We start from the raw sequence: 72,089 nt of genomic DNA, 5'->3' as shown, positions 1-72,089 counted from the left end.
GAACACAAAGAATTTTCTCAGAAAGCTTCTTTTTCTTTGTTATCGGAGGATATTTCCTTTGCCCCTATAGTCTTCATAGGAATCCGAAATATCTGTTCTCAGATTCCATAGAAATAAGTCTAGCAAAGAGATCCACGAAATACAGATGTAACTCTGTGAGATGAATTAACAGAACACTAAGCAGTTTCTGAGAAAGCATCTTTTCAGATTTCATCTGAGGATATTTCCTTTTTCACCATAGCCCTCTATGGGCTTCCAAATATCACTTTGCCAATTCCACAAGAACTGTCTTAGCGAAAGGCTTCTTGAGGGGAAAGCTGTAACTCTGTGAGATGATTTCACAGAACACAAAGAAGTTTCTCAGAAAGCTTCTTTCTCTTTGTTATCGGAGATTATTTCCTTTGGCCCTATAGTCTTCAATGGGATCCGAAATATCTGTTCTCAGATTCCACAGAAATAAGGCTAGCAAAGAGATCCACGAAATACAGATGTAACTCTGTGAGATGAATTAACAGAACACTAAGCAGTTTCTCAGAAAGCTTCTTTCCAGATTTCATCTGAGGATATTTCCTTTTTCACCATAGCCCTCTATGGGCTTCCAAATATCACTTTGCCAATTCCACAAGAACTGTCTTAGCGAAAGGCTTCTTGAGGGGAAAGCTGTAACTCTGTGAGATGATTTCACAGAACACAAAGAAGTTTCTCAGAAAGCTTCTTTATCTTTGTTATCGGAGGATATTTCCTTTGCCCCTATAGTCTTCATAGGAATCCGAAATATCTGTTCTCAGATTCCACAGAAATAAGGCTAGCAAAGAGATCCACGAAATACAGATGTAACTCTGTGAGATGAATTAACAGAACACTAAGCAGTTTCTCAGAAAGCTTCTTTCCAGATTTCATCTGAGGATATTTCCTTTTTCACCATAGCCCTCTAAGGGCTTCCAAATATCACTTTGCCAATTCCACAAGAACTGTCTTAGCGAAAGGCTTCCTGAGGGGAAAGCTGTAACTCTGTGAGATGATTTCACAGAACACAAAGAAGTTTCTCAGAAACCTTCTTTCTCTTTGTTATCGGAGGATATTTCCTTTGGCCCTATAGTCTTCAAAGGGATCGGAAATATCAGTTCTCAGATTCCACAGAAATAAGGCTAGCAAAGAGATCCACGAAATACAGATGTAACTCTCTGAGATGAATTAACAGAACACTAAGCAGTTTCTCAGAAAGCTTCTTTCCAGATTTCATCTGAGGATATTTCCTTTTTCACCATAGCCCTCTAAGGGCTTCCAAATATCACTTTGCCAATTCCACAAGAACTGTCGTAGCGAAAGGCTTCTTGAGGGGAAAGCTGTAACTCTGTGAGATGATTTCACAGAACACAAAGAAGTTTCTCAGAAAGCTTCTTTCTCTTTGTTATCGGAGGATATTTCCTTCGGCCGTATAGTCTTCAAAGGGATCCGAAATATCTGTTCTCAGAAACCACAGAAATAAGTCTAGCAAAGAGATCCACGAAATACAGACGTAACTCTGTGAGATGAATTAACAGAACACTAAGCAGTTTCTCAGAAAGCTTCTTTCCAGATTTCATCTGAGGATATTTCCTTTTTCACCATAGCCCTCTATGGGCTTCCAAATATCACTTTGCCAATTCCACAAGAACTGTCTTAGCGAAAGGCTTCTTGAGGGGAAAGCTGTAACTCTGTGAGATGATTTCACAGAACACAAAGAAGTTTCTCAGAAAGCTTCTTTCTCTTTGTTATCGGAGGATATTTCCTTTGGCCCTATAGTCTTCAATGGGATCCGAAATATCTGTTCTCAGATTCCAAAGAAATAAGGCTAGCAAAGAGATCCACGAAATACAGATGTAACTCTGTGAGATGAATTAACAGAACACTAAGCAGTTTCTCAGAAAGCTTCTTTCCAGATTTCATCTGAGGATATTTCCTTTTTCACCATAGCCCTCTAAGGGCTTCCAAATATCACTTTGCCAATTCCACAAGAACTGTCTTAGCGAAAGGCTTCTTGAGGGGAAAGCTGTAACTCTGTGAGATGATTTCGCAGAACACAAAGAAGTTTCTCAGAAAGCTTCTTTCTCTTTGTTATCGGAGATTGTTTCCTTTGGCCCTATAGTCTTCAATGGGATCCGAAATATCTGTTCTCAGATTCCACAGAAATAAGGCTGGCAAAGAGATCCACGAAATACAGATGTAACTCTGTGAGATGAATTAACAGAACACTAAGCAGTTTCTCAGAAAGCTTCTTTCCAGATTTCATCTGAGGATATTTCCTTTTTCACCATAGCCCTCTAGGGGCTTCCAAATATCACTTTGCCAATTCCACAAGAACTGTCTTAGCGAAAGGCTTCTTGAGGGGAAAGCTGTAACTCTGTGAGATGATTTCACAGAACACAAAGAAGTTTCTCAGAAAGCTTCTTTCTCTTTGTTATCGGAGGATATTTCCTTTGGCCCTATAGTCTTCAAAGGGATCCGAAATATCTGTTCTCAGATTCCAAAGAAATAATGCTAGCAAAGAGATCCACGAAATACAGATGTAACTCTGTGAGATGAATTAACAGAACACTAAGCAGTTTCACAGAAAGTTTCTTTCCAGATTTCATCTGAGGATATTTCCTTTTTCACCATAGCCCTCTATGGGCTTCCAAATATCACTTTGCCAATTCCACAAGAACTGTCTTAGCGAAAGGCTTCTTGAGGGGAAAGCTGTAACTCGGTGAGATGATTTCACAGAACACAAAGAAGTTTCTCAGAAAGCTTCTTTATCTTTGTTATCGGAGGATATTTCCTTTGCCCCTATAGTCTTCATAGGAATCCGAAATATCTGTTCTCAGATTCCACAGAAATAAGGCTAGCAAAGAGATCCACGAAATACAGATGTAACTCTGTGAGATGAATTAACAGAACACTAAGCAGTTTCTTAGAAAGCTTCTTTCCAGATTTCATCTGAGGATATTTCCTTTTTCACCATAGCCCTCTAAGGGCTTCCAAATATCACTTTGCCAATTCCACAAGAACTGTCTTAGCGAAAGGCTTCTTGAGGGGAAAGCTGTAACTCTGTGAGATGATTTCACAGAACACAAAGAAGTTTCTCAGAAACCTTCTTTCTCTTTGTTATCGGAGGATATTTCCTTTGGCCCTATAATCTTCAAAGGGATCGGAAATATCAGTTCTCAGATTCCCCAGAAATAAGGCTAGCAAAGAGATCCACGAAATACAGATGTAACTCTGTGAGATGAATTAACAGAACACTAAGCAGTTTCTCAGAAAGCTTCTTTCCAGATTTCATCTGAGGATATTTCCTTTTTCACCATAGCCCTCTATGGGCTTCCAAATATCACTTTGCCAATTCCACAAGAACTGTCGTAGCGAAAGGCTTCTTGAGGGGAAAGCTGTAACTCTGTGAGATGATTTCACAGAACACAAAGAAGTTTCTCAGAAAGCTTCTTTCTCTTTGTTATCGGAGGATATTTCCTTCGGCCGTATAGTCTTCAAAGGGATCCGAAATATCTGTTCTCAGAAACCACGGAAATAAGTCTAGCAAAGAGATCCACGAAATACAGACGTAACTCTGTGAGATGAATTAACAGAACACTAAGCAGTTTCTCAGAAAGCTTCTTTCCAGATTTCATCTGAGGATATTTCCTTTTTCACCATAGCCCTCTATGGGCTTCCAAATATCACTTTGCCAATTCCACAAGGACTGTCTTAGCGAAAGGCTTCTTGAGGGGAAAGCTGTAACTCTGTGAGATGATTTCACAGAACACAAAGAAGTTTCTCAGAAAGCTTCTTTCTCTTTGTTATCGGAGGATATATCCTTTGGCCCTATAGTCTTCAATGGGATCCGAAATATCTGTTCTCAGATTCCAAAGAAATAAGGCTAGCAAAGAGATCCACGAAATACAGATGTAACTCTGTGAGATGAATTAACAGAACACTAAGCAGTTTCTCAGAAAGCTTCTTTCCAGATTTCATCTGAGGATATTTCCTTTTTCACCATAGCCCTCTAAGGGCTTCCAAATATCACTTTGCCAATTCCACAAGAACTGTCTTAGCGAAAGGCTTCTTGAGGGGAAAGCTGTAACTCTGTGAGATGATTTCACAGAACACAAAGAAGTTTCTCAGAAAGCTTCTTTCTCTTTGTTATCGGAGATTGTTTCCTTTGGCCCTATAGTCTTCAATGGGATCCGAAATATCAGTTCTCAGATTCCACAGAAATAAGGCTAGCAAAGAGATCCACGAAATACAGATGTAACTCTGTGAGATGAATTAACAGAACACTAAGCAGTTTCTCAGAAAGCTTCTTTCCAGATTTCATCTGAGGATATTTCCCTTTTCACCATAGCCCTCTATGGGCTTCCAAATATCACTTTGCCAATTCCACAAGAACTGTCTTAGCGAAAGGCTTCTTGAGGGGAAAGCTGTAACTCTGTGAGATGATTTCACAGAACACAAAGAAGTTTCTCAGAAAGCTTCTTTCTCTTTGTTATCGGAGGATATTTCCTTTGGCCCTATAGTCTTCAAAGGGATCCGAAATATCTGTTCTCAGATTCCAAAGAAATAATGCTAGCAAAGAGATCCACGAAATACAGATGTAACTCTGTGAGATGAATTAACAGAACACTAAGCAGTTTCACAGAAAGCTTCTTTCCAGATTTCATCTGAGGATATTTCCTTTTTCACCATAGCCCTCTATGGGCTTCCAAATATCACTTTGCCAATTCCACAGGAACTGTCTTAGCGAAAGGTTTCTTGAGGGGAAAGCTCTAACTCTGTGAGATGATTTCACAGAACACAAAGAAGTTTCTCAGAAAGCTTCTTTCTCTTTGTTATCGGAGGATATTTCCTTTGGCCCTATAGTCTTCAATAGGATCCGAAATATCTGTTCTCAGATTCCACAGAAATAAGGCTAGCAAAGAGATCCACGACACACAGATGTAACTCTGTGAGATGAATTAACAGAACACTCAGCAGTTTCTCAGAAAGCTTCCTTCCAGATTTCATCTGAGGATATTTCCTTTTTCACCTTAGCCCTCTATGGGCTTCCAAATATCACTTTGCCAATTCCACGAGAACTGTCTTAGCGAAAGGCTTCTTGAGGGGAAAGCTGTAACTCTGTGAGATGATTTCACAGAACACAAAGAAATTTCTCACAAAGCTTCTTTCTCTTTGTTATCGGAGGATATTTCCTTTGGCCCTATAGTTTTCAAAGGGATCCGAAATATCTGTTCTCAGATTCCACAGAAATAAGTCTAGCAAAGAGATCCACTAAATACAGACGTAACTCTGTGAGATGAATTAACAGAACACTAAGCAGTTTCTCAGAAAGCTTCTTTCCAGATTTCATCTGAGTATATTTCCTTTTTCACCATAGCCCTCTATGGGCTTCCAAATATCACTTTGCCAATTCCACAAGAACTGTCTTAGCGAAAGGCTTCTTGAGGGGAAAGCTGTAACTCTGTGAGATGATTTCACAGAACACAAAGAAGTTTCTCAGAAAGCTTCTTTCTCTTTGTTATCGGAGGATATTTCCTTTGGACCTATAGTCTTCAATGGGATCCGAAATATCTGATCTCAGATTCCAAAGAAATAAGGCTAGCAAAGAGATCCACGAAATACAGATGTAACTCTGTGAGATGAATTAACAGAACACTAAGCAGTTTCTTAGAAAGCTTCTTTCCAGATTTCATCTGAGGATATTTCCTTTTTCACCATAGCCCTCTATGGAATTCCAAATATCACTTTGCCAATTCCACAAGAACTGTCTTAGCGAAAGGTTTCTTGAGGGGAAAGCTGTAACTCTGTGAGATGATTTCACAGAACACAAAGAAGTTTCTCAGAAAGCTTCTTTCTCTTTGTTATCGGAGGATATTTCTTTGGCCCTATAGTCTTCAATGGGATCCGAAATATCTGTTCTCAGATTCCACAGAAATAAGTCTAGCAAAGAGATCCACGAAATACAGATGTAACTCTGTGAGATGAATTAACAGAACACTCAGCGGTTTCTCAGAAGGCTTCTTTCCAGATTTCATCTGAGGATATTTCCTTTTTCACCATAGCCCCCTATGGGCTTCCAAATATCACTTTGCCAATTCCACAAGAACTGTCTTAGCGAAAGGCTTCTTGAGGGGAAAGCTGTAACTCTGTGAGATGATTTCACAGAACACAAAGAAGTTTCTCAGAAAGCTTCTTTCTCTTTGTTATCGGAGGATATTTCCTTTGGCCCTATAGTCTTCAAAGGGATCCGAAATATCTGTCCTCAGATTCCACAGAAATAAGGCTAGCAAAAAGATCCATGAAATACAGACGTAATTCTGTGAGATGAATTAACAGAACACTCATCAGTTTCTCAGAAAGCTTCCTTCCAGATTTCATCTGAGGATATTTCCTTTTTCACCCTAGCCCTCTATGGGCTTCCAAATATCACTTTGCCAATTCCACAAGAACTGTCTTAGCGAAAGGCTTCTTGAGGGGAAAGCTGTAACTCTGTGAGATGATTTCACAGAACACAAAGAAGTTTCTCAGAAAGCTTCTTTCTCTTTGTTATCGGAGATTATTTCCTTTGGCCCAATAGTCTTCAATGGGATCCGAAATATCTGTTCTCAGATTCCAAAGAAATAAGGCTAGCAAAGAGATCCACGAAATACAGATGTAACTCTGTGAGATGAATTAACAGAACACTAAGCAGTTTCTCAGAAAGCTTCTTTCCAGATTTCATCTGAGGATATTTCCTTTTTCACCATAGCCCTCTAAGGGCTTCCAAATATCACTTTGCCAATTCCACAAGAACTGTCTTAGTGAAAGGCTTCTTGAGGGGAAAGCTGTAACTCTGTGAGATGATTTCACAGAACACAAAGAAGTTTCTCAGAAAGCTTCTTTCTCTTTGTTATCGGAGGATATTTCCTTTGGCCCTATAGTCTTCAAAGGGAAAGGAAATATCTCTTCTCATATTCCAGAGAAATAAGGCTAGCAAAGAGATCCACGAAATACAGATGTAACTCTGTGAGATGAATTAACAGAACACTAAGCAGTTTCTCAGAAAGCTTCTTTCCAGATTTCATCTGAGGATATTTCCTTTTTCACCATAGCCCTCTATGGGCTTCCAAATATCACTTTGCCAATTCCACAAGAACTGTCGTAGCGAAAGGCTTCTTGAGGGGAAAGCTGTAACTCTGTGAGATGATTTCACAGAACACAAAGAAGTTTCTCAGAAAGCTTCTTTCTCTTTGTTATCGGAGGATATTTCCTTTGGCCCTATAGTCTTCAATGGGATCCGAAATATCTGTTCTCAGATTCCAAAGAAATAAGGCTAGCAAAGAGATCCACGAAATACAGATGTAACTCTGTGAGATGAATTAACAGAACACTCAGCAGTTTCTCAGAAAGCTTCATTCCAGATTTCATCTGAGGATATTTCCTTTTTCACCGTAGCCCTCTTTGGGCTTCTAAATATCGGTTTGCCAATTCCACAAGAACTGTCTTAGCGAAAGGCTTCTTGAGGGGAAAGCTGTAACTCTGTGAGATGATTTCACAGAACACAAAGAAGTTTCTCAGAAAGCTTCTTTCTCTTTGTTATCGGAGGATATTTCCTTTGGCCCTATAGTCTTCAATAGGATCCGAAATATCTGTTCTCAGATTCCACAGAAATAAGTCTAGCAAAGAGATCCAAGAAATACAGATGTAACTCTGTGAGATGAATTAACAGAACACTAAGCAGTTTCTCAGAAAGCTTCTTTCCAGATTTCATCTGAGGATATTTCCTTTTTCACCATAGCCCTCTATGGGCTTCCAAATATCACTTTGCCAATTCCACAAGAAGTGTCTTAGCGAAAGGCTTCTTGAGGGGAATGCTGTAACTCTGTGAGATGATTTCACAGAACACAAAGAAGTTTCTCAGAAAGCTTCTTTCTCTTTGTTATCGGAGGATATTTCCTTTGGCCCTATAGTCTTCAATGGGATTCGAAATATCTGTTCTCAGATTCCACAGAAATAAGGCTAGCAAAGAGATCCACGAAATACAGATTTAACTCTGTGAGATGAATTAACAGAACACTAAGCAGTTTCTCAGAAAGCTTCCTTCCAGATTTCATCTGAGGATATTTCCTTTTTCACCATAGCCCTCTATGGGCTTCCAAATATCACTTTGCCAATTCCACAAGAACTGTCTTAGCGAAAGGCTTCTTGAGGGGAAAGCTGTAACTCTGTGAGATGATTTCACAGAACACAAAGAAGTTTCTCAGAAAGCTTCTTTCTCTTTGTTATCGGAGGATATTTCCTTTGGACCTATAGTCTTCAATGGGATCCGAAATATCTGATCTCAGATTCCAAAGAAATAAGGCTAGCAAAGAGATCCACGAAATACAGATGTAACTCTGTGAGATGAATTAACAGAACACTAAGCAGTTTCTTAGAAAGCTTCTTTCCAGATTTCATCTGAGGATATTTCCTTTTTCACCATAGCCCTCTATGGAATTCCAAATATCACTTTGCCAATTCCACAAGAACTGTCTTAGCGAAAGGTTTCTTGAGGGGAAAGCTGTAACTCTGTGAGATGATTTCACAGAACACAAAGAAGTTTCTCAGAAAGCTTCTTTCTCTTTGTTATCGGAGGATATTTCTTTGGCCCTATAGTCTTCAATGGGATCCGAAATATCTGTTCTCAGATTCCACAGAAATAAGTCTAGCAAAGAGATCCACGAAATACAGATGTAACTCTGTGAGATGAATTAACAGAACACTCAGCGGTTTCTCAGAAGGCTTCTTTCCAGATTTCATCTGAGGATATTTCCTTTTTCACCATAGCCCCCTATGGGCTTCCAAATATCACTTTGCCAATTCCACAAGAACTGTCTTAGCGAAAGGCTTCTTGAGGGGAAAGCTGTAACTCTGTGAGATGATTTCACAGAACACAAAGAAGTTTCTCAGAAAGCTTCTTTCTCTTTGTCATCGGAGGATATTTCCTTTGGCCCTATAGTCTTCAAAGGGATCCGAAATATCTGTCCTCAGATTCCACAGAAATAAGGCTAGCAAAAAGATCCATGAAATACAGACGTAATTCTGTGAGATGAATTAACAGAACACTCATCAGTTTCTCAGAAAGCTTCCTTCCAGATTTCATCTGAGGATATTTCCTTTTTCACCCTAGCCCTCTATGGGCTTCCAAATATCACTTTGCCAATTCCACAAGAACTGTCTTAGCGAAAGGCTTCTTGAGGGGAAAGCTGTAACTCTGTGAGATGATTTCACAGAACACAAAGAAGTTTCTCAGAAAGCTTCTTTCTCTTTGTTATCGGAGATTATTTCCTTTGGCCCAATAGTCTTCAATGGGATCCGAAATATCTGTTCTCAGATTCCAAAGAAATAAGGCTAGCAAAGAGATCCACGAAATACAGATGTAACTCTGTGAGATGAATTAACAGAACACTAAGCAGTTTCTCAGAAAGCTTCTTTCCAGATTTCATCTGAGGATATTTCCTTTTTCACCATAGCCCTCTAAGGGCTTCCAAATATCACTTTGCCAATTCCACAAGAACTGTCTTAGTGAAAGGCTTCTTGAGGGGAAAGCTGTAACTCTGTGAGATGATTTCACAGAACACAAAGAAGTTTCTCAGAAAGCTTCTTTCTCTTTGTTATCGGAGGATATTTCCTTTGGCCCTATAGTCTTCAAAGGGAAAGGAAATATCTCTTCTCATATTCCAGAGAAATAAGGCTAGCAAAGAGATCCACGAAATACAGATGTAACTCTGTGAGATGAATTAACAGAACACTAAGCAGTTTCTCAGAAAGCTTCTTTCCAGATTTCATCTGAGGATATTTCCTTTTTCACCATAGCCCTCTATGGGCTTCCAAATATCACTTTGCCAATTCCACAAGAACTGTCGTAGCGAAAGGCTTCTTGAGGGGAAAGCTGTAACTCTGTGAGATGATTTCACAGAACACAAAGAAGTTTCTCAGAAAGCTTCTTTCTCTTTGTTATCGGAGGATATTTCCTTTGGCCCTATAGTCTTCAATGGGATCCGAAATATCTGTTCTCAGATTCCAAAGAAATAAGGCTAGCAAAGAGATCCACGAAATACAGATGTAACTCTGTGAGATGAATTAACAGAACACTCAGCAGTTTCTCAGAAAGCTTCATTCCAGATTTCATCTGAGGATATTTCCTTTTTCACCGTAGCCCTCTTTGGGCTTCTAAATATCGGTTTGCCAATTCCACAAGAACTGTCTTAGCGAAAGGCTTCTTGAGGGGAAAGCTGTAACTCTGTGAGATGATTTCACAGAACACAAAGAAGTTTCTCAGAAAGCTTCTTTCTCTTTGTTATCGGAGGATATTTCCTTTGGCCCTATAGTCTTCAAAGGGATCCGAAATATCTGTCCTCAGATTCCACAGAAATAAGGCTAGCAAAAAGATCCATGAAATACAGACGTAATTCTGTGAGATGAATTAACAGAACACTCATCAGTTTCTCAGAAAGCTTCCTTCCAGATTTCATCTGAGGATATTTCCTTTTTCACCCTAGCCCTCTATGGGCTTCCAAATATCACTTTGCCAATTCCACAAGAACTGTCTTAGCGAAAGGCTTCTTGAGGGGAAAGCTGTAACTCTGTGAGATGATTTCACAGAACACAAAGAAGTTTCTCAGAAAGCTTCTTTCTCTTTGTTATCGGAGATTATTTCCTTTGGCCCAATAGTCTTCAATGGGATCCGAAATATCTGTTCTCAGATTCCAAAGAAATAAGGCTAGCAAAGAGATCCACGAAATACAGATGTAACTCTGTGAGATGAATTAACAGAACACTAAGCAGTTTCTCAGAAAGCTTCTTTCCAGATTTCATCTGAGGATATTTCCTTTTTCACCATAGCCCTCTAAGGGCTTCCAAATATCACTTTGCCAATTCCACAAGAACTGTCTTAGTGAAAGGCTTCTTGAGGGGAAAGCTGTAACTCTGTGAGATGATTTCACAGAACACAAAGAAGTTTCTCAGAAAGCTTCTTTCTCTTTGTTATCGGAGGATATTTCCTTTGGCCCTATAGTCTTCAAAGGGAAAGGAAATATCTCTTCTCATATTCCAGAGAAATAAGGCTAGCAAAGAGATCCACGAAATACAGATGTAACTCTGTGAGATGAATTAACAGAACACTAAGCAGTTTCTCAGAAAGCTTCTTTCCAGATTTCATCTGAGGATATTTCCTTTTTCACCATAGCCCTCTATGGGCTTCCAAATATCACTTTGCCAATTCCACAAGAACTGTCGTAGCGAAAGGCTTCTTGAGGGGAAAGCTGTAACTCTGTGAGATGATTTCACAGAACACAAAGAAGTTTCTCAGAAAGCTTCTTTCTCTTTGTTATCGGAGGATATTTCCTTTGGCCCTATAGTCTTCAATGGGATCCGAAATATCTGTTCTCAGATTCCAAAGAAATAAGGCTAGCAAAGAGATCCACGAAATACAGATGTAACTCTGTGAGATGAATTAACAGAACACTCAGCAGTTTCTCAGAAAGCTTCATTCCAGATTTCATCTGAGGATATTTCCTTTTTCACCGTAGCCCTCTTTGGGCTTCTAAATATCGGTTTGCCAATTCCACAAGAACTGTCTTAGCGAAAGGCTTCTTGAGGGGAAAGCTGTAACTCTGTGAGATGATTTCACAGAACACAAAGAAGTTTCTCAGAAAGCTTCTTTCTCTTTGTTATCGGAGGATATTTCCTTTGGCCCTATAGTCTTCAATAGGATCCGAAATATCTGTTCTCAGATTCCACAGAAATAAGTCTAGCAAAGAGATCCAAGAAATACAGATGTAACTCTGTGAGATGAATTAACAGAACACTAAGCAGTTTCTCAGAAAGCTTCTTTCCAGATTTCATCTGAGGATATTTCCTTTTTCACCATAGCCCTCTATGGGCTTCCAAATATCACTTTGCCAATTCCACAAGAAGTGTCTTAGCGAAAGGCTTCTTGAGGGGAATGCTGTAACTCTGTGAGATGATTTCACAGAACACAAAGAAGTTTCTCAGAAAGCTTCTTTCTCTTTGTTATCGGAGGATATTTCCTTTGGCCCTATAGTCTTCAATGGGATTCGAAATATCTGTTCTCAGATTCCACAGAAATAAGGCTAGCAAAGAGATCCACGAAATACAGATTTAACTCTGTGAGATGAATTAACAGAACACTAAGCAGTTTCTCAGAAAGCTTCCTTCCAGATTTCATCTGAGGATATTTCCTTTTTCACCATAGCCCTCTATGGGCTTCCAAATATCACTTTGCCAATTCCACAAGAACTGTCTTAGCGAAAGGCTTCTTGAGGGGAAAGCTGTAACTCTGTGAGATGATATCACAGAACACAAAGAATTTTCTCAGAAAGCTTCTTTTTCTTTGTTATCGGAGGATATTTCCTTTGCCCCTATAGTCTTCATAGGAATCCGAAATATCTGTTCTCAGATTCCATAGAAATAAGTCTAGCAAAGAGATCCACGAAATACAGATGTAACTCTGTGAGATGAATTAACAGAACACTAAGCAGTTTCTGAGAAAGCATCTTTTCAGATTTCATCTGAGGATATTTCCTTTTTCACCATAGCCCTCTATGGGCTTCCAAATATCACTTTGCCAATTCCACAAGAACTGTCTTAGCGAAAGGCTTCTTGAGGGGAAAGCTGTAACTCTGTGAGATGATTTCACAGAACACAAAGAAGTTTCTCAGAAAGCTTCTTTCTCTTTGTTATCGGAGATTATTTCCTTTGGCCCTATAGTCTTCAATGGGATCCGAAATATCTGTTCTCAGATTCCACAGAAATAAGGCTAGCAAAGAGATCCACGAAATACAGATGTAACTCTGTGAGATGAATTAACAGAACACTAAGCAGTTTCTCAGAAAGCTTCTTTCCAGATTTCATCTGAGGATATTTCCTTTTTCACCATAGCCCTCTATGGGCTTCCAAATATCACTTTGCCAATTCCACAAGAACTGTCTTAGCGAAAGGCTTCTTGAGGGGAAAGCTGTAACTCTGTGAGATGATTTCACAGAACACAAAGAAGTTTCTCAGAAAGCTTCTTTATCTTTGTTATCGGAGGATATTTCCTTTGCCCCTATAGTCTTCATAGGAATCCGAAATATCTGTTCTCAGATTCCACAGAAATAAGGCTAGCAAAGAGATCCACGAAATACAGATGTAACTCTGTGAGATGAATTAACAGAACACTAAGCAGTTTCTCAGAAAGCTTCTTTCCAGATTTCATCTGAGGATATTTCCTTTTTCACCATAGCCCTCTAAGGGCTTCCAAATATCACTTTGCCAATTCCACAAGAACTGTCTTAGCGAAAGGCTTCCTGAGGGGAAAGCTGTAACTCTGTGAGATGATTTCACAGAACACAAAGAAGTTTCTCAGAAACCTTCTTTCTCTTTGTTATCGGAGGATATTTCCTTTGGCCCTATAGTCTTCAAAGGGATCGGAAATATCAGTTCTCAGATTCCACAGAAATAAGGCTAGCAAAGAGATCCACGAAATACAGATGTAACTCTCTGAGATGAATTAACAGAACACTAAGCAGTTTCTCAGAAAGCTTCTTTCCAGATTTCATCTGAGGATATTTCCTTTTTCACCATAGCCCTCTAAGGGCTTCCAAATATCACTTTGCCAATTCCACAAGAACTGTCGTAGCGAAAGGCTTCTTGAGGGGAAAGCTGTAACTCTGTGAGATGATTTCACAGAACACAAAGAAGTTTCTCAGAAAGCTTCTTTCTCTTTGTTATCGGAGGATATTTCCTTCGGCCGTATAGTCTTCAAAGGGATCCGAAATATCTGTTCTCAGAAACCACAGAAATAAGTCTAGCAAAGAGATCCACGAAATACAGACGTAACTCTGTGAGATGAATTAACAGAACACTAAGCAGTTTCTCAGAAAGCTTCTTTCCAGATTTCATCTGAGGATATTTCCTTTTTCACCATAGCCCTCTATGGGCTTCCAAATATCACTTTGCCAATTCCACAAGAACTGTCTTAGCGAAAGGCTTCTTGAGGGGAAAGCTGTAACTCTGTGAGATGATTTCACAGAACACAAAGAAGTTTCTCAGAAAGCTTCTTTCTCTTTGTTATCGGAGGATATTTCCTTTGGCCCTATAGTCTTCAATGGGATCCGAAATATCTGTTCTCAGATTCCAAAGAAATAAGGCTAGCAAAGAGATCCACGAAATACAGATGTAACTCTGTGAGATGAATTAACAGAACACTAAGCAGTTTCTCAGAAAGCTTCTTTCCAGATTTCATCTGAGGATATTTCCTTTTTCACCATAGCCCTCTAAGGGCTTCCAAATATCACTTTGCCAATTCCACAAGAACTGTCTTAGCGAAAGGCTTCTTGAGGGGAAAGCTGTAACTCTGTGAGATGATTTCGCAGAACACAAAGAAGTTTCTCAGAAAGCTTCTTTCTCTTTGTTATCGGAGATTGTTTCCTTTGGCCCTATAGTCTTCAATGGGATCCGAAATATCTGTTCTCAGATTCCACAGAAATAAGGCTGGCAAAGAGATCCACGAAATACAGATGTAACTCTGTGAGATGAATTAACAGAACACTAAGCAGTTTCTCAGAAAGCTTCTTTCCAGATTTCATCTGAGGATATTTCCTTTTTCACCATAGCCCTCTAGGGGCTTCCAAATATCACTTTGCCAATTCCACAAGAACTGTCTTAGCGAAAGGCTTTTTGAGGGGAAAGCTGTAACTCTGTGAGATGATTTCACAGAACACAAAGAAGTTTCTCAGAAAGCTTCTTTCTCTTTGTTATCGGAGGATATTTCCTTTGGCCCTATAGTCTTCAAAGGGATCCGAAATATCTGTTCTCAGATTCCAAAGAAATAATGCTAGCAAAGAGATCCACGAAATACAGATGTAACTCTGTGAGATGAATTAACAGAACACTAAGCAGTTTCACAGAAAGTTTCTTTCCAGATTTCATCTGAGGATATTTCCTTTTTCACCATAGCCCTCTATGGGCTTCCAAATATCACTTTGCCAATTCCACAAGAACTGTCTTAGCGAAAGGCTTCTTGAGGGGAAAGCTGTAACTCGGTGAGATGATTTCACAGAACACAAAGAAGTTTCTCAGAAAGCTTCTTTATCTTTGTTATCGGAGGATATTTCCTTTGCCCCTATAGTCTTCATAGGAATCCGAAATATCTGTTCTCAGATTCCACAGAAATAAGGCTAGCAAAGAGATCCACGAAATACAGATGTAACTCTGTGAGATGAATTAACAGAACACTAAGCAGTTTCTTAGAAAGCTTCTTTCCAGATTTCATCTGAGGATATTTCCTTTTTCACCATAGCCCTCTAAGGGCTTCCAAATATCACTTTGCCAATTCCACAAGAACTGTCTTAGCGAAAGGCTTCTTGAGGGGAAAGCTGTAACTCTGTGAGATGATTTCACAGAACACAAAGAAGTTTCTCAGAAACCTTCTTTCTCTTTGTTATCGGAGGATATTTCCTTTGGCCCTATAATCTTCAAAGGGATCGGAAATATCAGTTCTCAGATTCCCCAGAAATAAGGCTAGCAAAGAGATCCACGAAATACAGATGTAACTCTGTGAGATGAATTAACAGAACACTAAGCAGTTTCTCAGAAAGCTTCTTTCCAGATTTCATCTGAGGATATTTCCTTTTTCACCATAGCCCTCTATGGGCTTCCAAATATCACTTTGCCAATTCCACAAGAACTGTCGTAGCGAAAGGCTTCTTGAGGGGAAAGCTGTAACTCTGTGAGATGATTTCACAGAACACAAAGAAGTTTCTCAGAAAGCTTCTTTCTCTTTGTTATCGGAGGATATTTCCTTCGGCCGTATAGTCTTCAAAGGGATCCGAAATATCTGTTCTCAGAAACCACGGAAATAAGTCTAGCAAAGAGATCCACGAAATACAGACGTAACTCTGTGAGATGAATTAACAGAACACTAAGCAGTTTCTCAGAAAGCTTCTTTCCAGATTTCATCTGAGGATATTTCCTTTTTCACCATAGCCCTCTATGGGCTTCCAAATATCACTTTGCCAATTCCACAAGAACTGTCTTAGCGAAAGGCTTCTTGAGGGGAAAGCTGTAACTCTGTGAGATGATTTCACAGAACACAAAGAAGTTTCTCAGAAAGCTTCTTTCTCTTTGTTATCGGAGGATATTTCCTTTGGCCCTATAGTCTTCAATGGGATCCGAAATATCTGTTCTCAGATTCCAAAGAAATAAGGCTAGCAAAGAGATCCACGAAATACAGATGTAACTCTGTGAGATGAATTAACAGAACACTAAGCAGTTTCTCAGAAAGCTTCTTTCCAGATTTCATCTGAGGATATTTCCTTTTTCACCATAGCCCTCTAAGGGCTTCCAAATATCACTTTGCCAATTCCACAAGAAGTGTCTTAGCGAAAGGCTTCTTGAGGGGAAAGCTGTAACTCTGTGAGATGATTTCACAGAACACAAAGAAGTTTCTCAGAAAGCTTCTTTCTCTTTGTTATCGGAGATTGTTTCCTTTGGCCCTATAGTCTTCAATGGGATCCGAAATATCAGTTCTCAGATTCCACAGAAATAAGGCTAGCAAAGAGATCCACGAAATACAGATGTAACTCTGTGAGATGAATTAACAGAACACTAAGCAGTTTCTCAGAAAGCTTCTTTCCAGATTTCATCTGAGGATATTTCCCTTTTCACCATAGCCTTCTATGGGCTTCCAAATATCACACTGCCAATTCCACAAGAACCGTCTTAGCGAAAGGCTTCTTGAGGGGAAAGCTGAAACTCTGTGAGATGATTTCACAGAACACAAAGAAGTTTCTCAGAAAGCTTCTTTCTCTTTGTTATCGGAGGATATTTCCTTTGGCCCTATAGTCTTCAATAGGATCCGAAATATCTGTTCTCAGATTCCACAGAAATAAGGCTAGCAAAGAGATCCACGACACACAGATGTAACTCTGTGAGATGAATTAACAGAACACTCAGCAGTTTCTCAGAAAGCTTCCTTCCAGATTTCATCTGAGGATATTTCCTTTTTCACCTTAGCCCTCTATGGGCTTCCAAATATCACTTTGCCAATTCCACAAGAACTGTCGTAGCGAAAGGCTTCTTGAGGGGAAAGCTGTAACTCTGTGAGATGATTTCACAGAACACAAAGAAATTTCTCACAAAGCTTCTTTCTCTTTGTTATCGGAGGATATTTCCTTTGGCCCTATAGTTTTCAAAGGGATCCGAAATATCTGTTCTCAGATTCCACAGAAATAAGTCTAGCAAAGAGATCCACTAAATACAGACGTAACTCTGTGAGATGAATTAACAGAACACTAAGCAGTTTCTCAGAAAGCTTCTTTCCAGATTTCATCTGAGTATATTTCCTTTTTCACCATAGCCCTCTATGGGCTTCCAAATATCACTTTGCCAATTCCACAAGAACTGTCTTAGCGAAAGGCTTCTTGAGGGGAAAGCTGTAACTCTGTGAGATGATTTCACAGAACACAAAGAAGTTTCTCAGAAAGCTTCTTTCTCTTTGTTATCGGAGGATATTTCCTTTGGACCTATAGTCTTCAATGGGATCCGAAATATCTGATCTCAGATTCCAAAGAAATAAGGCTAGCAAAGAGATCCACGAAATACAGATGTAACTCTGTGAGATGAATTAACAGAACACTAAGCAGTTTCTTAGAAAGCTTCTTTCCAGATTTCATCTGAGGATATTTCCTTTTTCACCATAGCCCTCTATGGAATTCCAAATATCACTTTGCCAATTCCACAAGAACTGTCTTAGCGAAAGGTTTCTTGAGGGGAAAGCTGTAACTCTGTGAGATGATTTCACAGAACACAAAGAAGTTTCTCAGAAAGCTTCTTTCTCTTTGTTATCGGAGGATATTTCTTTGGCCCTATAGTCTTCAATGGGATCCGAAATATCTGTTCTCAGATTCCACAGAAATAAGTCTAGCAAAGAGATCCACGAAATACAGATGTAACTCTGTGAGATGAATTAACAGAACACTCAGCGGTTTCTCAGAAGGCTTCTTTCCAGATTTCATCTGAGGATATTTCCTTTTTCACCATAGCCCTCTATGGGCTTCCAAATATCACTTTGCCAATTCCACAAGAACTGTCTTAGCGAAAGGCTTCTTGAGGGGAAAGCTGTAACTCTGTGAGATGATTTCACAGAACACAAAGAAGTTTCTCAGAAAGCTTCTTTCTCTTTGTTATCGGAGGATATTTCCTTTGGCCCTATAGTCTTCAAAGGGATCCGAAATATCTGTCCTCAGATTCCACAGAAATAAGGCTAGCAAAGAGATCCATGAAATACAGACGTAATTCTGTGAGATGAATTAACAGAACACTCATCAGTTTCTCAGAAAGCTTCCTTCCAGATTTCATCTGAGGATATTTCCTTTTTCACCCTAGCCCTCTATGGGCTTCCAAATATCACTTTGCCAATTCCACAAGAACTGTCTTAGCGAAAGGCTTCTTGAGGGGAAAGCTGTAACTCTGTGAGATGATTTCACAGAACACAAAGAAGTTTCTCAGAAAGCTTCTTTCTCTTTGTTATCGGAGATTATTTCCTTTGGCCCAATAGTCTTCAATGGGATCCGAAATATCTGTTCTCAGATTCCAAAGAAATAAGGCTAGCAAATAGATCCACGAAATACAGATGTAACTCTGTGAGATGAATTAACAGAACACTAAGCAGTTTCTCAGAAAGCTTCTTTCCAGATTTCATCTGAGGATATTTCCTTTTTCACCATAGCCCTCTAAGGGCTTCCAAATATCACTTTGCCAATTCCACAAGAACTGTCTTAGTGAAAGGCTTCTTGAGGGGAAAGCTGTAACTCTGTGAGATGATTTCACAGAACACAAAGAAGTTTCTCAGAAAGCTTCTTTCTCTTTGTTATCGGAGGATATTTCCTTTGGCCCTATAGTCTTCAAAGGGAAAGGAAATATCTCTTCTCATATTCCAGAGAAATAAGGCTAGCAAAGAGATCCACGAAATACAGATGTAACTCTGTGAGATGAATTAACAGAACACTAAGCAGTTTCTCAGAAAGCTTCTTTCCAGATTTCATCTGAGGATATTTCCTTTTTCACCATAGCCCTCTATGGGCTTCCAAATATCACTTTGCCAATTCCACAAGAACTGTCGTAGCGAAAGGCTTCTTGAGGGGAAAGCTGTAACTCTGTGAGATGATTTCACAGAACACAAAGAAGTTTCTCAGAAATCTTCTTTCTCTTTGTTATCGGAGGATATTTCCTTTGGCCCTATAGTCTTCAATGGGATCCGAAATATCTGTTCTCAGATTCCAAAGAAATAAGGCTAGCAAAGAGATCCACGAAATACAGATGTAACTCTGTGAGATGAATTAACAGAACACTAAGCAGGTTCACAGAAAGCTTCTTTCCAGATTTCATCTGAGGATATTTCCTTTTTCACCATAGCCCTCTATGGGCTTCCAAATATCACTTTGCCAATTCCACAAGAACTGTCTTAGCGAAAGGCTTCTTGAGGGGAAAGCTGTAACTCTGTGAGATGATTTCACAGAACACAAAGAAGTTTCTCAGAAAGCTTCTTTCTCTTTGTTATCGGAGGATATTTCCTTTGCCCCTATAGTCTTCAATGGGATCCGAAATATCTGTTCTCAGATTCCAAAGAAATAAGGCTAGCAAAGAGATCCACGAAATACAGATGTAAATCTGTGAGATGAATTAACAGAACACTAAGCAGTTTCTCAGAAAGCTTCTTTCGAGATTTCATCTGAGGATATTTCCTTTTTCACCATAGCCCTCTAAGGGCTTCCAAATATCACTTTGCCAATTCCACAAGAACTGTCTTAGTGAAAGGCTTCTTGAGGGGAAGGCTGTAACTCTGTGAGATGATTTCACAGAACACAAAGAAGTTTCTCAGAAAGCTTCTTTCTCTTTGTTATCGGAGGATATTTCCTTTGGCCCTATAGTCTTCAAAGGGAAAGGAAATATCTGTTCTCAGATTCCACAGAAATAAGGCTAGCAAAGAGATCCACGAAATACAGATGTAACTCTGTGAGATGAATTAACAGAACACTAAGCAGTTTCTCAGAAAGCTTCTTTCCAGATTTCATCTGAGGATATTTCCTTTTTCACCATAGCCCTCTATGGGCTTCCAAATATCACTTTGCCAATTCCACAAGAACTGTCGTAGCGAAAGGCTTCTTGAGGGGAAAGCTGTAACTCTGTGAGATGATTTCACAGAACACAAAGAAATTTCTCACAAAGCTTCTTTCTCTTTGTTATCGGAAGATATTTCCTTTGGCCCTATAGTTTTCAAAGGGATCCGAAATATCTGTTCTCAGATTCCACAGAAATAAGTCTAGCAAAGAGATCCACGAAATACAGATGTAACTCTGTGAGATGAATTAACAGAACACTATGCAGTTTCTCAGAAAGCTTCTTTCCAGATTTCATCTGAGGATATTTCCTTTTTCACCATAGCCCTCTATGGGCTTCCAAATATCACTTTGCCAATTCCACAAGAACTGTCTTAGCGAAAGGCTTCTTGAGGGGAAAGCTGTAACTCTGTGAGATGATTTCACAGAACAAAAAGAAGTTTCTCAGAAAGCTTCTTTCTCTTTGTTATCGGAGGATATTTCCTTTGGCCCTATAGTCTTCAATGGGATCCGAAATATCTGTTCTCAGATTCCAAAGAAATAAGGCTAGCAAAGAGATCCACGAAATACAGATGTAAATCTGTGAGATGAATTAACAGAACACTAAGCAGTTTCTCAGAAAGCTTCTTTCCAGATTTCATCTGAGGATATTTCCTTTTTCACCATAGCCCTCTAAGGGCTTCCAAATATCACTTTGCCAATTCCACAAGAACTGTCTTAGTGAAAGGCTTCTTGAGGAGAAAGCTGTAACTCTGTGAGATGATTTCACAGAACACAAAGAAGTTTCTCAGAAAGCCTCTTTCTCTTTGTTATCGGAGGATATTTCCTTTGGCCCTATAGTCTTCAAAGGGAAAGGAAATATCTGTTCTCAGATTCCACAGAAATAAGGCTAGCAAAGAGATCCACGAAATACAGATGTAACTCTGTGAGATGAATTAACAGAACACTGAGCAGTTTCTCAGAAAGCTTCTTTCCAGATTTCATCTGCGGATATTTCCTTTTTCACCATAGCCCTCTATGGGCTTCCAAATATCACTTTGCCAATTCCACAAGAACTGTCTTAGCGAAAGGCTTCTTGAGGGGAAAGCTGTAACTCTGTGAGATGATTTCACAGAACACAAAGAAATTTCTCACAAAGCTTCTTTCTCTTTGTTATCGGAGGATATTTCCTTTGGCCCTATAGTTTTCAAAGGGATCCGAAATATCTGTTCTCAGATTCCACAGAAATAAGTCTAGCAAAGAGATCCACGAAATACAGACGTAACTCTGTGAGATGAATTAACAGAACACTAAGCAGTTTCTCAGCAAGCTTCTTTCCAAATTTCATCTGAGGATATTTCCTTTTTCACCATAGCCCTCTATGGGCTTCCAAATATCACTTTGCCAATTCCACAAGAACTGTCTTAGCGAAAGGCTTCTTGAGGGGAAAGCTGTAACTCTGTGAGATGATTTCAGAGAACACAAAGAAGTTTCTCAGGAAGCTTCTTTCTCTTTGTTATCGGAAATTATTTCCTTTGGCCCTATAGTCTTCAATGGGATCCGAAATATCTGTTCTCAGATTCCACAGAAATAAGGCTAGCAAAGAGATCTACGAAATACAGATGTAACTCTGTGAGATGAATTAACAGAACACTCAGCAGTTTCTAAGAAATCTTCTTTCCAGATTTCATCTGAGGATATTTCCTTTTTCACCATAGCCCTCTATGGGCTTCCAAATATCGGTTTGCCAATTCCACAAGAACTGTCTTAGCGAAAGGCTTCTTGAGGGGAAAGCTGTAACTCTGTGAGATGATTTCACAGAACACAAAGAAGTTTCTCAGAAAGCTTCTTTCTCTTTGTTATCGGAGGATATTTCCTTGGCCCTATAGTCTTCAATGGGATTCGAAATATCTGTTCTCAGATTCCACAGAAATAAGGCTAGCAAAGAGATCCACGAAATACAGATGTAACTCTGTGAGGTGAATTAACAGAACACTAAGCAGTTTCTCAGAAAGCTTCCTTCCAGATTTCATCTGAGGATATTTCCTTTTTCACCATAGCCCTCTATGGGCTTCCAAATATCACTTTGCCAATTCCACAAGAACTGTCTTATCGAAAGGCTTCTTGAGGGGAAAGCTGTTACTCTGTGAGATGATATCACAGAACACAAAGAAGTTTCTCAGAAAGCTTCTTTCTCTTTGTTTTCAGAGGATATTTCCTTTGGCCCCATAGTCTTCGATGGGATCAGAAATATCTGTTCTCAGATTCCAAAAAATAAGGCTAGCAAAGAGATCCACGAAATACAGATGTAACTCTGTGAGATGAATTAACAGAACACTAAGCAGTTTATCAGAAAGCTTCTTTCCAGATTTCATCTGAGGATATTTCCTTTTTCACCATAGCCCTCTAAGGGCTTCCAAATATCACTTTGCCAATTCCACAAGAACTGTCTTAGCGAAAGGCTTTTTGAGGGGAAAGCTGTAACTCTGTGAGATGATTTTACAGAACACAAAGAAGTTTCTCAGAAAGCTTCTTTCTCTTTGTTATCGGAGGATATTTCCTTTGGCCTTATAGTCTTCAAAGGGATTCGAAATATCTGTTCTCAGATTCCACAGAAATAAGGCTAGCAAAGAGATCCACGAAATACAGATGTAACTCTGTGAGATGAATTAACAGAACACTCAGCAGTTTCTCAGAAAGCTTCTTTCCAGATTTCATCTGAGGATATTTCCTTTTTCACCATAGCCCTCTATGGGCTTCCAAATATCACTTTGCCAATTCCACAAGAACTGTCTTAGCGAAAGGCTTCTTGAGGGGAAAGCTGTAACTCTGTGAGATGATTTCACAGAACACAAAGAAGTTTCTCAGAAAGCTTCTTTCTCTTTTTTATCGGAGATTATTTCCTTTGGCCCTACAGTCTTCAATAGGATCCGAAATATCTGTTCTCAGATTCCACAGAAATAAGTCTAGCAAAGAGATCCAAGAAATACAGATGTAACTCTGTGAGATGAATTAACAGAACACTCAGCAGTTTCTCAGAAAGCTTCTTTCCAGATTTCATCTGAGGATATTTCCTTTTTCACCATAGCCTTCTATGGGCTTCCAAATATCACTTTGCCAATTCCACAAGAACTGTCTTAGCGAAAGGCTTCTTGAGGGGAATGCTGTAACTCTGTGAGATGATTTCACAGAACACAAAGAAGTTTCTCAGAAAGCTTCTTTCTCTTTGTTATCTTAGATTATTTCCTTTGGCCCTATAGTCTTCAAAGGGATCCGAAATATCTGTTCTCAGATTCCACAGAAATAAGGCTAGCAAAGAGATCCACGAAATACAGATGTAACTCTGTGAGATGAATTAACAGAACACTAAGCAGTTTCTCAGAAAGCTTCTTTCCAGATTTCATCTGAGGATATTTCCTTTTTCACCATAGCCCTCTATGGGCTTCCAAATATCACTTTGCCAATTCCACAAGAACTGTCCTAGCGAAAGGCTTCTTGAGGGGAAAGCTGTAACTCTGTGAGATGATTTCACAGAACACAAAGAAGTTTCTTAGAAACCTTCTTTCTCTTTGTTATCGGAGGATATTTCCTTTGGCCCTATAGTCTTCAAAGGGATCGGAAATATCAGTTCTCAGATTCCACAGAAATAAGGCTAGCAAAGAGATCCACGAAATACAGATGTAACTCCGTGAGATGAATTAACAGAACACTAAGCAGTTTCTCAGAAAGCTTCTTTCCAGATTTCATCTAAGGATATTTCCTTTTTCACCATAGCCCTCTATGGGCTTCCAAATATCACTTTGCCAATACCACAAGAACTGTCGTAGCGAAAGGCTTCTTGAGGGGAAAGCTGTAACTCTGTGAGATGATTTCACAGAACACAAAGAAGTTTCTCAGAAAGCTTCTTTATCTTTGTTATCGGAGGATATTTCCTTTGGCCCTATAGTCTTCAAAGGGATCCGAAATATCTGTTCTCAGATTCCACAGAAATAAGGGTAGCAAAGAGATCCACGCAATACAGATGTAACTCTGTGAGATGAATTAACAGAACACTAAGCAGTTAATCAGAAAGCTTCTTTCCAGATTTCATCTGAGGATATTTCCTTTTTCACCATAGCCCTCTATGGGCTTCCAAATATCACTTTGCCAATTCCACAAGAACTGTCTTAGCGAAAGGCTTCTTGAGGGGAAAGCTGTAACTCTCTGAGATGATTTCACAGAACACAAAGAAGTTTCTCAGAAACCTTCTTTCTCTTTGTTATTGGAGGATATTTCCTTTGGCCCTATAGTCTTCAAAGGGATCGGAAATATCAGTTCTCAGATTCCACAGAAATAAGGCTAGCAAAGAGATCCACGAAATACAGATGTAACCCTGTGAGATGAATTAACAGAACACTAAGCAGTTTCTCAGAAAGCTTCTTTCCAGATTTCATCTGAGGATATTTCCTTTTTCACCATAGCCCTCTATGGGCTTCCAAATATCACTTTGCCAATACCACAAGAACTGTCGTAGCGAAAGGTTTCTTGAGGGGAAAGCTGTAACTCTGTGAGATGATTTCACAGAACACAAAGAAGTTTCTCAGAAAGCTTCTTTATCTTTGTTATCGGAGGATATTTCCTTTGGCCCTATAGTCTTCAAAGGGATCCGAAATATCTGTTCTCAGAAACCACAGAAATAAGTCTAGCACAGAGATCCACGAAATACAGACGTAACTCTGTGAGATGAATTAATAGAACACTAAGCAGTTTCTCAGAAAGCTTCTTTCCAGATTTCATCTGAGGATATTTCCTTTTTCACCATAGCCCTCTATGGGCTTCCAAATATCACTTTGCCAATTCCACAAGAACTGTCTTAGCGAAAGGCTTCTTGAGGGGAAAGCTGTAACTTTGTGAGATGATTTCACAGAACACAAAGAAGTTTCTCAGAATGCTTCTTTCTCTTTGTTATCGGAGGATATTTCCTTTGGCCCTATAGTCTTCAATGGGATCCGAAATATCTGTTCTCAGATTCCAAAGAAATAAGGCTAGCAAAGAGATCCACGAAATACAGATGTAACTCTGTGAGATGAATTAACAGAACACTAAGCAGTTTCTCAGAAAGCTTCTTTCCAGATTTCATCTGAGGATATTTCCTTTTTCACCATAGCCCTCTAAGGGCTTCCAAATATCACTTTGCCAATTCCACAAGAACTGTCTTTGCGAAAGGCTTCTTGAGGGGAAAGCTGTAACTCTGTGAGATGATTTCACAGAACCCAAAGAAGTTTCTCAGAAAGCTTCTTTCTCTTTGTTATCCGAGATTGTTTCCTTTGGCCCTATAGTCTTCAATGGGATCCGAAATATCTGTTCTCAGATTCCACAGAAATAAGGCTAGCAAAGAGATCCACGAAATACAGATGTACCTCTGTGAGATGAATTAACAGAACACTAAGCAGTTTCTCAGAAAGCTTCTTTCCAGATTTCATCTGAGGATATTTCCTTTTTCACCATAGCCCTCTATGGGCTTCCAAATATCACTTTGCCAATTCCACAAGAACTGTCTTAGCGAAAGGCTTCTTGAAGGGAAAGCTGTAACTCTGTGAGATGATTTCACAGAACACAAAGAAGTTTCTCAGAAAGCTTCTTTCTCTTTGTTATCGGAGGATATTTCCTTTGGCCGTATAGTCTTCAAAGGGATCCGAAATATCTGTTCTCAGATTCCAAAGAAATAAGGCTAGCAAAGAGATCCACGAAATACAGATGTAACTCTGTGAGATGAATTAACAGAACACGCAGCAGTTTCTGAGAAAGCTTCCTTCCAGATTTCATCTGAGGATATTTCCTTTTTCACCATAGCCCTCTATGGGCATCCAAATATCACTATGCCAATTCCACATGAACTGTCTTTGCGAAGGCTTCTTGAGGGGAAAGCTGTAACTCTGTGAGATGATTTCACAGAACACAAAGAAGTTTCTCAGAAAGCTTCTTTCTCTTTGTTATCGGAGGTTATTTCCTTTGGCCCTATAGTCTTCAAAGGGATCCGAAATATCTGTTCTCAGATTCCACAGAAATAAGTCTAGCATAGAGATCCACGAAATACAGATGTAACTCTGTGAGATGAATTAACAGAACACTAAGCAGTTTCTCAGAAAGCTTCTTTCCAGATTTCATCTGAGGATATTTCCTTTTTCACCATAGCCCTCTATGGGCTTCCAAATATCACTTTGCCAATTCCACAAGAACTGTCTTAGCGAAAGGCTTCTTGAGGGGAAAGCTGTAACTCTGTGAGATGATTTCACAGAACACAAAGAAGTTTCTCAGAAAGCTTCTTTCTCTTTGTTATCGGAGGATATTTCCTTTGGCCCTATAGTCTTCAATGGGATCCGAAATATCTGTTCTCAGATTCCACAGAAATAAGGCTAGAAAAGAGATCCACGAAATACAGATTTAACTCTGTGGGATGAATTAACAGAACACTAAGCAGTTTCTCAGAAAGCTTCTTTCCAGATTTCATCTGAGGATATTTCCTTTTTCACCATAGCCCTCTAAGGGCTTCCAAATATCACTTTGCCAATTCCACAAGAACTGTCTTTGCGAAAGGCTTCTTGAGGGCAAAGCTGTAACTCTGTGAGATGATTTCACAGAACACAAAGAAGTTTCTCAGAAAGCTTCTTTCTCTTTGTTATCGGAGGATATTTCCTTTGGCCCTGTACTCTTCAATAGGATCCGAAATATCTGTTCTCAGATTCCACAGAAATAAGTCTAGCAAAGAGATCCACGAAATACAGATGTAACTCTGTGAGAGGAATTAACAGAACACTAAGCAGTTTCTCAGAAAGCTTCTTTCCAGATTTCATCTGAGGATATTTCCTTTTTCACCATAGCCCTCTAAGGACTTCCAAATATCACTTTGCCAATTCCACAAGAACTGTCTTAGCGAAAGGCTTCTTGAGGGGAAAGCGATAAGTCTGTGAGATGATTTCAAAGAACACAAAGAAGTTTCTCAGAAAGCTTCTTTCTCTTTGTTATCGGAGATTATTTCCTTTGGCCCTATAGGCCTCAATGGGATCCGAAATATCTGTTCTCAGATTCCACAGAAATAAGGCTAGCAAAGAGATCCACGAAATACAGATGTAACTCTGTGAGATGAATTAACAGAACACTAAGCAGTTTCTCAGAAAGCTTCTTTCCAGATTTCGTCTGAGGATATTTCCTTTTTCACCATAGCCCTCTATGGGCTTCCAAATATCACTTTGCCAATTCCACAAGAAATGTCTTAGCGAAAGGCTTCTTGAGGGGAAAGCTGTAACTCTGTGAGATGATTTCACAGAACACAAAGAAGTTTCTCAGAAAGCTTCTTTCTCTTTGTTATCGGAGGATATTTCCTTTGGCCCTATAGTCTTCAATGGGATCCGAAATATCTGTTCTCAGATTCCACAGAAATAAGTCTAGCAAAGAGATCCACGATATACAGATGTAACTCTGTGAGATGAATTAACAGAACACTAAGCAGTTTCTCAGAAAGCTTCTTTCCAGATTTCATCTGAGGATATTTCCTTTTTCACCATAGCCCTCTATGGGCTTCCAAATATCACTTTACCAATTCCACAAGAACTGTCTTAGCGAAAGGCTTCTTGAGGGGAAAGCTGTAACTCTGTGAGATGATTTCACAGAACACAAAGAAGTTTCTCAGAAAGCTTCTTTCTCTTTGTTATCGGAGATTATTTTTCGGCCCTATAGTCTTCAATGGGATCCGAAATATCTGTTCTCAGATTCCACAGAAATAAGGCTAGCAAAGAGATCCACGAAATACAGATGTAACTCTGTGAGATGAATTCACAGAACACTAAGCAGTTTCTCAGAAAGCTTCTTTCCAGATTTCATCTGAGGATATTTCCTTTTTCACCATGGACATCTAAGGGCTTCCAAATATCACTTTGCCAATTCCACAAGAACTGTCGTAGCGAAAGGCTTCTTGAGGGGAAAGCTGTAACTCTCTGAGACGATTTCACAGAACACAAAGAAGTTTCTCAGAAAGCTTCTTTCTCTTTGTTATCGGAGGATATTTCCTTTGGCCCTATAGTCTTCAACGGGATCCGAAATATCTGTTCTCAGATTCCACAGATATAAGGCCAGCAAAGAGATCCACGAAATACAGATGTAACTCTGTGAGATGAATTAACAGAACACTAAGCAGTTTCTCAGAAAGCTTCTTTCCAGATTTCATCTGAGGATATTTCCTTTTTCACCATAGCCATCTATGGGCTTCCAAATATCACTTTGCCAATTCCACAAGAACTGTCTTAGCGAAAGGTTTCTTGAGGGGAAAGCTGTAACTCTGTGAGATGATTTCACAGAACACAAAGAAGTTTCTCAGAAAGCTTCTTTCTCTTTGTTATCGGAGGATATTTCCTTTGGCCCTATAGTCTTCAATGGGATCCGAAATATCGGTTCTCAGATTCCACAGAAATAAGGCTAGCAAAGAGATCCACGAAATACAGATGTAACTCTGTGAGATGAATTAACAGAACACTAAGCAGTTTCTCAGAAAACATCTTTCCAGATTTCATCTGATATTTCCTTTTTCACCATAGCCCTCTATGGGCTTCCAAATATCACTTTGCCAATTCCACAAGAACTGTCTTAGCGAAAGGCTTCTTGAGGGAAAAGCTGTAACTCTGTGAGATGATTTCACAGAACTCAAAGAAGTTTCTCAATAAGCTTCTTTCTCTTTGTTATCGGAGGATATATCCTTTGGCCCTATAGTCTTCAATGGGATCCGAAATATCTGTTCGCAGATTCCAAAGAAATAAGGCTAGCAAAGAGATCCACGAAATACAGATGTAACTCTGTGAGATGAATTAACAGAACACTCAGCAGTTTCTCGGAAAGCTTCATTCCAGATTTCATCTGAGGATATTTCCTTTTTCACCGTAGCCCTCTTTGGGCTTCTAAATATCGGTTTGCCAATTCCACAAGAACTGTCTTAGCGAAAGGCTTCTTGAGGGGAAAGCTGTAACTCTGTGAGATGATTTCACAGAACACAAAGAAGTTTCTCAGAAAGCTTCTTTCTCTTTGTTATCGGAGGATATTTCCTTTGGCCCTATAGTCTTCAATGGGATTCGAAATATCGGTTCTCAGATTCCACAGAAATAAGGCTAGCAAAGAGATACACGAAATACAGATGTAACTCTGTGAGATGAATTAACAGAACACTAAGCAGTTTCTCAGAAAGCTTCTTTCCAGATTTCATCTGAGGATATTTCCTTTTTCACCATAGCCCTCTATGGGCTTCCAAATATCACTTTGCCAATTCCACAAGAACTGTCTTAGCGAAAGGCTTCTTGAGGGGAAAGTTGTAACTCTGTGAGATGATTTCACAGAACACAAAGAAGTTTCTCAGAAAGCTTCTTTCTCTTTGTTATCGGAGGATATTTCCTTTGGCCCTATAGTCTTCAATGGGATCCGAAATATCTGTTCTCAGATTCCACAGAAATAAGGCTAGCAAAGAGATCCACGAAATTCAGATGTAACTCTGTGAGATGAATTAACAGAACACTCAGCCGTTTCACAGAAAGCTTCTTTCCAGATTTCATCTGAGGATATTTCCTTTTTCAACATAGCCCTCTATGGGCTTCCAAATATCACTTTGCCAATTCCACAAGAACTGTCTTAGCGAAAGGCTTCTTGAGGGGAAAGCTGTAACTCTGTGAGATGATTTCACAGAACACAAAGAAGTTTCTCAGAAAGCTTCTTTCTCTTTGTTATCAGAGGATATTTCCTTTGGCCCTATAGTCTTCAATGGGATCCGAAATATCTGTTCTCAGATTCCGAAGAAATAAGGCTAGCAAAGAGATCCAGGAAATACAGATGTAACTCTGTGAGATGAATTAACAGAACACTAAACAGTTTCTCAGAAAGTTTCTTTCCAGATTTCATCTGAGGATATTTCCTTTTTCACCATAGCCCTCTATGGGCTTCCAAATATCGCATTGCCAATTCCACAAGAACTGTCTTAGCGAAAGGCTTCTTGAGGGGAAAGATGTAACTCTGTGAGATGATTTCACAGAACACAAAGATGTTTCTCAGAAAGCATCTTTCCCTTTGTTATCGGAGGATATTTCCTTTGGCCCTATAGTCTTCAATGGGATCCGAAATATCTGTTCTCAGATTCCACAGAAATAAGGCTAGTAAAGGGATCCACGAAATACAGATGTAACTCTGTGAGATGAATTAACAGAACACTCAGCAGTTTCTCAAAAAGCTTCCTTCCAGATTTCATCTGAGGATATTTCGTTTTTCACCATAGCCCACTATGGGCTTCCAAATATCACTTTGCCAATTCCACAAGAACTGCCTTAGCGAAAGGCTTCTTGAGGGGAAAGCTGTAACTCTGTGAGATGATTTCACAGAACACAAAGAAGTTTCTCAGAAAGCTTCTTTCTCTTTGTTATCGGAGGGTATTTCCTTTGGCCCTATAGTCTTCAAAGGGATCCGAAATATCTGTTCTCAGATTCCACAGAAATAAGTCTAGCAAAGAGATCCACGAAATAAAGATGTAACTCTGTGCGATGAATTAACAGAACACAGCAATTTCTCAGAAAGCTTCTTTCCAGATTTCATCTGAGGATATTTCCTTTTTCACCATAGCCCTCTATGGGCTTCCATATATCACTTTGCCAATTCCAAAGGAACTGTCTTAGCGAAAGGCTTCTTGAGGGGAAAGCTGTAACTCTGTGAGATGATTTCACAGAACACAAAGAAGTTTCTCAGAAATCTTCTTTCTCTTTGTTATCGGAGGATATTTCCTTTGGCCCTATAGTCTTCAAAGGGATCCGAAATATCTGTTCTCAGATTCCACAGAAATAAGTCTAGCAAAGAGATCCAGGAAATACAGATGTAACTCTGTGAGATGAATTAACAGAACACTCAGCAGTTTCTCAGAAAGCTTCCTTCCAGATTTCATCTGAGGATATTTCCTTTTTCACCATAGCCCTCAATGGGCTTCCAAATATCACTTTGCCAATTCCAAAAGAACTGTCTTAGCGAAAGGCTTCTTGAGGGGAAAGCTGTAACTCTGTGAGATGATTTCACAGAACACAAAGAAGTTTCTCAGAAAGCTTCTTTCTCTTTTTTATGGGAGGATATTTCCTTTGGCCCTATAGTCTTCAATGGGATCTGAAATATCTGTTCTCAGATTCCAAAGAAATAAGGCTAGCAAAGAGATCCACGAAATACAGATGTAACTCTGTGAGATGAATTAACAGAACACTAAGCAGTTTCTCAGAAAGCTTCTTTCCAGATTTCATCTGAGGATATTTCCTTTTTCACCATAGCCCTCTAAGGGCTTCCAAATATCACTTTGCCAATTCCACAAGAACTGTCTTAGCGAAAGGCTTCTTGAGGGGAAAGCTGTAACTCTGTGAGATGATTTCACAGAACACAAAGAAGTTTCTCAGAAAGCTTCTTTCTCTTTGTTATGGGAGGATATTTCCTTTGGCCCTATAGTCTTCAATGGGATCCGAAATATCTGTTCTCAGATTCCACAGAAATAAGTCTAGGAAAGAGATCCCCGAAATACAGATGTAACCCTGTGAGATGAATAAACAGAAAACTAAGCAGTTTCTCAGAAAGCTTCTTTCCAGATTTCATCTGAGGATATTTCCTTTTTCACCATAGCCCTCTATGGGCTTCCAAATATCACTTTGCCAATTCCACAAGAACTGTCTTAGCGAAAGGCTTCTTGAGGGGAAAGCTGTAACTCTGTGAGATGATTTCACAGAACACAAAGAAGTTTCTCAGAAAGCTTCTTTCTCTTTGTTATCCCAGGATATTTCCTTTGGCCCTATAGTGTTCAATGGGATCCGAAATATCTGTTCTCAGATTCCACAGAAATAAGGCTAGCAAAGCGATCCATGAAATACAGATGTAATTCTGTGAGATGAATTAACAGAACACTCAGCAGTTTCTCAGAAAGCTTCCTTCCAGATTTCATCTGAGGATATTTCCTTTTTCACCATAGCCCTCTAAGGGCTTCCAAATATCACTTTGCCAATTCCCCAAGAACTGTCTTAGCGAAAGGCTTTTTGAGGGGAAAGCTGTAACTCTGTGAGATGATTTCACAGAACACAAAGAAGTTTCTCAGAAAGCTTCTTTCTCTTTGTTATCGGAGGATATTATCTTTGGCCCTGTAGTCTTCAATGGGATCTGAAATATCTGTTCTCAGGTTCCACAGAAATAAGGCTAGCTAAGAGATCCACGAAATACAGATGTAACTCTGTGAGATGAATTAACAGAACACTCAGCAGTTTCTCAGAAAGCTTCTTTCCAGATTTCATCTGAGGATATTTCCTTTTTCACCATAACCCTCTATGGGCTTCCAAATATCACTTTGCCAATTCCACAAGAACTGTCTTAGCGAAAGGCTTCTTGAGGGGAAAGCTGTAACTCTGTGAGATGATTTCACAGAACACAAAGAAGTTTCTCAGAAATCTTCTTTCTCTTTGTTATCGGAGGATATTTCCTATGCCCCTAGAGTCTTCATAGGAATCCGAAATATCTGTTCTCAGATTCCAAAGAAATAAGGCTAGCAAAGAGATCCACGAAATAGAGATGTAACTATGTGAGATGAATTAACAGAACACTAAGCAGTTTCTCAGAAAGCTTCTTTCCAGATTTCATCTGAGGATATTTCCTTTTTCACCATAGCCCTCTATGGGCTTCCAAATATCACTCTGCCAATTCCACAAGAACTGTCTTAGCGAAATTCTTCTTGAGGGGAAAGCTGTAACTCTGTGAGATGATTTCACAGAACACAAAGTACTTTCTCAGAAAGCTTCTTTCTCTTTGTTATCGGAGGATATTTCCTTTGGCCCTATAGTCTTCAATAGGATCCGAAATATCTGTTCTCAGATTCCACAGAAGTAAGTCTAGCAAAGAGATCCACGAAATACAGATGTAACTCTGTGAGATGAATTAACAGAACACTCAGCAGTTTCTCAGAAAGCTTCTTTCCAGATTTCATCTGAGGATATTTCCTTTTTCACCATAGACCTCTAAGGGCTTCCAAATATCACTTGGCCAATTCCACAAGAACTGTCTAAGCGAAAGGCTTCTTGAGGGGAAAGCTGTAACTCTGTGAGATGATTTCACAGAACACAAAAAGTTTCTCAGAAAGCTTCTTTCTCTTTGTTATCGGAGATTTTTTCCTTTGGCCCTATAGTCTTCAATGGGATCCGAAATATCTGTTCTCAGATTCCACAGAAATAAGGCTAGCAAAGAGATCCACGAAATACAGATGTAACTCTGTGAGATGAATTAACAGAACACTCAGCAGTTTCTCAGAAAGCTTCTTTCCAGATTTCATCTGAGGATATTTCCTTTTTCACCATAGCCCTCTATGGGCTTCCAAATATCACTTTGCCAAATCTACAAGAACTGTCATAGCGAAAGGCTTCTTGAGGGGAAAGCTGTAACTCTGTGAGATGATTTCACAGAACACAAAGAAGTTTCTCAGAAAGCTTCTTTCTCTTTGTTATCGGAGGATATTTCCTTTGGCCCTATAGTCTTCAATGGGATCCGAAATATCTGTTCTCAGATTCCACAGAAATAAGTCTAGCAAAGAGATCCACGAAATACAGATGTAACTCTGTGAGATGAATTAACAGAACACTCAGCAGTTTCTCAGAATGCTTCCTTCCAGATTTCATCTGAGGATATTTCCTTTTTCACCATAGCCCTCTATGGGCTTCCAAATATCACTTTGCCAATTCCACAAGAACTGTCTTAGCGAAAGGCTTCTTGAGGGAAAAGCTGTAACTCTGTGAGATGATTTCACAGAACACAAAGAAGTTTCTCAGAAAGCTTCTTTCTCTTTGTTATCGGAGGATATTTCCTTTGGCCCTATAGTCTTCAATGGGATCCGAAATATCTGTTCTCAGATTCCACAGAAATAAGGCTAGCAAAGAGATCCACGAAATACAGATGTAACTCTGTGAGATGAATTAACAGAACACTAAGCAGTTTCTCAGAAAGCTTCTTTCCAGATTTCATCTGAGGATATTTCCTTTTTCACCATAGCCCTCTATGGGCTTCCAAATATCACTTGGCCAATTCCACATGAACTGTTTTAGCGAACGGCTTCTTGAGGGGAAAGCTGTAACTCTGTGAGATGATTTCACAGAACACAAAGAAGTTTCTCAGAAAGCTTCTTTCTCTTTGTTATGGGAGAATATTTCCTTTGGCCCTATAGTCTTCAATGGGATCCGAAATATCTGTTCTCAGATTCCAAAGAAATAAGGCTAGAAAAGAGATCCACGAAATACAGATGTAACTCTGTGAGATGAATTAACAGAACACTAAGCAGTTTCACAGAAAGCTTCTTTCCAGATTTCATCTGAGGATATTTCCTTTTTCACCGTAACCCTCTATGGGCTTCCAAATATCACTTTGCCAATTCCACAAGAACTGTCTTAGCGAAAGGTTTCTTGAGGGGAAAGCTGTAACTCTGTGAGATGATTTCGCAGAACACAAAGAAGTTTCTCAGAAAGCTTCTTTCTCTTTGTTATCGGAGGATATTTCCTTTGGCCCTATAGTCTTCAATGGGATCCGAAATATCTGTTCTCAGATTCCAAAGAAATAAAGCTAGCAAAGAGATCCACGAAATACAGATGTAACTCTGTGAGATGAATTAACAGAACACTAAGCAGTTTCTCAGAAAGCTTCTTTCCAGATTTCATCTGAGGATATTTCTTTTTTCACCATAGCCCTCTATGGGCTTCCAAATATCGCTTTGCCAATTCCACAAGACCTGTCTTAGCGAAAGGCTTCTTGAGGGGAATGCTGTAACTCTGTGAGATGATTTCACAGAACACAAAGAAGTTTCTCAGAAAGCTTCTTTCTCTTTGTTATCGGAGGATATTTCCTTTGGCTCTATAGTCTTCAATTGGATCCGAAATATCTGTTCTCAGATTCCACAGAAATAAGTCTGGCAAAGAGATCCACGAAATACAGATGTAACTCTGTGAGATGAATTAACAGAACACTCAGCAGTTTCACAGAAAGCTTCCTTCCAGATTTCATCTGAGGATGTTTCCTTTTTCACCATAGCCCTCTATGGGCTTCCAAATATCACTTTGCCAATTACACAAGAACTGTGTTAGCGAAAGGCTTCTTGAGGGGAAGGCTGTAACTCTGTGAGATGATTTCACAGAACACAAAGAAGTTTCTCAGAAAGCTTCTTTCTCTTTGTTATCGGAGGATATTTCCTTTGGCCCTATAGTCTTCATAGGAATCCAAAATATCTGTTCTCAGATTCCACAGAAATAAGGCTAGCAAAGAGATACACGAAATACAGATGTAACTCTGTGAGATGAATTAACAGAACACTCAGCAGTATCTCAGAAAGCTTCCTTCCAGATTTCATCTGAGGATATTTCCTTTTTCAACATAGCCCTCTATGGGCTTCCAAATATCACTTTGCCAATTCCACAAGAACTGTCTTAGCGAAAGGCTTCCTGAGGGGAAAGCTGTAACTCTGTGAGATGATTTCACAAAACACAAAGAAGTTTCTCAGAAAGCTTCTTTCTCTTTGTTATCGGAGGATATTTCCTTTGGCCCTATAGTCTTCAAAGGGATCCGAAATATCTGTTCTCAGATTCCACAGAAATAAGGCTAGCAAAGAGATCCACGAAATACAGAAGTAACTCTGTGAGATGAATTAACAGAACACAGCAATTTCTCAGAAAGCTTCTTTCCAGATTTCATCTGAGGATATTTCCTTTTTCAACATAGCCCTCTATGGGCTCCCAAATATCACTTTGCCAATTCCACAAGAACTGTCTTAGCGAAAGCCTTCTTGAGGGGAAAGCTGTAACTCTGTGTGATGATTTCACAGAACACAAAGAAGTATCTCAGAAAGCTTCTTTCTCTTTGTTATGGGAGGATATTTCCTTTGGCCTTATAGTCTTCAATGGGATCTGAAATATCTGTTCTCAGATTCCAAAGAAATAAGGCTAGCAAAGAGATCCACGAAATACAGATGTAACTCTGTGAGATGAATTAACAGAACACTCAGCAGTTTCTCAGAAAGCTTCTTTCCAGATTTCATCTGAGGATATTTCCTTTTTCACCATAGCCCTCTATGGGCTTCCAAATATCACTTTGCCAATTCCACAAGAACTGTCTTAGCGAAAGGCCTCTTGAGGGGAAAGCTGTAACTCTGTGAGATGATTTCACAGAACACAAAGAAGTTACTCAGAAAGCTTCTTTCTCTTTGTTATCGGAGGATATTTCCTTTGGCCCTATAGTCTTCAATGGGATCCGAAATATCTGTTCTCAGATTCCACAGAAATAAGGCTAGCAAAGAGATCCACGAAATACAGATGTAATTCTGTGAGATGAATTAACAGAACACTCAGCAGTTTCTCAGAAAGCTTCCTTCCAGATTTCATCTGAGGATATTTCCTTTTTCACCATAGCCCTCTAGGGGCTTCCAAATATCACTTGGCCAATTCCACATGAACTGTCTTAGCGAACGGCTTCTTGAGGGGAAAGCTGTAACTCTGTGAGATGATTTCACGGAACACAAAGAAGTTTCTCAGAAAGCTTCTTTCTCTTTGTTATGGGAGGATATTTCCTTTGGCCCTATAGTCTTCAATGGGATCCGAAATATCTGTTCTCAGATTCCAAAGAAATAAGTCTAGCAAAGAGATCCACGAAATACAGATGGAACTCTGTGAGATGAATTAACAGAACACTAAGTAGTTTCACAGAAAGCTTCTTTCCAGATTTCATCTGAGGATATTTCCTTTTTCACCGTAACCCTCTATGGGCTTCCAAATATCACTTTGCCAATTCCACAAGAACTGTCTTAGCGAAAGGCTTCTTGAGGGGAAAGCTGTAACTCTGTGAGATGATTTCGCAGAACACAAAGAAGTTTCTCAGAAAGCTTCTTTCTCTTTGTTATCGGAGGATATTTCCTTTGGCCCTATAGTCTTCAAAGGGATCCGAAATATCTGTTCTCAGATTCCAAAGAAATAAGGCTAGCAAAGAGATCCACGAAATACAGATGTAACTCTGTGAGATGAATTAACAGAACACTCAGCAGTTTCTCAGAAAGCTCCTTTCCAGATTTCATCTGAGGATATTTCCTTTTTCACCATAGCCCTCTATGGGCTTCCAAAAATCACTTTGCCAATTCCACAAGAACTGTGTTTGCGAAAGGCTTCTTGAGGGGAAAGCTGTAACTCTGTGAGATGATTTCACAGAACACAAAGAAGTTTCTCAGAAACTTCTTTCTCTTTGTTGTAGAAGGATATTTCCTTTGGCCCTATAGTCTTCAAAGGGATCGGAAATATCTGTTCTCAGATTCCACAGAAATAAGGCTAGCAAAGAGATCCACGAAATACAGATGTAACTCTGTTAGATGAATTCACAGAACACTAAGCAGTTTCTCAGAAAGCTTCTTTCCAGATTTGATCTGAGGATATTTCCTTTTTCACCATAGCCCTCCATGGGCTTCCAAATATCACTTTGCGAATTCCACAAGAACTGTCTTAGCGAAAGGCTTCTTGAGGGGAAAGCTGTAACTCTGTGAGATGATTTCACAGAACACAAAGAAGTTTCTCAGAAAGCTTCTTTCTCTTTGTTATCGGAGGATATTTCCTTTGCCCCTATAGTCTTCATAGGAATCCGAAATATCTGTTCTCAGATTCCAAAGAAATAAGAATAGCAAAGAGATCCACGAAATACAGATGTAACTCTGTGAGATGAATTAACAGAACACTAAGCAGTTTCTCAGAAAGCTTCTTTCCAGATTTCATCTGAGGATATTTCCTTTTCCACCATAGCCCTCTATGGGCTTCCAAATATCGCTTTGCCAATTCCACAAGAACTGTGTTATCGAAAGGCTTCTTGAGCGGAATGCTCTAACTCTGTGAGATGATTTCACAGAACACAAAGAAGTTTCTCAGAAAGCTTCTTTCTCTTTGTTATCGGAGGATATTTCCTTTGGCCCTATAGTCTTCAATGGGATCAGAAATATCTGTTCTCAGATTCCACAGAAATAAGGCTAGCAAAGAGATCCACGAAATACAGATGTAACTCTGTGAGATGAATTAACAGAACACTCAGCAGTTTCTCAGAATGCTTCCTTCCAGATTTCATCTGAGGATATTTCCTTTTTCACCATAGCCCTCTATGGGCTTCCAAATATCACTTTGCCAATTCCACAAGAACTGTCTTAGCGAAAGGCTTCTTGAGGGAAAAGCTGTAACTCTGTGAGATGATTTCACAGAACACAAAGAAGTTTCTCAGAAAGCTTCTTTCTCTTTGTTATCGGAGGATATTTCCTTTGGCCCTATAGTCTTCAATGGGATCCGAAATATCTGTTCTCAGATTCCACAGAAATAAGGCTAGCAAAGAGATCCACGAAATACAGATGTAACTCTGTGAGATGAATTAACAGAACACTAAGCAGTTTCTCAGAAAGCTTCTTTCCAGATTTCATCTGAGGATATTTCCTTTTTCACCATAGCCCTCTATGGGCTTCCAAATATCACTTGGCCAATTCCACATGAACTGTCTTAGCGAACGGCTTCTTGAGGGGAAAGCTGTAACTCTGTGAGATGATTTCACAGAACACAAAGAAGTTTCTCAGCAAGCTTCTTTCTCTTTGTTATGGGAGGATATTTCCTTTGGCCCTATAGTCTTCAATGGGATCCGAAATATCTGTTCTCAGATTCCAAAGAAATAAGGCTAGCAAAGAGATCCACGAAATACAGATGTAACTCTGTGAGATGAATTAACAGAACACTAAGCAGTTTCACAGAAAGCTTCTTTCCAGATTTCATCTGAGGATATTTCCTTTTTCACCATAACCCTCTATGGGCTTCCAAATATCACTTTGCCAATTCCACAAGAACTGTCTTGGCGAAAGGTTTCTTGAAGGGAAAGCTGTAACTCTGTGAGATGATTTCGCAGAACACAAAGAAGTTTCTCAGAAAGCTTCTTTCTCTTTGTTATCGGAGGATATTTCCTTTGGCCCTATAGTCTTCAAAGGGATCCGAAATATCTGTTCTCAGATTCCAAAGAAATAAAGCTAGCAAAGAGATCCACGAAATACAGATGTAACTCTGTGAGATGAATTAACAGAACACTAAGCAGTTTCTCAGAAAGCTTCTTTCCAGATTTCATCTGAGGATATTTCTTTTTTCACCATAGCCCTCTATGGGCTTCCAAATATCGCTTTGCCAATTCCACAAGACCTGTCTTAGCGAAAGGCTTCTTGAGGGGAATGCTGTAACTCTGTGAGATGATTTCACAGAACACAAAGAAGTTTCTCAGAAAGCTTCTTTCTCTTTGTTATCGGAGGATATTTCCTTTGGCTCTATAGTCTTCAATTGGATCCGAAATATCTGTTCTCAGATTCCACAGAAATAAGTCTGGCAAAGAGATCCACGAAATACAGATGTAACACTGTGAGATGAATTAACAGAACACTCAGCAGTTTCACAGAAAGCTTCCTTCCAGATTTCATCTGAGGATGTTTCCTTTTTCACCATAGCCCTCTATGGGCTTCCAAATATCACTTTGCCAATTCCACAAGAACTGTGTTAGCGAAAGGCTTCTTGAGGGGAAGGCTGTAACTCTGTGAGATGATTTCACAGAACACAAAGAAGTTTCTCAGAAAGCTTCTTTCTCTTTGTTATCGGAGGATATTTCCTTTGGCCCTATAGTCTTCATAGGAATCCGAAATATCTGTTCTCAGATTCCACAGAAATAAGGCTAGCAAAGAGATACACGAAATACAGATGTAACTCTGTGAGATGAATTAACAGAACACTAAGTAGTTTCACAGAAAGCTTCTTTCCAGATTTCATCTGAGGATATTTCCTTTTTCACCGTAACCCTCTATGGGCTTCCAAATATCACTTTGCCAATTCCACAAGAACTGTCTTAGCGAACGGCTTCTTGAGGGGAAAGCTGTAACTCTGTGAGATGATTTCACAGAACACAAAGAAGTTTCTCAGAAACATCTTTCTCTTTGTTGTAGAAGGATATTTCCTTTGGCCCTATAGTCTTCAAAGGGATCGGAAATATCTGTTCTCAGATTCCACAGAAATAAGGCTAGCAAAGAGATCCACGAAATACAGATGTAACTCTGTTAGATGAATTCACAGAACACTAAGCAGTTTCTCAGAAAGCTTCTTTCCAGATTTGATCTGAGGATATTTCCTTTTTCACCATAGCCCTCCATGGGCTTCCAAATATCACTTTGCGAATTCCACAAGAACTGTCTTAGCGAAAGGCTTCTTGAGGGGAAAGTAGTAACTCTGTGAGATGATTTCACAGAACACAAAGAAGTTTCTCAGAAAGCTTCTTTCTCTTTGTTATCGGAGGATATTTCCTTTGGCTCTATAGTCTTCAATTGGATCCGAAATATCTGTTCTCAGATTCCACAGAAATAAGGCTAGCAAAGAGATACACGAAATACAGATGTAACTCTGTGAGATGAATTAACAGAACACTCAGCAGTATCTCAGAAAGCTTCCTTCCAGATTTCATCTGAGGATATTTCCTTTTTCAACATAGCCCTCTATGGGCTTCCAAATATCACTTTGCCAATTCCACAAGAACTGTCTTAGCGAAAGGCTTCCTGAGGGGAAAGCTGTAACTCTGTGAGATGATTTCACAAAACACAAAGAAGTTTCTCAGAAAGCTTCTTTCTCTTTGTTATCGGAGGATATTTCCTTTGGCCCTATAGTCTTCAAAGGGATCCGAAATATCTGTTCTCAGATTCCACAGAAATAAGGCTAGCAAAGAGATCCACGAAATACAGAAGTAACTCTGTGAGATGAATTAACAGAACACAGCAATTTCTCAGAAAGCTTCTTTCCAGATTTCATCTGAGGATATTTCCTTTTTCAACATAGCCCTCTATGGGCTTCCAAATATCACTTTGCCAATTCCACAAGAACTGTCTTAGCGAAAGCCTTCTTGAGGGGAAAGCTGTAACTCTGTGGGATGATTTCACGGAACACAAAGAAGTATCTCAGAAAGCTTCTTTCTCTTTGTTATGGGAGGATATTTCCTTTGGCCCTATAGTCTTCAATGGGATCCGAAATATCTGTTCTCAGATTCCAAAGAAATAAGGCTAGCAAAGAGATCCACGAAATACAGATGTAACTCTGTGAGATGAATTAACAGAACACTCAGCAGTTTCTCAGAAAGCTTCTTTCCAGATTTCATCTGAGGATATTTCCTTTTTCACCATAGCCCTCTATGGGCTTCCAAATATCACTTTGCCAATTCCACAAGAACTGTCTTAGCGAAAGGCCTCTTGAGGGGAAAGCTGTAACTCTGTGAGATGATTTCACAGAACACAAAGAAGTGTCTCAGAAAGCTTCTTTCTCTTTGTTATCGGAGGATATTTCCTTTGGCCCTATAGTCTTCAATGGGATCCGAAATATCTGTTCTCAGATTCCACAGAAATAAGGCTAGCAAAGAGATCCACGAAATACAGATGTAATTCTGTGAGATGAATTAACAGAACACTCAGCAGTTTCTCAGAAAGCTTCCTTCCAGATTTCATCTGAGGATATTTCCTTTTTCACCATAGCCCTCTAGGGGCTTCCAAATATCACTTGGCCAATTCCACATGAACTGTCTTAGCGAACGGCTTCTTGAGGGGAAAGCTGTAACTCTGTGAGATGATTTCACAGAACACAAAGAAGTTTCTCAGAAAGCTTCTTTCTCTTTGTTATGGGAGGATATTTCCTTTGGCCCTATAGTCTTCAATGGGATCCGAAATATCTGTTCTCAGATTCCAAAGAAATAAATCTAGCAAAGAGATCCACAAAATACAGATGGAACTCTGTGAGATGAATTAACAGAACACTAAGTAGTTTCACAGAAAGCTTCTTTCCAGATTTCATCTGAGGATATTTCCTTTTTCACCGTAACCCTCTATGGGCTTCCAAATATCACTTTGCCAATTCCACAAGAACTGTCTTAGCGAAAGGCTTCTTGAGGGGAAAGCTGTAACTCTGTGAGATGATTTCGCAGAACACAAAGAAGTTTCTCAGAAAGCTTCTTTCTCTTTGTTATCGGAGGATATTTCCTTTGGCCCTATAGTCTTCAAAGGGATCCGAAATATCTGTTCTCAGATTCCAAAGAAATAAGGCTAGCAAAGAGATCCACGAAATACAGATGTAACTCTGTGAGATGAATTAACAGAACACTCAGCAGTTTCTCAGAAAGCTTCTTTCCAGATTTCATCTGAGGATATTTCCTTTTTCACCATAGGCCTCTATGGGCTTCCAAAAATCACTTTGCCAATTCCACAAGAACTGTGTTTGCGAACGGCTTCTTGAGGGGAAAGCTGTAACTCTGTGAGATGATTTCACAGAACACAAAGAAGTTTCTCAGAAACTTCTTTCTCTTTGTTGTAGAAGGATATTTCCTTTGGCCCTATAGTCTTCAAAGGGGTCGGAAATATCTGTTCTCAGATTCCACAGAAATAAGGCTAGCAAAGAGATCCACGAAATGCAGATGTAACTCTGTTAGATGAATTCACAGAACACTAAGCAGTTTCTCAGAAAGCTTCTTTCCAGATTTGATCTGAGGATATTTCCTTTTTCACCATAGCCCTCCATGGGCTTCCAAATATCACTTTGCGAATTCCACAAGAACTGTCTTAGCGAAAGGCTTCTTGAGGGGAAAGCTGTGTCTCTGTGAGATGATTTCACAGAACACAAAGAAGTTTCTCAGAAAGCTTCTTTCTCTTTGTTATCGGAGGATATTTCCTTTGCCCCTATAGTCTTCATAGGAATCCGAAATATCTGTTCTCAGATTCCAAAGAAATAAGAATAGCAAAGAGATCCACGAAATACAGATGTAACTCTGTGAGATGAATTAACAGAACACTAAGCAGTTTCTCAGAAAGCTTCTTTCCAGATTTCATCTGAGGATATTTCCTTTTCCACCATAGCCCTCTAAGGGCTTCCAAATATCACTTTGCCAATTCCACAAGAACTGTCTTAGCGAAAGGCTTCTTGAGGGGAAAGCTGTAACTCTGTGAGATGATTTCACAGAACACAAAGAAGTTTCTCAGAAAGCTTCTTTCTCTTTGTTATCGGAAGTTATTTCCTTTGGCACTATAGTCTTTAAAGGGATCCGAAATATCTGTTCGCAGATTCCACAGAAATAAGTCTAGCAAGGAGATCCACGAAATGCAGACGTAACTCTGTGAGATGAATTAACAGAACACTAAGCAGTTTCTCAGAAAGCTTCTTTCCAGATTTCATCCGAGGATAATTCCTTTTTCCCCATAGCCCTCTATGGGCTTCCAAATATCACTTTGCCAATTCCACAAGAACTGTCTTAGCGAAAGGCTTCTTGAGGGGAAAGCTGTAACTCTGTGAGATGATTTCACAGAACATAAAGAAGTTTCTCAGAAAGCTTCTTTCTCTTTGTTATCGGAGGATAATTTCTTTGGCCCTATATTCTTCAAAGGGATCCGAAATATCTGTTCTCAGATTCCAAATAAGTAAGGCTAGCAAAGAGATCCACGAAATACAGATGTAACTCTGTGAGATGAATTCACAGAACACTAAGCAGTTTCTCAGAAAGCTTCTTTCCAGAAATCATCTGAGGATATTTCCTTTTTCACCATAGCCCTCTAAGGGCTTCCAAATATCACTTTGCCAATTCCACAAGAACTGTCTTAGCGAAAGGCTTCTTGAGGGGAAAGCTGTAACTCTCAGATGACTTCACAGAACACAAAGAAGTTTCTCAGAAAGCTTCTTTCTCTTTGTTATCGGAGATTATTTCCTGTGGCCCTATAGTCTTCATTGGGATCCGAAATATCTGTTCTCAGATTCCACAGAAATAAGGCTATCAAAGAGATCCACGAAATACAGATGTAACTCTGTGAGATGAATTAACAGAACACTAAGCAGTTTCTCAGAAAGCTTCCTTTAAGATTTCATCTGAGGATATTTCCTTTTTCACCATAGCCCTCTAAGGGCTTCCAAATATCACTTTGCCAATTCCACAAGAACTGTCTTAGCGAAAGGCTTCTTGAGGGGAAAGCTGTAACTCTGTGAGATGATTTCACAGAACACAAAGTAGTTTCTCAGAAAGCTTCTTTCTCTTTGTTATCGGAGGATATTTCATTTGGCCCTCTAGTCTTCAAAGGGATCCGAAATATCTGTTCTCAGATTCCACAGAATTAAGTCTAGCAAAGAGATCCACGAAATACAGATGTAACTCTTTGAGCTGAATTAACAGAACACACAGCAGTTTCTCAGAAAGCTTCTTTCCAGATTTCATCTGAGGATATTTCCTTTTTCACCATAGCCCTCTAAGGGCTTCCAAATATCACTTTGCCAATTTCACAAGAACTGTCTTAGCGAAAGGCTTCTTGAGGGGAAACCTGTAACTCTGTGAGATGATTTCACAGAACACAAAGAAGTTTCTCAGAAAGCTTCTTTCTCTTTGTTATCGGAGGATATTTCCTTTGGCCCTATAGTTTTCAATGGGATCCGAAATATCTGTTCTCAGATTCCACAGAAATAAGGCTAGCAAAGAGATCCACGAAATACAGATGTAACTCTGTGAGATGAATTAACAGAACACTAAGCAGTTTCTCAGAAAGCTTCTTTCCAGATTTCATCTGAGGATATTTCCTTTTTCACCATAGCCCTCTATGGGCTTCCAAATATCACTTTGCCAATTCCACAAGAACTGTCTTAGCGAAAGGCTTGTTGAGGGGAAAGCTGTAACTCTGTGAGATGATTTCACAGAACACAAAGAAGTTTCTCAGAAAGCTTCTTTCTCTTTGTTATCGGAGGATATTTCCTTTGGCCCTATAGTCTTCAATGGGATCCGAAATATCTGTTCTCAGATTCCACAGAAATAAGGCTAGCAAAGAGATCCACGTAATACAGATGTAACTCTGTGAGATGAATTAACTGAACACTCAGCAGTTTCTCAGAAAGCTTCTTTCCAGATTTCATCTGAGGATATTTCCTTTTTCACCATAGCCCTCTATGGGCTTCCAAATATCACTTTGCCAATTCCACAAGAACTGTCTTAGCGAAAGGCTTCTTGAGGGGAAAGCTGTAACTCTGTGAGATGATTTCACAGAACACAAAGAAGTTTCTCAGAAAGCTTCTTTCTCTTTGTTATCGGAGGATATTTCCTTTGGCCCTATAGTCTTCAAAGGGATCCGAAATATCTGTTCTCAGATTCCAAAGAAATAAGGCTAGCAAAGAGATCCACGAAATACAGATGTAACTCTGTGAGATGAATTAACAGAACACTAAGAAGTTTCACAGAAAGCTTCTTTCCAGATTTCATCTTAGGATATTTCCTTTTTCACCATAGCCCTCTATGGGCTTCCAAATATCACTTTGCCAATTCCACAAGAAATGTCTTAGCGAAAGGCTTCTTGAGGGGAAAGCTGTAACTCTGTGAGCTGATTTCACAGAACACAAAGAAGTTACTCAGAAAGCTTCTTTCTCTTTGTTATCGGAAGATATTTCCTTTGGCACTATAGTCTTCAAAGGGATCTGAAATATCTGTTCGTAGATTCCACAGAAATAAGTCTAGCAAGGAGATCCACGAAACGCAGACGTAACTCTGTGAGATGAATTAACAGAACACTAAGCAGGTTCTCAGAAAGCTTCTTTCCAGATTTCATCCGAGGATATTTCCTTTTTCCCCATAGCCCTCTATGGGCTTCCAAATATCACTTTGCCAATTCCACAAGAACTGTCTTAGCGAAAGGCTTCTTGAGGGGAAAGCTGTAACTCTGTGAGATGATTTCACAGAACACAAAGAAGTTTCTCAGAAAGCTTCTTTCTCTTTGTTATCGGAAGTTATTTCCTTTGGCACTATAGTCTTTAAAGGGATCCGAAATATCTGTTCGCAGATTCCACAGAAATAAGTCTAGCAAGGAGATCCACGAAATGCAGACGTAACTCTGTGAGATGAATTAACAGAACACTAAGCAGTTTCTCAGAAAGCTTCTTTCCAGATTTCATCCGAGGATAATTCCTTTTTCCCCATAGCCCTCTATGGGCTTCCAAATATCACTTTGCCAATTCCACAAGAACTGTCTTAGCGAAAGGCTTCTTGAGGGGAAAGCTGTAACTCTGTGAGATGATTTCACAGAACATAAAGAAGTTTCTCAGAAAGCTTCTTTCTCTTTGTTATCGGAGGATAATTTCTTTGGCCCTATATTCTTCAAAGGGATCCGAAATATCTGTTCTCAGATCCCAAATAAGTAAGGCTAGCAAAGAGATCCACCAAATACAGATGTAACTCTGTGAGATGAATTCACAGAACACTAAGCAGTTTCTCAGAAAGCTTCTTTCCAGAAATCATCTGAGGATATTTCCTTTTTCACCATAGCCCTCTAAGGGCTTCCAAATATCACTTTGCCAATTCCACAAGAACTGTCTTAGCGAAAGGCTTCTTGAGGGGAAAGCTGTAACTCTGAGATGATTTCACAGAACACAAAGAAGTTTCTCAGAAAGCTTCTTTCTCTTTGTTATCGGAGGATATTTCCTTTGGCCCTATAGTCTTCAATGGGATCTGAAATATCTGTTCTCAGATTCCACAGAAATAAGTCTAGCAAAGAGATCCACGAAATACAGATGTAACTCTGTGAGATGAATTAACAGAACACTAAGCAGTTTCTCAGAAAGCTTCTTTCCAGATTGCATCTGAGGATATTTCCTTTTTCACCATAGCCCTCTATGGGCTTCCAAATATCACTTTGCCAATTCCACAAGAACTGTCTTAGCGAAAGGCTTCTTGAGGGGAAAGCTGTAACTCTGTGAGATGATTTCACAGAACTCAAAGTAGTTTCTCAGAAAGCTTCTTTCTCTTTGTTATCGGAGGATATTTCCTTTGGCCCTCTAGTCTTCAAAGGGATCCGAAATATCTGTTCTCAGATTCCACAGAAATAAGTCTAGCAAAGAGATCCACGAAATACAGATGTAACTCTGTGAGCTGAATTAACAGAACACACAGCAGTTTCTCAGAAAGCTTCTTTCCAGATTTCATCTGAGGATATTTCCTTTTTCACCATAGCCCTCTATGGGCTTCCAAATATCACTTTGCCAATTCCACAAGAATTGTCTTAGCGAAAGGCTTCTTGAGGGGAAAGCTGTAACTCTGTGAGAAGATTTCACAGAACACAAAGAAGTTTCTCAGAAAGCTTCTTTCTCTTTGTTATCGGAGGATATTTCCTTTGGCCCTATAGTTTTCAATGGGATCCGAAATATCTGTTCTCAGATTCCACAGAAATAAGGCTAGCAAAGAGATCCACGAAATACAGATGTAACTCTGTGAGATGAATTAACAGAACACTAAGCTTTTTCTCAGAAAGCTTCTTTCCAGATTTCATCTGAGGATATTTCCTTTTTCACCATAGCCCTCTATGGGCTTCCAAATATCACTTTGCCAATTCCACAAGAACTGTCTTAGCGAAAGGCTTCTTGAGGGGAAAGCTGTAACTCTGTGAGATGATTTCACTGAACACAAAGAAGTTTCTCAGAAAGCTTCTTTCTCTTTGTTATCGGAGGATATTTCCTTTGGCCCTATAGTCTTCAATGGGATCCGAAATATCTGTTCTCAGATTCCACAGAAATAAGGCTAGCAAAGAGATCCACGAAATACAGATGTAACTCTGTGAGATGAATTAACTGAACACTCAGCAGTTTCTCAGAAAGCTTCTTTCCAGATTTCATCTGAGGATATTTCCTTTTTCACCATAGCCCTCTATGGGCTTCCAAATATCACTTTGCCAATTCCACAAGAACTGTCTTAGAGAAAGGCTTCTTGAGGGGAAAGCTGTAACTCTGTGAGATGATTTCACAGAACACAAAGAAGTTTCTCAGAAAGCTTCTTTCTCTTTGTTATCGGAGGATATTTCCTTTGGCCCTATAGTCTTCAATGGGATCCGAAATATCTGTTCTCAGATTCCAAAGAAATAAGGCTAGCAAAGAGATCCACGAAATACAGATGTAACTCTGTGAGATGAATTAACAGAACACTGAGCAGTTTCTCAGAAAGCTTCTTTCCAGATTTCATCTGAGGATATTTCCTTTATCACCATAGCCCTCTATGGGCTTCCAAATATCACTTTGCCAATTCCACAAGAAGTGTCTTAGCGAAAGGCTTCTTGAGGGGAAAGCTGTAACTCTGTGAGATGATTTCACAGACACAAAGAAGTTTCTCAGAAAGCTTCTTTCTCTTTGTTATCGGAAGTTATTTCCTTTGGCACTATAGTCTTTAAAGGGATCCGAAATATCTGTTCGCAGATTCCACAGAAATAAGTCTAGCAAGGAGATCCACGAAATGCAGACGTAACTCTGTGAGATGAATTAACAGAACACTAAGCAGTTTCTCAGAAAGCTTCTTTCCAGATTTCATCGAGGATAATTCCTTTTTCCCCATAGCCCTCTATGGGCTTCCAAATATCACTTTGCCAATTCCACAAGAACTGTCTTAGCGAAAGGCTTTTTGAGGGGAAAGCTGTAACTCTGTGAGATGATTTCACAGAACGTAAAGAAGTTTCTCAGAAAGCTTCTTTCTCTTTGTTATCGGAGGATAATTTCTTTGGCCCTATATTCTTCAAAGGGATCCGAAATATCTGGTCTCAGATTCCAAATAAGTAAGGCTAGCAAAGAGATCCACGAAATACAGATGTAACTCTGTGAGATGAATTCACAGAACACTAAGCAGTTTCTCAGAAAGCTTCTTTCCAGAAATCATCTGAGGATATTTCCTTTTTCACCATAGCCCTCTAAGGGCTTCCAAATATCACTTTGCCATTTCCACAAGAACTGTCTTAGCGAAAGGCTTCTTGAGGGGAAAGCTGTAACTCTGAGATGATTTCACAGAACACAAAGAAGTTTCTCAGAAAGCTTCTTTCTCTTTGTTATCGGAGGATATTTCCTTTGGCCCTATAGTCTTCAAAGGGATCCGAAATATCTGTTCTCAGATTCCACAGAAATAAGTCTAGCAAAGAGATCCACGAAATACAGATGTAACTCTGTGAGATGAATTAACAGAACACTAAGCAGTTTCTCAGAAAGCTTCTTTCCAGATTTCATCTGAGGATATTTCCTTTTTCACCATAGCCCTCTATGGGCTTCCAAATATCACTTTGCCAATTCCACAAGAAATATCTTAGCGAAAGGCTTCTTGAGGGGAAAGCTGTAACTCTGTGAGCTGATTTCACAGAACACAAAGAAGTTACTCAGAAAGCTTCTTTCTCTTTGTTATCGGAAGATATTTCCTTTGGCACTATAGTCTTCAAAGGGATCCGAAATATCTGTTCGTAGATTCCACAGAAATAAGTCTAGCAAGGAGATCCACGAAATGCAGACGGAACTCTGTGAGATGAATTAACAGAACACTAAGCAGGTTCTCAGAAAGCTTCTTTCCAGATTTCATCCGAGGATATTTCCTTTTTCCCCATAGCCCTCTATGGGCTTCCAAATATCACTTTGCCAATTCCACAAGAACTGTCTTAGCGAAAGGCTTCTTGAGGGGAAAGCTGTAACTCTGTGAGATGATTTCACAGAACACAAAGTAGTTTCTCAGAAAGCTTCTTTCTCTTTGTTATCGGAGGATATTTTCTTTGGCCCTATAGTCTTCAAAGGGATCCGAAATATCTGTTCTCAGATTCCACAGAAATAAGGCTAGCAAAGAGATCCACGAAATACAGATGTAACTCTGTGAGATGAATTAACAGAACACTAAGCAGTTTCACAGAAAGCTTCTTTCCAGATTTCATCTGAGGATATTTCCTTTTTCACCATAGCCCTCTATGGGCTTCCAAATATCACTTTGCCAATTCCACAAGAAGTGTCTTAGCGAAAGGCTTCTTGAGGGGAAAGCTGTAACTCTGTGAGATGATTTCACAGAACACAAAGAAGTTTCTCAGAAAGCTTCTTTCTCTTTGTTATCGGAAGTTATTTCCTTTGGCACTATAGTCTTTAAAGGGATCCGAAATATCTGTTCGCAGATTCCACAGAAATAAGTCTACCAAGGAGATCCACGAAATGCAGACGTAACTCTGTGAGATGAATTAACAGAACACTAAGCAGTTTCTCAGAAAGCTTCTTTCCAGATTTCATGCGAGGTTAATTCCTTTTTCCCCATAGCCCTCTATGGGCTTCCAAATATCACTTTGCCAATTCCACAAGAACTGTCTTAGCGAAAGGCTTCTTGAGGGGAAAGCTGTAACTCTGTGAGATGATTTCACAGAACATAAAGAAGTTTCTCAGAAAGCTTCTTTCTCTTTGTTATCGGAGGATAATTTCTTTTGCCCTATATTCTTCAAAGGGATCCGAAATATCTGTTCTCAGATTCCAAATAAGTAAGGCTAGCAAAGAGATCCACGAAATACAGATGTAACTCTGTGAGATGAATTGACAGAACACTAAGCTGTTTCTCAGAAAGCTTCTTTCCAGAAATCATCTGAGGATATTTCCTTTTTCACCATAGCCCTCTAAGGGCTTCCAAATATCACTTTGCCAATTCCACAAGAACTGTCTTAGCGAAAGGCTTCTTGAGGGGAAAGCTGTAACTCTGAGATGATTTCACAGAACACAAAGAAGTTTCTCAGAAAGCTTCTTTCTCTTTGTTATCGGAGGATATTTCCTTTGGCCCTATAGTCTTCAATGGGATCCGAAATATCTGTTCTCAGATTCCACAGAAATAAGGCTAGCAAAGAGATCCACGAAATACAGATGTAACTCTGTGAGATGAATTAACAGAACACTCAGCAATTTCTCAGAAAGCTTCTTTCCAGATTTCATCTGAGGATATTTAATTTTTCACCATAGCCCTCTATGGGCTTCCAAATATCACTTTGCCAATTCACAAGAACTGTCTTAGCGAAAGGCTTCTTGAGGGGAAAGCTGTAACTCTGTGAGATGATTTCACAGAACACAAAGAAGTTTCTCAGAAAGCTTCTTTCTCTTTGTTATCGGAGATTATTTTCTGTGGCCCTATAGTTTTCATTGGGATCCGAAATATCTGTTCTCAGATTCCACAGAAAGAAGGCTAGCAAAGAGATACACGAAATACAGATGTAACTCTGTGAGATGAATTAACAGAACACTCAGCAGTTTCTCATAAAGCTTCTTTCCAGATTTCATGTGAGGATATTTCCTTTTTCACCATAGCCCTCTATGGGCTTCCAAATATCACTTTGCCAATTCCACAAGAACTGTCTTAGAGAAAGGCTTCTTGAGGGGAAAGCTGTAACTCTGTGAGATGATTTCACAGAACACAAAGAAGTTTCTCAGAAAGCTTCTTTCTCTTTGTTATCGGAGGATATTTCCTTTGGCCCTATAGTCTTCAATGGGATCCGAAATATCTGTTCTCAGATTCCAAAGAAATAAGGCTAGCAAAGAGATCCACGAAATACAGATGTAACTCTGTGAGATGAATTAACAGAACACTGAGCAGTTTCTCAGAAAGCTTCTTTCCAGATTTCATCTGAGGATATTTCCTTTATCACCATAGCCCTCTAAGGGCTTCCAAATATCACTTTGCCAATTCCACAAGAAGTGTCTTAGCGAAAGGCTTCTTGAGGGGAAAGCTGTAACTCTGTGAGATGATTTCACAGAACACAAAGAAGTTTCTCAGAAAGCTTCTTTCTCTTTGTTATCGGAAGTTATTTCCTTTGGCACTATAGTCTTTAAAGGGATCCGAAATATCTGTTCGCAGATTCCACAGAAATAAGTCTAGCAAGGAGATCCACGAAATGCAGACGTAACTCTGTGAGATGAATTAACAGAACACTAAGCAGTTTCTCAGAAAGCTTCTTTCCAGATTTCATCGAGGATAATTCCTTTTTCCCCATAGCCCTCTATGGGCTTCCAAATATCACTTTGCCAATTCCACAAGAACTGTCTTAGCGATAGGCTTTTTGAGGGGAAAGCTGTAACTCTGTGAGATGATTTCACAGAACATAAAGAAGTTTCTCAGAAAGCTTCTTTTTCTTTGTTATCGGAGGATAATTTCTTTGGCCCTATATTTTTCAAAGGGATCCGAAATATCTGGTCTCAGATTCCAAATAAGTAAGGCTAGCAAAGAGATCCACGAAATACAGATGTAACTCTGTGAGATGAATTCACAGAACACTAAGCAGTTTCTCAGAAAGCTTCTTTCCAGAAATCATCTGAGGATATTTCCTTTTTCACCATAGCCCTCTAAGGGCTTCCAAATATCACTTTGCCAATTCCACAAGAACTGTCTTAGCGAAAGGCTTCTTGAGGGGAAAGCTGTAACTCTGAGATGATTTCACAGAACACAAAGAAGTTTCTCAGAAAGCTTCTTTCTCTTTGTTATCGGAGGATATTTCCTTTGGCCCTATAGTCTTCAAAGGGATCCGAAATATCTGTTCTCAGATTCCACAGAAATAAGTCTAGCAAAGAGATCCACGAAATACAGATGTAACTCTGTGAGATGAATTAACAGAACACTAAGCAGTTTCTCCGAAAGCTTCTTTCCAGATTTCATCTGAGGATATTTCCTTTTTCACCATAGCCCTCTATGGGCTTCCAAATATCACTTTGCCAATTCCACAAGAAATATCTTAGCGAAAGGCTTCTTGAGGGGAAAGCTGTAACTCTGTGAGCTGATTTCACAGAACACAAAGAAGTTACTCAGAAAGCTTCTTTCTCTTTGTTATCGGAAGATATTTCCTTTGGCACTATAGTCTTCAAAGGGATCCGAAATATCTGTTCGTAGTTTCCACAGAAATAAGTCTAGCAAGGAGATCCACGAAATGCAGACGTAACTCTGTGAGATGAATTAACAGAACACTAAGCAGGTTCTCAGAAAGCTTCTTTCCAGATTTCATCCGAGGATATTTCCTTTTTCCCCATAGCCCTCTATGGGCTTCCAAATATCACTTTGCCAATTCCACAAGAACTGTCTTAGCGAAAGGCTTCTTGAGGGGAAAGCTGTAACTCTGTGAGATGATTTCACAGAACACAAAGTAGTTTCACAGAAAGCTTCTTTCTCTTTGTTATCGGAGGATATTTTCTTTGGCCCTATAGTCTTCAAAGGGATCCGAAATATCTGTTCTCAGATTCCACAGAAATAAGGCTAGCAAAGAGATCCACGAAATACAGATGTAACTCTGTGAGATGAATTAACAGAACACTAAGCAGTTTCACAGAAAGCTTCTTTCCAGATTTCATCTGAGGATATTTCCTTTTTCACCATAGCCCTCTATGGGCTTCCAAATATCACTTTGCCAATTCCACAAGAAGTGCCTTAGCGAAAGGCTTCTTGAGGGGAAAGCTGTAACTCTGTGAGATGATTTCACAGAACACAAAGAAGTTTCTCAGAAAGCTTCTTTCTCTTTGTTATCGGAAGTTATTTCCTTTGGCACTATAGTCTTTAAAGGGATCCGAAATATCTGTTCGCAGATTCCACAGAAATAAGTCTACCAAGGAGATCCACGAAATGCAGACGTAACTCTGTGAGATGAATTAACAGAACACTAAGCAGTTTCTCAGAAAGCTTCTTTCCAGATTTCATGCGAGGTTAATTCCTTTTTCCCCATAGCCCTCTATGGGCTTCCAAATATCACTTTGCCAATTCCACAAGAACTGTCTTAGCGAAAGGCTTCTTGAGGGGAAAGCTGTAACTCTGTGAGATGATTTCACAGAACATAAAGAAGTTTCTCAGAAAGCTTCTTTCTCTTTGTTATCGGAGGATAATTTCTTTTGCCCTATATTCTTCAAAGGGATCCGAAATATCTGTTCTCAGATTCCAAATAAGTAAGGCTAGCAAAGAGATCCACGAAATACAGATGTAACTCTGTGAGATGAATTGACAGAACACTAAGCTGTTTCTCAGAAAGCTTCTTTCCAGAAATCATCTGAGGATATTTCCTTTTTCACCATAGCCCTCTAAGGGCTTCCAAATATCACTTTGCCAATTCCACAAGAACTGTCTTAGCGAAAGGCTTCTTGAGGGGAAAGCTGTAACTCTGAGATGATTTCACAGAACACAAAGAAGTTTCTCAGAAAGCTTCTTTCTCTTTGTTATCGGAGGATATTTCCTTTGGCCCTATAGTCTTCAATGGGATCCGAAATATCTGTTCTCAGATTCCACAGAAATAAGGCTAACAAAGAGATCCACGAAATACAGATGTAACTCTGTGAGATGAATTAACAGAACACTCAGCAATTTCTCAGAAAGCTTCTTTCCAGATTTCATCTGAGGATATTTCCTTTTTCACCATAGCCCTCTATGGGCTTCCAAATATCACTTTGCCAATTCACAAGAACTGTCTTAGCGAAAGGCTTCTTGAGGGGAAAGCTGTAACTCTGTGAGATGATTTCACAGAACACAAAGAAGTTTCTCAGAAAGCTTCTTTCTCTTTGTTATCGGAGGTTATTTCCTTTGGCCCTGTAGTCTTCAATGGGATCCGAAATATCTGTTCTCAGATTCCACAGAAAGAAGGCTAGCAAAGAGATACACGAAATACAGATGTAACTCTGTGAGATGAATTAACAGAACACTAAGCAGTTTCTCAGAAAGCTTCTTTCCAGATTTCATCTGAGGATATTTCCTTTTTCACCATAGCCCTCTATGGGCTTCCAAATATCACTTTGCCAATTCCACAAGAACTGTCTTAGCGAAAGGCTTCTTGAGGGGAAAGCTGTAACTCTGTGAGATGATTTCACAGAACACAAAGTAGTTTCTCAGAAAGCTTCTTTCTCTTTGTTATCGGAGGATATTTCCTTTGGCCCTCTAGACTTCAAAAGGATCCGAAATATCTGTTCTCAGATTCCACAGAAATAAGTCTAGCAAAGAGTTCCACGAAATACAGATGTAACTCGGTGAGCTGAATTAACAGAACACACAGCAGTTTCTCAGAAAGCTTCTTTCCAGATTTCATCTGAGGATATTTCCTTTTTCACCTTAGCCCTCTATGGGCTTCCAAATATCACTTTGCCAATTCCACAAGAATTGTCTTAGCGAAAGGCTTCTTGAGGGGAAAGCTGTAACTCTGTGAGATGATTTCACAGAACACAAAGAAGTTTCTCAGAAAGCTTCTTTCTCTTTGTTATCGGAGGATATTTCCTTTGGCCCTATAGTTTTCAATGGGATCCGAAATATCTGTTCTCAGATTCCACAGAAATAAGGCTAGCAAAGAGATCCACGAAATACAGATGTAACTCTGTGAGATGAATTAACAGAACACTAAGCAGTTTCTCAGAAAGCTTCTTTCCAGATTTCATCTGAGGATATTTCCTTTTTCACCATAGCCCTCTATGGGCTTCCAAATATCACTTTGCCAATTCCACAAGAACTGTCTTAGCGAAAGGCTTCTTGAGGGGAAAGCTGTAACTCTGTGAGATGATTTCACAGAACACAAAGAAGTTTCTCAGAAAGCTTCTTTCTCTTTGTTATCGGAGGATATTTTCTTTGGCCCTATAGTCTTCAAAGGGATCCGAAATATCTGTTCTCAGATTCCACAGAAATAAGGCTAGCAAAGAGATCCACGAAATACAGATGTAACTCTGTGAGATGAATTAACAGAACACTAAGCAGTTTCTCAGAAAGCTTCTTTCCAGATTTCATCTGAGGATATTTCCTTTTTCACCATAGCCCTCTATGGGCTTCCAAATATCACTTTGCCAATTCCACAAGAACTGTCTTAGCGGAAGGCTTCTTGAGTGGAAAGCTGTAACTCTGTGAGATGATTTCACAGAACACAAAGAAGTTTCTCAGAAAGCTTCTTTCTCTTTGTTATCGGAGGATATTTCCTTTGGCCCTATAGTCTTCAATGGGATCCGAAATATCTGTTCTCAGATTCCACAGAAATAAGGCTAGCAAAGAGATCCAAGAAATACAGATGTAACTCTGTGAGATGAATTAAGAGAACACTCAGCAGTTTCTCAGAAAGCTTCTTTCCAGATTTCATCTGAGGATATTTCCTTTTTCACCATAGCCCTCTAAGGGCTTCCAAATATCACTTTGCCAATTCCACAAGAACTGTCTTAGCGAAAGGCTACTTGAGGGGAAAGCTGTAACTCTGTGAGAGGATTTCACAGAACACAAAGAAGTTTCTCAGAAAGCTTCTTTCTCTTTGTTATCGGAGGATATTTCCTTTGGCAATATAGTCTTCAAAGGGATTGGAAATATCTGTTCTCAGATTCCAAAGAAATAAGGCTAGCAAAGAGATCCTCGAAATACAGATGTAACTCTGTGAGATGAATTAACAGAACACTCAGCAGTTTCTCAGAAAGCTTCTTTCCAGATTTCATCTGAGGATATTTCCTTTTTCACCATAGCCCTCTATGGGCTTCCAAATATCACTTTGCCAATTCCACAAGAACTGTCTTAGCGAAAGGCTTCTTGAGGGGAAAGCTGTAACTCTGTGAGATGATTTCACAGAATACAAAGAAGTTTCTCAGAAAGCTTCTTTCTCTTTGTTATCGCAGGATATTTTCTTTGGCCCTATAGTCTTCAATGGGATCCGAAATATCTGTTCTCAGATTCCACAGAAATAAGGCTAACAAAGAGATCCACGAAATACAGATGTAACTCTGTGAGATGAATTAACAGAACACTAAGCAGTTTCTCAGAAAGCTTCTTTCCAGATTTCATGTGAGGATATTTCCTTTTTCACCATAGCCCTCTATGGGCTTCCAAATATCACTTTGCCAATTCCACGAGAACTGTCTTAGCCAAAGGCTTCTTGAGGGGAAAGCTGTAACTCTGTGAGATGATTTCACAGAACACAAAGAAGTTTCTCAGAAAGCTTCTATCTCTTTGTTATCGGAGGATATTTCCTTTGGCCCTATAGTCTTCAATGGGATCCGAAATATCTGTTCTCAGATTCCACAGAAATAAGGCTAGCAAAGAGATCCACGAAATACAGATGTAACTCTGTGAGATGAATTAACAGAACACTAAGGAGTTTCTCAGAAAGCTTCCTTCCAGATTTCATCTGAGGATATTTCCTTTTTCACCATAGCCCTCTAAGGGCTTCCAAATATCACTTTGCCAATTCCACAAGAACTGTCTTAGCGAAAGGCTTCTTGAGTGGAAAGCTCTAACTCTGTGAGATGATTTCACAGAACACAAAGAAGTTTCTCAGAAAGCTTCTTTCTCTTTGTTATCGGAGGATATTTCCTTTGGCCCTATAGTCTTCTAAGGGATCGGAAATATCTGTTCTCAGATTCCACGGAAATAAGGCTAGCAAAGAGATCCTCGAAATACAGATGTAACTCTGTGAGATGAATTAACAGAACACTAAGCAGTTTCTCAGAAAGCTTCTTTCCAGATTTCATCTGAGGATATTTCCTTTTTCACCATAGCCCTCTAAGGGCTTCCAAATATCACTTTGCCAATTCCACAAGAACTGTCTTAGCGAAAGGCTTCTTGAGGGGAAAGCTGTAACTCTGTGAGATGATTTCACAGAACACAAAGAAGTTTCTCAGAAAGCTTCTTTCTCTTTGTTATCGGAGTATATTTTCTTTGGCCCTATAGTCTTCAAAGGGATCCGAAATATCTGTTCTCAGATTCCAAAGAAATAAGGCTAGCAAAGAGATCCTCGAAATACAGATGTAACTCTGTGAGATTAATTAACAGAACACTAAGCAGTTTCTCTGAAAGCTTCTTTCCAGATTTCATCTGAGGATATTTCCTTTTTCACCATAGCCCTCTAAGGGCTTCCAAATATCACTTTGCCAATTCCACAAGAAGTGTCTTAGCGAAAGGCTTCTTGAGGGGAAAGCTGTAACTCTGTGAGATGATTTCACAGAACACAAAGAAGTTTCTCAGAAAGCTTCTTTCTCTTTGTTATCGGAGGATATTTCCTTTGGCCCTATAGTCTTCAAAGGGATTGGAAATATCTGTTCTCACATTCCACAGAAATAAGTCTAGCAAAGAAATCCTCGAAATACAGATGTAACTCTGTGAGATGAATTAACAGAACACTAAGCAGTTTCTCAGAAAGCTTCTTTCCAGATTTCATCTGAGGATATTTCCTTTTTCACCATAGCCCTCTATGGGCTTCCAAATATCACTTTGCCAATTCCACAAGAACTGTCTTAGCGAAAGGCTTCTTGAGGGGAAAGCTGTAACTCTGTGAGATGATTTCACAGAACACAAAAAGTTTCTCAGAAAGCTTCTTTCTCTTTGTTATCGGAGGATATTTTCTTTGACCCTATAGTCTTCAAAGGGATCCGAAATATCTGTTCTCAGATTCCACAGAAATCAGGCTAGCAAAGAGATCCACGAAATACAGATGTAACTCTGTGAGATGAATTAACAGAACACTAAGCAGTTTCTCAGAAAGCTTCTTTCCAGATTTCATCTGAGGATATTTCCTTATTCACCATAGCCCTCTATGGGCTTCCAAATATCACTTTGCCAATTCCACAAGAACTGTCTTAGCGAAAGGCTTCTTGAGTGGAAAGCTGTAACTCTGTGAGATGATTTCACAGAACACAAAGAAGTTTCTCAGAAAGCTTCTTTCTCTTTGTTATCGGAGGATATTTCCTTTGGCCCTATAGTCTTCAATGGGATCCGAAATATCTGTTCTCAGATTCCACAGAAATAAGGCTAGCAAAGAGATCCAAGAAATACAGATGTAACTCTGTGAGATGAATTAACAGAACACTCAGCAGTTTCTCAGAAAGCTTCTTTCCAGATTTCATGTGAGGATATTTCCTTTTTCACCATAGCCCTCTAAGGGCTTCCAAATATCACTTTGCCAATTCCACAAGAACTGTCTTAGCGAAAGGCTTCTTGAGGGGAAAGCTGTAACTCTGTGAGATGATTTCACAGAACACAAAGAAGTTTCTCAGAAAGCTTCTTTCTCTTTGTTATCGGAGGATATTTTCTTTGGCCCTATAGTCTTCAATGGGATCCGAAATATCTGTTCTCAGATTCCAAAGAAATAAGGCTAGCAAAGAGATCCACGAAATACAGATGTAACTCTGTGAGATGAATTAACAGAACACTAAGCAGTTTCTCAGAAAGCTTCTTTCCAGATTTCATCTGAGGATATTTCCTTTTTCACCATAGCCCTCTATGGGCTTCCAAATATCACTTTGCCAATTCCACAAGAACTGTCTAAGCGAAAGGCTTCTTGAGGGGAAAGCTGTAACTCTGTGAGATGATTTCACAGAACACAAAGAAGTTTCTCAGAAAGCTTCTTTCTCTTTGTTATCGGAGGATATTTCCTTTGGCCCTATAGTCTTCAATGGGATCCGAAATATCTGTTCTCAGATTCCACAAAAATAAGGCTAGCAAAGAGATCCACGTAATACAGATGTAACTCTGTGAGATGAATTAACTGAACACTCAGCAGTTTCTCAGAAAGCTTCTTTCCAGATTTCATCTGAAGATATTTCCTTTTTCACCATAGCCCTCTATGGGCTTCCAAATATCACTTTGCCAATTCCACAAGAACTGTCTTAGCGAAAGGCTTCTTGAGGGGAAAGCTGTAACTCTGTGAGATGATTTCACAGAATACAAAGAAGTTTCTCAGAAAGCTTCTTTCTCTTTGTTATCGGAGGATATTTCCTTTGGCCTTAGAGTCTTCAATGGGATCCGAAATATCTGTTCTCAGATTCCACAGAAATAAGGCTAGCAAAGAGATCCACGAAATACAGATGTAACTCTGTGAGATGAATTAACAGAACACTAAGCAGTTTCTCAGAAAGCTTCTTTCCAGATTTCATCTGAGGATATTTCCTTTTTCACCATAGCCCTCTATGGGCTTCCAAATATCACTTTGCCAATTCCACAAGAACTGTCTTAGCGAAAGGCTTCTTGAGGGGAAAGCTGTAACTCTGTGAGATGATTTCACAGAACAAAAAGTAGTTTCTCAGAAAGCTTCTTTCTCTTTGTTATCGGAGGATATTTTCTTTGGCCCTCTAGTCTTCAAAGGGATCCGAAATATCTGTTCTCAGATTCCACAGAAATAAGTCTAGCAAAGAGATCCACGAAATACAGATGTAACTCTGTGAGATGAATTAACTGAACACTCAGCAGTTTCTCAGAAAGCTTCTTTCCAGATTTCCTCTGAAGTTATTTCCTTTTTCACCATAGCCCTCTATGGGCTTCCAAATATCACTTTGCCAATTCCACAAGAACTGTCTTAGAGAAAGGCTTCTTGAGGGGAAAGCTGTAACTCTGTGAGATGATTTCACAGAACACAAAGAAGTTTCTCAGAAAGCTTCTTTCTCTTTGTTATCGGAGGATATTTCCTTTGGCCCTATAGTCTTCAATGGGATCCGAAATATCTGTTCTCAGATTCCAAAGAAATAAGGCTAGCAAAGAGATCCACGAAGTACAGATGTAACTCTGTGAGATGAATTAACAGAACACTAAGCAGTTTCTCAGAAAGCTTCTTTCCAGATTTCATCTGAGGATATTTCCTTTTTCACCATAGCCCTCTAAGGGCTTCCAAATATCACTTTGCCAATTTCACAAGAACTGTCTTAGCGAAAGGCTTCTTGAGGGGAAAGCTGTAACTCTGTGAGATGATTTCACAGAACACAAAGAAGTTTCTCAGAAAGCTTCTTTCTCTTTGTTATCGGAGGATATTTCCTTTGCCCCTATAGTCTTCTAAGGGATCGGAAATATCTGTTCTCAGATTCCACAGAAATATGGCTAGCAAAGAGATCCTCGAAATACAGATGTAACTCTGTGAGATGAATTAACAGAACACTAAGCAGTTTCTCAGAAAGCTTCTTTCCAGATTTCATCTGAGGATATTTCCTTTTTCACCATAGCCCTCAATGGGCTTCCAAATATCACTTTGCCAATTCCACAAGAACTGTCTTAGCGAAAGGCTTCTTGAGGGGAAAGCTGTAACTCTGTGAGATGATTTCACAGAACACAAAGAAGTTTCTCAGAAAGCTTCTTTCTCTTTGTTATCGGAGGATATTTTCTTTGGCCCTATAGTCTTCAAAGGGATCCGAAATATCTGTTCTCAGATTCCACAGAAATAAGGCTAGCAAAGATATCCACGAAATACAGATGTAACTCTGTGAGATGAATTAACAGAACACTAAGCAGTTTCTCAGAAAGCTTCTTTCCAGATTTCATCTGAGGATATTTCCTTTTTCACCATAGCCCTCTATGGGCTTCCAAATATCACTTTGCCAATTCCACAAGAACTGTCTTAGCGGAAGGCTTCTTGAGTGGAAAGCTGTAACTCTGTGAGATGATTTCACAGAACACAAAGAAGTTTCTCAGAAAGCTTCTTTCTCTTTGTTATCGGAGGATATTTCCTTTGGCCCTACAGTCTTCAATGGGATCCGAAATATCTGTTCTCAGATTCCACAGAAATAAGGCTAGCAAGAGATCCAAGAAATACAGATGTAACTCTGTGAGATGAATTAACAGAACACTCAGCAGTTTCTCAGAAAGCTTCTTTCCAGATTTCATCTGAGGATATTTCCTTTTTCACCATAGCCCTCTATGGGCTTCCAAATATCACTTTGCCAATTCCACAATAACTGTCTTAGCGAAAGGCTACTTGAGGGGAAAGCTGTAACTCTGTGAGAGGATTTCACAGAACACAAAGAAGTTTCTCAGAAAGCTTCTTTCTCTTTGTTATCGGAGGATATTTCCTTTGGCAATATAGTCTTCAAAGGGATTGGAAATATCTGTTCTCAGATTCCACAGAAATTAGGCTAGCAAAGAGATCCTCGAAATACAGATGTAACTCTGTGAGATGAATTAACATAACACTCAGCAGTTTCTCAGAAAGCTTCTTTCCAGATTTCATCTGAGGATATTTCCTTTTTCACCATAGCCCTCTATGGGCTTCCAAATATCACTTTGCCAATTCCACAAGAACTGTCTTAGCGAAAGGCTTCTTGAGGGGAAAGCTGTAACTCTGTGAGATGATTTCACAGAATACAAAGAAGTTTCTCAGAAAGCTTCTTTCTCTTTGTTATCGCAGGATATTTTCTTTGGCCCTATAGTCTTCAATGGGATCCGAAATATCTGTTCTTAGATTCCACAGAAATAAGGCTAGCAAAGAGATCCACGAAATACAGATGTAACTCTGTGAGATGAATTAACAGAACACTAAGCAGTTTCTCAGAAAGCTTCTTTGCAGATTTCATGTGAGCATATTTCCTTTTTCACCATAGCCCTCTATGGGCTTCCAAATATCACTTTGCCAATTCCACAAGAACGGTCTTAGCGAAAGGATTCTTGAGGGGAAAGCTGTAACTCTGTGAGATGATTTCACAGAACACAAAGAAGTTTCTCAGAAAGCTTCTTTCTCTTTGTTATCGGAGGATATTACCTTTGGCCCTATAGTCTTCAATGGGATCCGAAATATCTGTTCTCAGATTCCAAAGAAATAAGGCTAGCAAAGAGATCCACGAAATACAGATGTAACTCTGTGAGATGAATTAACAGAACACTAAGCAGTTTCTCAGAAAGCTTCTTTCCAGATTTCATCTGAGGATATTTCCTTTTTCACCATAGCCCTCTAAGGGCTTCCAAATATCACTTTGCCAATTACACAAGAACTGTCTTAGCGAAAGGCTTCTTGAGTGGAAAGCTCTAACTCTGTGAGATGATTTCACAGAACACAAAGAAGTTTCTCAGAAAGCTTCTTTCTCTTTGTTATCGGAGGATATTTCCTTTGGCCCTATAGTCTTCTAAGGGATCGGAAATATCTGTTCTCAGATTCCACAGAAATAAGGCTAGCAAAGAGATCCTCGAAATACAGATGTAACTCTGTGAGATGAATTAACAGAACACTAAGCAGTTTCTCAGAAAGCTTCTTTCCAGATTTCATCTGAGGATATTTCCTTTTTCACCATAGCCCTCTAAGGGCTTCCAAATATCACTTTGCCAATTCCACAAGAACTGTCTTAGAGAAAGGCTTCTTGAGGGGAAAGCTGTAACTCTGTGAGATGATTTCACAGAACACAAAGAAGTTTCTCAGAAAGCTTCTTTCTCTTTGTTATCGGAGTATATTTTCTTTGGCCCTATAGTCTTCAATGGGATCCGAAATATCTGTTCTCAGATTCCAAAGAAATAAGGCTAGCAAAGAGATCCACGAAATACAGATGTAACTCTGTGAGATGAATTAACAGAACACTAAGCAGTTTCTCAGAAAGCTTCTTTCCAGATTTCATCTGAGGATATTTCCTTTTTCACCGTAGCCTTCTAAGGGCTTCCAAATATCACTTTGCCAATTCCACAAGAACTGTCTTAGCGAAAGGCTTCTTGAGGGGAAAGCTGTAACTCTGTGAGATGATTTCACAGAACACAAAGAAGTTTCTCAGAAAGCTTCTTTCTCTTTGTTATCGTGGGTATTTTCTTTGGCCCTATAGTCTTCAATGGGATCCGAAATATCTGTTCTCAGATTCCAAAGAAATAAGGCTAGCAAAGAGATCCACGAAATACAGATGTAACTCTGTGAGATGAATTAACAGAACACTAAGCAGTTTCTCAGAAAGCTTCTTTCCAGATTTCATCTGAGGATATTTCCTTTTTCACCATAGCCCTCTATGGGCTTCCAAATATCACTTTTCCAATTCACAAGAACTGTCTTAGCGAAAGGCTTCTCGAGGGGAAAGCTGTAACTCTGTGAGATGATTTCACAGAACACAAAGAAGTTTCTCAGAAAGCTTCTTTCTCTTTGTTATCGGAGATTATTTCCTGTGGCCCTATAGTTTTCATTGGGATCCGAAATATCTGTTCTCAGATTCCACAGAAATAAGGCTAGCAAAGAGATGCACGAAATACAGATGTAACTCTGTGAGATGAATTAACAGAACACTAAGCAGTTTCTCAGAAAGCTTCTTTCCAGATTGCATCTGAGGATATTTCCTTTTTCACCATAGCCCTCTATGGGCTTCCAAATATCACTTTGCCAATTCCACAAGAACTGTCTTAGCGAAAGGCTTCTTGAGGGGAAAGCTGTAACTCTGTGAGATGATTTCACAGAACACAAAGAAGTTTCTCAGAAAGCTTCTTTCTCTTTGTTATCGGAGGATATATCCTTTGGCCCTATAGTCTTCAATGGGATCCGAAATATCTGTTCTCAGATTCCAAAGAAATAAGGCTAGCAAAGAGATCCACGAAATACAGATGTAACTCTGTGAGATGAATTAACAGAACACTAAGCAGTTTCTCAGAAAGCTTCTTTCCAGATTTCATCTGAGGATATTTCCTTTTTCACCAAAGCCCTCTATGGGCTTCCAAATATCACTTTGCCAATTCCACAAGAACTGTCTTAGCGAAAGGCTTCTTGAGGGGAAAGCTGTAACTCTGTGAGATGATTTCACAGAACACAAAGAAGTTTCTCAGAAAGCTTCTTTCTCTTTGTAATCGGAGGAATTTTCTTTGGCCCTATAGTCTTCAATGGGATCCGAAATATCTGTTCTCAGATTCCACAGAAATAAGGCTAGCAAAGAGATCCACGAAATACAGATGTAACTCTGTGAGATGAATTAACAGAACACTAAGCAGTTTCTCAGAAAGCTTCTTTCCAGATTTCATCTGAGGATAGTTCCTTTTTCACCATAGCCCTCTATGGGCTTCCAAATATCACTTTGCCAATTCCACAAGAACTGTCTTAGCGGAAGGCTTCTTGAGTGGAAAGCTGTAACTCTGTGAGATGATTTCACAGAACACAAAGAAGTTTCTCAGAAAGCTTCTTTCTCTTTGTTATCGGAGGATATTTCCTTTGGCCCTACAGTCTTCAATGGGATCCGAAATATCTGTTCTCAGATTCCACAGAAATAAGGCTAGCAAGAGATCCAAGAAATACAGATGTAACTCTGTGAGATGAATTAACAGAACACTCAGCAGTTTCTCAGAAAGCTTCTTTCCAGATTTCATCTGAGGATATTTCCTTTTTCACCATAGCCCTCTATGGGCTTCCAAATATCACTTTGCCAATTCCACAATAACTGTCTTAGCGAAAGGCTACTTGAGGGGAAAGCTGTAACTCTGTGAGAGGATTTCACAGAACACAAAGAAGTTTCTCAGAAAGCTTCTTTCTCTTTGTTATCGGAGGATATTTCCTTTGGCAATATAGTCTTCAAAGGATTGGAAATATCTGTTCTCAGATTCCACAGAAATTAGGCTAGCAAAGAGATCCTCGAAATACAGATGTAACTCTGTGAGATGAATTAACAGAACACTCAGCAGTTTCTCAGAAAGCTTCTTTCCAGATTTCATCTGAGGATATTTCCTTTTTCACCATAGCCCTCTATAGGCTTCCAAATATCACTTTGCCAATTCCACAAGAACTGTCTTAGCGAAAGGCTTCTTGAGGGGAAAGCTGTAACTCTGTGAGATGATTTCACAGAACACAAAGAAGTTTCTCAGAAAGCTTCTTTCTCTTTGTTATCGGAGGATATTACCTTTGGCCCTATAGTCTTCAATGGGATCCGAAATATCTGTTCTCAGATTCCAAAGAAATAAGGCTAGCAAAGAGATCCACGAAATACAGATGTAACTCTGTGAGATGAATTAACAGAACACTAAGCAGTTTCTCAGAAAGCTTCTTTCCAGATTTCATCTGAGGATATTTCCTTTTTCACCATAGCCCTCTAAGGGCTTCCAAATATCACTTTGCCAATTCCACAAGAACTGTCTTAGCGAAAGGCTTCTTGAGTGGAAAGCTCTAACTCTGTGAGATGATTTCACAGAACACAAACAAGTTTCTCAGAAAGCTTCTTTCTCTTTGTTATCGGAGGATATTTCCTTTGGCCCTATATTCTTCTAAGGGATCGGAAATATCTGTTCTCAGATTCCACAGAAATAAGGCTAGCAAAGAGATCCTCGAAATACAGATGTAACTCTGTGAGATGAATTAACAGAACACTCAACAGTTTCTCAGAAAGCTTCTTTCCAGATTTCATCTGAGGATATTTCCTTTCTCACCATAGCCCTCTAAGGGCTTCCAAATATCACTTTGCCAATTCCACAAGAACTGTCTTAGCGAAAGGCTTCTTGAGGGGAAAGCTGTAACTCTGTGAGATGATTTCACAGAACACAAAGAAGTTTCTCAGAAAGCTTCTTTCTCTTTGTTATCGGAGTATATTTTCTTTGGCCCTATAGTCTTCAATGGGATCCGAAATATCTGTTCTCAGATTCCACAGAAATAAGGCTAGCAAAGAGATCCACGAAATACAGATGTAACTCTGTGAGATGAATTAACAGAACACTAAGCAGTTTCTCAGAAAGCTTCTTTCCAGATTTCATCTGAGGATATTTCCTTTTTCACCATAGCCTTCTAAGGGCTTCCAAATATCACTTTGCCAATTCCACAAGAACTGTCTTAGCGAAAGGCTTCTTGAGGGGAAAGCTGTAACTCTGTGAGATGATTTCACAGAACACAAAGAAGTTTCTCAGAAAGCTTCTTTCTCTTTGTTATCGAGGGTATTTTCTTTGGCCCTATAGTCTTCAATGGGATCCGAAATATCTGTTCTCAGATTCCACAGAAATAAGGCTAGCAAAGAGATCCACGAAATACAGATGTAACTCTGTGAGATGAATTAACAGAACACTAAGCAGTTTCTCAGAAAGCTTCTTTCCAGATTTCATCTGAGGATATTTCCTTTTTCACCATAGCCCTCTATGGGCTTCCAAATATCACTTTGCCAATTCACAAGAACTGTCTTAGCGAAAGGCTTCTTGAGGGGAAAGCTGTAACTCTGTGAGATGATTTCACAGAACACAAAGAAGTTTCTCAGAAAGCTTCTTTCCCTTTGTTATCGGAGATTATTTCCTGTGGCCCTATAGTTTTCATTGGGATCCGAAATATCTGTTCTCAGATTCCACAGAAATAAGGCTAGCAAAGAGATCCACGAAATACAGATGTAACTCTGTGAGATGAATTAACAGAACACTAAGCAGTTTCTCAGAAAGCTTCTTTCCAGATTGCATCTGAGGATATTTCCTTTTTCACCATAGCCCTCTATGGGCTTCCAAATATCACTTTGCCAATTCCACAAGAACTGTCTTAGCGAAAGGCTTCTTGAGGGGAAAGCTGTAACTCTGTGAGATGATTTCACAGAACACAAAGAAGTTTCTCAGAAAGCTTCTTTCTCTTTGTTATCGGAGGATATATCCTTTGGCCCTATAGTCTTCAATGGGATCCGAAATATCTGTTCTCAGATTCCAAAGAAATAAGGCTAGCAAAGAGATCCACGAAATACAGATGTAACTCTGTGAGATGAATTAACAGAACACTAAGCAGTTTCTCAGAAAGCTTCTTTCCAGATTTCATCTGAGGATATTTCCTTTTTCACCAAAGCCCTCTATGGGCTTCCAAATATCACTTTGCCAATTCCACAAGAACTGTCTTAGCGAAAGGCTTCTTGAGGGGAAAGCTGTAACTCTGTGAGATGATTTCACAGAACACAAAGAAGTTTCTCAGAAAGCTTCTTTCTCTTTGTAATCGGAGGAATTTTCTTTCGCCCTATAGTCTTCAATGGGATCCGAAATATCTGTTCTCAGATTCCACAGAAATAAGGCTAGCAAAGAGATCCACGAAATACAGATGTAACTCTGTGAGATGAATTAACAGAACACTAAGCAGTTTCTCAGAAAGCTTCTTTCCAGATTTCATCTGAGGATAGTTCCTTTTTCACCATAGCCCTCTATGGGCTTCCAAATATCACTTTGCCAATTCCACGAGAACTGTCTTAGCGAAAGGCTTCTTGAGGGGAAAGCTGTAACTCTGTGAGATGATTTCACAGAACACAAAGAAGTTTCTCAGAAAGCTTCTTTCTCTTTGTTATCGGAGGATATTTCCTTTGGCCCTATAGTCTTCAAAGGGATCCGAAATATCTGTTCTCAGATTCCACAGAAATAAGGCTAGCAAAGAGATCCACGAAATACAGATGTAACTCTGTGAGATGAATTAACAGAACTCTAAGCAGTTTCTCAGAAAGCTTCTTTCCAGATTTCATCTGAGGATATTTCCTTTTTCACCATAGCCCTCTATGGGCTTCCAAATATCACTTTGCCAATTCCACAAGAACTGTCTTAGCGAAAGGCTTCTTGAGGGAGAAGCTGTAACTCTGTGAGATGATTTCACAGAACACAAAGAAGTTTCTCAGAAAGCTTCTTTCTCTTTGTTATCGGAGGATATTTTCTTTGGCCCTATAGTCTTCAATGGGATCCGAAATATCTGTTCTCAGATTCCAAAGAAATAAGGCTAGCAAAGAGATCCACGAAATACAGATGTAACTCTGTGAGATGAATTAACAGAACACTAAGCAGTTTCTCAGAAAGCTTCTTTCCAGATTTCATCTGAGGATATTTCCTTTTTCACCATAGCCCTCTATGGGCTTCCAAATATCACTTTGCCAATTCCACAAGAACTGTCTTAGCGAAAGGCTTCTTGAGGGGAAAGCTGTAACTCTGTGAGATGATTTCACAGAACACAAAGAAGTTTCTCAGAAAGCTTCTTTCTCTTTGTTATCGGAGGATATTTCCTTTGGCCCTATAGTCTTCAAAGGGATTGGAAATATCTGTTTTCAGATTCCACAGAAATAAGGCTAGCAAAGAGATCCTCGAAATACAGATGTAACTCTGTGAGATGAATTAACAGAACACTAAGCAGTTTATCAGAAAGCTTCTTTCCAGATTTCATCTGAGGATATTTCCTTTTTCACCAAAGCCCTCTATGGGCTTCCAAATATCACTTTGCCAATTCCACAAGAACTGTCTTAGCGAAAGGCTTTTTGAGGGGAAAGCTGTAACTCTGTGAGATGATTTCACAGAATACAAAGAAGTTACTCAGAAAGCTTCTTTCTCTTTGTTATCGGAGGAATTTTCTTTGGCCCTATAGTCTTCAATGGGATCCGAAATATCTGTTCTCAGATTCCACAAAAATAAGGCTAGCAAAGAGATCCACGAAATACAGATGTAACTCTGTGAGATGAATTAACAGAACACTAAGCAGTTTCTCAGAAAGCTTCTTTCCAGATTTCATCTGAGGATATTTCCTTTTTCAGCATAGCCCTCTATGGGCTTCCAAATATCACTTTGCCAATTCCACGAGAACTGTCGTAGCGAAAGGCTTCTTGAGGGGAAAGCTGTAACTCTGTGAGATGATTTCACAGAACATAAAGAAGTTTCTCAGAAAACTTCTTTCTCTTTGTTATCGGAGGATAATTTCTTTGGCCCTATATTCTTCAAAGGGATCCGAAATATCTGTTCTCAGATTCCAAATAAGTAAGGCTAGCAAAGAGATCCACGAAATACAGATGTAACTCTGTGAGATGAATTCACAGAACACTAAGCAGTTTCTCAGAAAGCTTCTTTCCAGAAATCATCTGAGGATATTTCCTTTTTCACCATAGCCCTCTAAGGGCTTCCAAATATCACTTTGCCAATTCCACAAGAACTGTCTTAGCGAAAGGCTTCTTGAGGGGAAAGCTGTAACTCTGAGATGATTTCACAGAACACAAAGAAGTTTCTCAGAAAGCTTCTTTCTCTTTGTTATCGGAGGATATTTCCTTTGGCCCTATAGTCTTCAATGGGATCCGAAATATCTGTTCTGAGATTCCACAGAAATAAGGCTAGCAAAGAGATCCACGAAATACAGATGTAACTCTGTGAGATGAATTAACAGAACACTCAGCAGTTTCTCAGAAAGCTTCTTTCCAGATTTCATCTGAGGATATTTCCTTTTTCACCAAAGCCCTCTATGGGCTTCCAAATATCACTTTGCCAATTTACAAGAACTGTCTTAGCGAAAGGCTTCTTGAGGGGAAAGCTGTAACTCTGTGAGATGATTTCACAGAACACAAAGAAGTTTCTCAGAAAGCTTCTTTCTCTTTGTTATCGGAGATTATTTCCTGTGGCCCTATAGTTTTCATTGGGATCCGAAATATCTGTTCTCAGATTCCACAGAAATAAGGCTAGCAAAGAGATCCACGAAATACAGATGTAACTCTGTGAGATGAATTAACAGAACACTAAGCAGTTTCTCAGAAAGCTTCTTTCCAGATTGCATCTGAGGATATTTCCTTTTTCACCATAGCCCTCTATGGGCTTCCAAATATCACTTTGCGAATAAAACAAGAACTGTCTTAGCGAAAGGCTTCTTGAGGGGAAAGCTGTAACTCGGTGAGATGATTTCACAGAACACAAAGAAGTTTCTCAGAAAGCTTCTTTCTCTTTGTTATCGGAGGATATATCCTTTGGCCCTATAGTCTTCAATGGGATCCGAAATATCTGTTCTCAGATTCCAAAGAAATAAGGCTAGCAAAGAGATCCACGAAATACAGATGTAACTCTGTGAGATGAATTAACAGAACACTAAGCAGTTTCTCAGAAAGCTTCTTTCCAGATTTCATCTGAGGATATTTCCTTTTTCACCATAGCGCTCTAAGGGCTTCCAAATATCACTTTGCCAATTTCACAAGAACTGTCTTAGCGAAAGGCTTCTTGAGGGGAAACCTGTAACTCTGTGAGATGATTTCACAGAACACAAAGAAGTTTCTCAGAAAGCTTCTTTCTCTTTGTTATCGGAGGATATTTCCTTTGGCCCTATAGTCTTCTAAGGGATCGGAAATATCTGTTCTCAGATTCCACAGAAATAAGGCTAGCAAAGAGATCCTCGAAATACAGATGTAACTCTGTGAGATGAATTCACAGAACACTCAGCAGTTTCTCAGAAAGCTTCTTTCCAGATTTCATCTGAGGATATTTCCTTTTTCACCATAGCCCTCTATGGGCTTCCAAATATCACTTTGCCAATTCCACAAGAACTGTCTTAGCGAAAGGCTTCTTGAGGGGAAAGCTGTAACTCTGTGAGATGATTTCACAGAACACAAAGAAGTTTCTCAGAAAGCTTCTTTCTCTTTGTTATCGGAGGATATATCCTTTGGCCCTATAGTCTTCAATGGGATCCGAAATATCTGTTCTCAGATTCCAAAGAAATAAGGCTAGCAAAGAGATCCACGAAATACAGATGTAACTCTGTGAGATGAATTAACAGAACACTAAGCAGTTTCACAGAAAGCTTCTTTCCAGATTTCCTCTGAGGATATTTCCTTTTTCAACATAGCCCTCTATGGGCTTCCAAATATCACTTTGCCAATTCCACAAGAACTGTCTTAGCGAAAGGCTTCTTGAGGGGAAAGCTGTAACTCTGTGAGATGATTTCACAGAACACAAAGAAGTTTCTCAGAAAGCTTCTTTCTCTTTGTTATCGGAGGATATTTCCTTTGGCCCTATAGTCTTCAATGGGATCAGAAATATCTGTTCTCAGATTCCACAGAAATAAGTCTAGCAAAGAGATCCACGAAATACAGATGTAACTCTGTGAGATGAATTAACAGAACACTCAGCAGTTTCTCAGAATGCTTCCTTCCAGATTTCATCTGAGGATATTTCCTTTTTCACCATAGCCCTCTATGGGCTTCCAAATATCACTTTGCCAATTCCACGAGAACTGTCTTAGCGAAAGGCTTCTTGAGGGAAAAGCTGTAACTCTGTGAGATGATTTCACAGAACACAAAGAAGTTTCTCAGAAAGCTTCTTTCTCTTTGTTATCGGAGGATATTTCCTTTGGCCCTATAGTCTTCAATGGGATCCGAAATATCTGTTCTCAGATTCCACAGAAATAAGGCTAGCAAAGAGATCCACGAAATACAGATGTAACTCTGTGATATGAATTAACAGAACACTAAGCAGTTTCTCAGAAAGCTTCTTTCCAGATTTCATCTGAGGATATTTCCTTTTTCACCATAGCCCTCTATGGGCTTCCAAATATCACTTGGCCAATTCCACATGAACTGTCTTAGCGAACGGCTTCTTGAGGGGAAAGCTGTAACTCTGTGAGATGATTTCACAGAACACAAAGAAGTTTCTCAGAAAGCTTCTTTCTCTTTGTTATGGGAGGATATTTCCTTTGGCCCTATAGTCTTCAATGGGATCCGAAATATCTGTTCTCAGATTCCAAAG

Source organism: Macaca nemestrina, chromosome 20, assembly GCF_043159975.1.
Source record: "Macaca nemestrina isolate mMacNem1 chromosome 20, mMacNem.hap1, whole genome shotgun sequence".
NCBI classification, from domain to species: Eukaryota; Metazoa; Chordata; class Mammalia; order Primates; family Cercopithecidae; genus Macaca; species Macaca nemestrina.
Note: the sequence above shows the minus strand (reverse complement) of the source record.